This window comes from Anolis carolinensis, chromosome 2 (assembly GCF_035594765.1).
Source record: "Anolis carolinensis isolate JA03-04 chromosome 2, rAnoCar3.1.pri, whole genome shotgun sequence".
Classification (NCBI taxonomy): Eukaryota; Metazoa; Chordata; class Lepidosauria; order Squamata; family Dactyloidae; genus Anolis; species Anolis carolinensis.
The window spans coordinates 148,047,137-148,108,084 of NC_085842.1; the positions used below are offsets into that span (position 1 = coordinate 148,047,137).

Genomic DNA, 60,948 nt, shown 5'->3' on the forward strand with positions numbered 1-60,948 from the left:
TTCTTTCTTTCTTTCTTTCTTTCTTTCTTTCTTTCTTTCTTTCTTTCTTTTGAAATGGTTCTGCCTTCCTTGTACATCCCTAAGTACCTTAGCATACCAGGCTGTAAAACATGGATCAGGAGGCTTCATAACAATCATTCCTTCAACTCCCAGTTAAACCATCATGTTTTACCAAGAGATTTTCTGAATGTAGATCATGCCTCCAACTTATAGGCCCCAACCTGTATCCTTCAGCCAGATGACACAGAGCTTTTACCTTTTGCCTTTGGCGCAGACTTCTCAGTGAGCCCTGTTATATATTTGCAATACCTACCTAAAGAAAGGACTAGCACACACACATCCCACACACGGTCTCCGGTGCCGTCCATCCAAATTCCTTTTGACTTGAGACTCACTTTTAATCTCTTAGGGAGGGACCCTACACACACACACACACATATGCACATGCACTCTGTGCCATGTTGATATTCATGAGCTAGGCATTTTATTTAATGTGTCTCACGATGGAGGATCAAAGATACAGAGCGGCACCTAATTAATTATTTTCCCCCCTTCTTCTGTAACATCCCCTCAGTGGGCCTTCCAGCCCTGGAATCTAAAAGGGTTCCGCTTCTGCACCGACTCTGCATAATGAGATGGAATTTGGACTCCAGCAAATTTGTTCAGTTTTATGGAGTATTATGTGAAAAATGCTGTGAAATTAAGTTCTGGCTCCGCTATCATGCCACGGCCATCAGGGCTGCTTTTATGTGTGGCGCTGAGACGGAAAGATGGGAGAAAGGCTCCTCGTTGTATTAATGTGGTGAACAGAGAGGAGGAGGAGCTGTGACACAGTGCCTGGAGCAGGGAGTGGGGAAGTAATGAAGGCAACCATGGGGAGAGAGAAATAGCAGCATAAGTGGGCCAGTGGCCCGGTGTGGCAACAGCCATCAGGAAAAATACAGGCTAGTTGTCTCCCTGTGAATGAGAGCACAGTGCAACAGTTATGGCAACACTAGTTCCTATAGTGGGTGGTCATAGAAAATGTAACCCATCTGGAAAGCAGGGTGTTTTAAGAGCTCAAAGAATGTTGAAAAGGAGCATGTTTCATTTAAGTCCTGTAGAGGAGGTGATACCATTTTAGCTGGAAATTAACTTGTATGGAATTGTGGGATTTACAGTTTCATGAGGTACTTAGACTGTTCTACTGGAGTGCTCCAGTGCTGTATTGGGGAAATAAGTAGACTAAGATTCCAAATAAGGGAATTCAAAATATCTGAAAAGCGTCAAATCCCGGGTTACATGCTGATAACAAAGTGCTATAATTATAATGTGGATGCATTCATATTGGGAAAGTAGTAAGAGGACACAATCAATTTCTAATCAAGCTGTTCAAGGTAGAGCCTCTGCAGACTAGTTTGCCTGAGAAGGACAAAATTACCTTCCATGGATGAGGTAGAGACATGGTCATTTAGCAGTGGGGAGTTTTTATGGTTTGTCACTGCTTTCAAAATCCACCGGTAATCAAGCATCCATTTCAACATATTACCAGGAGATACGGTGCATCCACCTTTCTGGGATTCTAATTCTCCATCTTTGAACTACCATATTTTGGATTCCTTCGTTCATTTACATCTTCGGGTGGGTTTCTTTATGCATGCATATGACACCATAGATTATGTCATCTTTAGATTCCATGACCTATAAGTCTCCCTCATGATATTGCCAGAATTCACAATAATAATTGCAGTATTTGAGAGAGAAGCTAAAAACTGCAGAGCACTTTCGAAGCATCTACCAACCCAGTAATGCCACACTGCAAAGGGCATTGGGAGTTTTAGCAAATATCCCCATCATCTGAGAACACAACTGTGCATTAATAGAATCCTGAATTATGCTGACCTGAATTTGAGTTTAAGAGCAATTCAGTGGCAATCTTAATTTAAACCTGTCTCTTCTATGTTCTAGCATTTTTTCGCCCACATAAATCTGGTTACCAGGCACGGCTGCTTTTTTTATTATTAAAGAGAGGTTTTCCTTTCCCTTTCCAGACAGCTGGCACATGGCTGTGAGGCATTGGGTGCTCTGCCTCTTGTTTTGTACAGAACTTGATCCAGCTTTTCCCAACCTGTGGTTTTTCTGGTTTATTGGACCACCAGCACTCTCAGGCTGACTACTCTCCATGGAGTATGGCCGCTGGAATCAAAGACACTCAGAGCACGGCCTGTCTTAGAGAAGGACAATTTAAGCAGCATTCGCTGCTGTCCCATGTGACTCTTTCCTCCTTCATATCAAAACTTGTACTCTAGTACTTGTACTCTGCGTCTGCAACATGCCTAACCCATCCAAAGTAATCATTTTGATGAGCCTCCCCATCCTTCCCATATTTCTTTAAAATCTTCACCCCCTACATTCTCTGCTGCCATTACAGAAAGGAATGGAGCCATGGCTCTCAGCCTCTCCCTCATCCTCACCTTCATCCCATATTTTTGTCAAGATCAGAAGAGCCAGCCCCAAAATATGCCACTGTTTTGGTGGGAGTTTTGTTGTGATTTCTTATTTCCGACTGGCACGTTTATGCTATTCTTTAACATAAACACAGACACTCCTTTTCCCCCATCTCCATCCATCTTATCCTCAATGCTTCTTCCTTCATTTCCTCGGCAGTTTGGTGACCCACTTCTTATATGCCATCCATTAATCCATGATAGGGTTGCGGTTCCATCCCAAGCCCTACAAACGTCTTAAAGATCTCTGGAACAAAAGCCTAGCCCCAAGCTAGTGATTTTGTTGGAAGGCCCATAGTTCAACCTCTCCTCGATGGCTACATATGTGATGTCAGTTTTGCTTCCCCCTGCCTTCCCCCTCTCTTGGCTGGCAGAGCTTGTGCGTTGTCCCGCTGAACACACTCCACATCAAAAATCAGAAAGGAATGAATCCAGGCAGCATGCATAGAAAAGCAGGGTGCTATATCCGCCTCTCCATCTTGCCACCCTTCAATCGCAGCAGCTCATTATCCTGTGGAAGATACCTGGCGGATGGTGCAGGCTTCCTGCTCCTCTTGGCCCCTCATTTGCCCAGCTGTACTCCAGCGTTTCAGATCACATAGCCGCCAGAAGCTTGCATGGAAGTGAAAGGAACCAAAAGAACTTTTTCAAATAAGAGCCCTCACACCCGGCCTTCCCCCTTTTCTCTCCCTGCTGTGATGTATGTGGTTTTTTGTGCCTGACAGGGCCAGGATCCGCTAGGGACCTGCACTGATTAATCGCACCTTTCAGTTTGCGGTGAAACATCTTCACTTTCTCTGGCTTAAAGAAGCCTGACACGTTCAATTGTGGCCCTGGCTCCTCAGTGCCAGTCTGTCTGTGGAGGGGGGGATGGTGGCTGCCCACTGAGCATCCCAGCCATCTAATGAGAGTGGCGCCCGCATTAGCACTGCCAGAGGCTGTCTGATGTAGCAACCGCTGGGAACAAGCAGGCCTGCGCTGAGGAAATTCAAACAGACACACTTTCTAATTTCCATGACAACTGTAATAGGGTATTTGCTGGGCTCCAGGAGAGAGAGAGAGAGAGAGAGAGAGAGAGAGAGAGAGAGAGAGAGAGAGAGAGAGAGAGAGAGAGAGAGAGAGAGAGAGAGAGAATGCCAGGGGAGAAAGTGTGGAGGAATGTGATCCTTTCCCAAAGAACGAGTCTTTCCCAAAGCTGAGGGCACGGGAGGCAGGGGAGGCAGGAATAATTATGTGGAGGGAAAAAAACCATGTATATGTTTGCAAATATTTTGGATTCAGGTTAATGTGATTCCCTGCAATGGTGAAGAATCATCCTGGAATTGACTTGTATTGTATGTACACCATCATCCACTCATTCACATCTCAAAACTTAATGGCAGATAAGTGTCAAGCTAACAATTTATAAGCCATTCTGAGAGCTGGGTTGCTGTGAGTTTTCCCAGGCTGTATGGCTATGTTCCAGAAGCATTTTCTCCTGATGTTTTGCCTACATCTATAGCAGGCATCCTCAGAGCTTGTGAGGTCTGCTGGAAACTAAGCAAGTGGGGTTTATATATCTGTGGAATGTCCAGGATCGGAGAAAGAACTCTTATCTATTTGAGGCAAGTGGGAATGTTGCCATTGGGCAGCTTGATTAGCATTAAATGGCCTTGCAGCATCAAAGCCTGGTTCTTCCTGCCTGAAGGAATCCTCTGAGAGCCTTTGTAGTTGAAGAGTGGAGTATAAATCCTCTAAATAAATAAATAACAAGTCAGGAAACCCTGTGATAGGTTTATCCCAAGTCTGGATTGATTCAATAGCACACAGGGGGAAACCTTTACCTTTACCTTCAACAGAAAAGAAGGAAGCAACCATAGGACTGGCATTTTGCTTTTCTTCAAAGATCTGTGTAAACAACCACTTTTCTTCTCAGGGCCCTTCCACACAGCCATATAACCGAGAATACCAAGGCTGAAAATCCCACAATATCTGCTTTGAAATGGGTTCTCTGAGTCCACACTGCCATATATTCCAGTTCAAAGCAGATAATGTGAGATTTTATTCAGCTGTATGGAAAAGCCATAGTGAAACATGAAATGGTCACTATGGAGTCTGGTACTGGAGCACTACCTGTTTCCCTATGAGCCTGTCTGAGTTCTTAACCTCAGAGCAGGGCCATAGCCAGAAAAAAATGGGGGAAGGGGGGGTTGAAACTTTTTTTTAGCGAATCATGAAGAGTAGTTCCATAATGCAAAATAATTTAGAAATCAGGCTCCATCATAAACTTCGGTGGACATTCATGGGGATTTGATTAAGCAGTTACAATTCATGAGTAAACCAGGTTTTTTTAAAAAAAACTGAAAAATTGGGGGGGGGGTTGAACCCTTAACCACCACCACCACCCCCTTGGCTACAGCCCTGCCTCAGAGGGCTTTCATTAGGAACTCTTTCTCCATGATGTGTTGAGGTATCCATCCACCAGTCTGCTCACATTGTAATCACGCAAAACCCTGCATTGTTAATATTTAAGCAACAGTATTCCCAAACCTTTTAAAGTATTTGCTTTGGCCTTTGAACTAATGCTTGGCTGGTTTCCGCTTCCCTGTTGCTTTGACATATTTATGTGCTATTTATTTATTTATTTATTATCCTAACTTTTCCCTAATATGGGAAAAAAGACAATTTCCAAAAATTAAGACAGATGCAGCTAAAATATTTTCATCATACAAGAGTTAAAAATGTAATTAAATTATCAATAAAATTAAAAGCATTTAAAAGACCAACAATAATGAGGTGATAGCCCAGTGGATGAATGTGGTCCTGGGCCATCTAGATAACAACACATTCCTAACCAGCCAGGCCGCTCCATTTAAGCTGCTGGCTGTCACTGGGCCCTCTGCTGATGTCAAAATGGGAGGCTGCATGACCAGCAAGAAGGGAAGGAAAACCAGCCCTGAATTCAGCATGTAAGTGCTGAATCTGGGTTTGTTCTGTGGGAAAATTTAAACTGAACTAACTGATCAGTGAAGGCCCTCTCCCATGTTTCACCAGTTATAATTATGGAGAGACAGAGAAAAGGGTCTCCCAGAAGATCTCAAGATAGAGGAATGTTTATATAAATAGATGCAGTTCTGATGCCTGTGCCTGAAATATACAGGCTTTTGTATGCCTTTACCAGCATTTTAAATTATAACTGTTTTCAAAATAGGCTAAAGTCCCCATGAAGACACATGTAATTTTACTAAACAAATACATAAGATATTCAGTTTGATGTTGGGATTGTTGTCGGAAATTTCAGGTCCTCCCGGCATGCTAAAGCTCTGAATTGATTCAATAAGACATGCACAAGTTGAAGGCAGGAACAGAAATTGATGAATTCAGCAATGGGCAGAGCAGACACTGGGGAATAGCAATTCCTAAATCCAGAATTGACACACATTTGGGGACATGAAAAACAGCACAGACTGGTGAAGTTCTAGGAACCGCAATCCCATTGGTTTAAAACTACATTTGTACATTCATTTCTAGTTTATGATTGGTGCGTAGAGTAAAATAAATTGTCATTGGTTACACTTGAAGTTGTCTGATGTCTGTTTGTGTCAGAAGGGAAATGATGTATAGTATGCACCCTGTACCTGAGGGACCAGTACGGACAATTTTACCTATCCATATTCAACAAAATATGTCGTTTCTAGGAATTTTCTAGGCCCTCCAGCTGATTCTACAGTATACTTCTGCAAGAAAATATCATGGCGTCAGCCTGGATGAACTACAAATCCCTAGAGGATACCTCCCTAGGAATTTCCTAAGTACTCCGGGGTGACTCCATTGTAACTTCTAGCAGAAGTTATTCATTTCAATGGCATTTGCTATTATCTACATATCCCCCCACCCTTATCTACATATTCCCTGTTGAAATGTGAGTGTGTGTGTGTGTGTATTTGATGGGGGAATGGTTTCACCCTGTTTGGGCAGTGGCTGTGCCCACTCTTGAATGTGATCCTTACATCTTAGCCCAAGGTTGATAGCTCTCCAACCTGATCAATATGTTAAAGTGCAAACTCTTTGAAACACCCAGGTATGTTTCCAAGCATCCATGAAAAGGGCAGTTTATTGCTATTTTACAACTGGAAACCTAGACTCAGAATGTGTGGGAGAGAAGAAGGTTTAGGACCCACACAGAGGAAGCATGACTGATCTGGATTTAATATCCTGAAAAAGTCTTACAGTCAAACATTGAAGTACTTTATCTGTAGCACTTTATGAGATAAATGTCCTCGATTTGCCCTTTGTTTCTAAGTAAATTGCCCACTATCCATTATTATGAACCACCCAGGTTGTCTAACTTTAAACTACCTGAATTGACCCTTGTTTCCGATCCTCTGTATGGAGTACCAGAAAGAACAATTATGGGCATTATTTCCTGTTTCCCTCCTATCTGTCCTTAACGCATAGAAGATCATTTAGAACAAATGATGCATAGAAGGAGGAGGAAAGTTACAGAGAAGCTAAACCCCAGCCCAGCTCCTCCTGAATACCCTGTCATTAAGAAAAATGATGCTGGCAAGAGAGAAATCCACTGGGGTTGCTTGGCTGGCAATTCACTAAGCTCCAGTGGCCAATGAGTGTTTATCAATAATTTCAGGACCTGCCAGTCAGGGACGTTGCATCCAGTTTTTTATTTTTACATTCTTAAAGCAGAGAAAATGCTGGTAGTCTCTCCCGCTGCCCCCATCCAACCCAAACAAGGATTGTGAACAGGCTTGGAAGAGGGAAAATAGAGACTACAAGAAGAAAACACCATTTAGATTTTTCTCTTTATTACTAGGATAAGAATCTTCTCATCACAATGATATTATGTCGACTTGGATATAGACCAGTGAGTTTTTGGTCATTGCAGTTCCTGTGGCCATCAGGCCTCTAACTCACAGGGCAAAAGAAAAAGCCACAGGAAACTATCTTAAATTAAGTCGATCTATTAGTCCATCTAACTCTATGCCAGTGCTACTCAAAGTGGTAGTCCATGGACCAGTGCCAAATGTATGCCATTGTCTGCCAATTTCCTCATGTTTCTAGGAAATAATGGTTTTAGCAATGGGCACAAATATTATGCCAGTCCTTGGCACATTGGGAGAAAGGCCTGGCATTCCTCCACAACTGACAGTTAAGAGGCACTGCTCTGTACCATAGATGGGAAACATGTGGCCCTCCAGATGTTGTTGGACTCCAACTCCCATCAGCTCCAAACAGCATGGACCATCAACATGGAGAGGGTTACATCTCTCCTCCACCCCACCCTTCTATATCAACTGATAGTTTTCCAAGGTTTCAGACAGGGCCATTTCCAACCACAGATCCCTAGTGTTCACAGCTTGTAGTGTATTCATTTCTTCTCTGGAATTGGGTTGGTTTCTGTTGGCAGCTCAGTAAGGATCCTTTGCTTCAGCTGGAGTTAGGTTGTTTTATTGCCCTGGTAAATTATAGGCTTTCAGAGGGTAGAAATAACAAAACTACCTTGAATTTTTCCTTGCCTAAGAAAAACTATCAAATTTATGGGGTCATCATAAGTCAAAAGGCAACACACACACAAATGCTTCAGGGGTTTACACTGGTTAAGTGAAGTAAGATGCCAACCAGCTACAGAGTGGCAATGAGAACATCAGTTCCAAGAAGGAAGCAGGGAAGCAAAGATACTTGAACCAGAAACAACCAATAACAACTTTTATTTGTTGGATCTGGGCACAAAGTAATTTGCCACGTGCCTCCAAGAAGTCATGGATTTTAGTTTGCTTGGATATGGAAGATAATCCTAAAATAATTAGGAAGTGGGCAGCCTTGTTTTCTACACTTATGAGGGTAAGAATGTTCTCTTTGGTGCTTGCATCTCACAGCACACACATGAATAATCTCAGGCCCTCCCAAAATGAGTGTGATCCTTCAGGCTCCTCAGCTGGACCTAGTGGAATGTGACCATTGTTCTAGTTGAGAAGCAAAGTTCTACTCTCAAATTTTGGGTAATTGGAAAAGTGTGGAAAGGGTTCTCCTGGGAAGCTGGACATGTTGGAGTCGAATGATAGAGACCAGGGTATGAATCCCTACTTAGCCTTAGAAACCAACCAGCTGACATTAGGCAAGTCACACTCCCAACTTTAAAAGAAGGCAAAGGCAAGCCCCCCTCTGAATAAATTTAGCTAAGAAAACTCAATGATAAGTTTGCCTTAGGGTCACCATAATTGTTGAAAGGACTTGAAGGCACATAACAATAAGAGCCTGCCAAGACTTTCCATCTAAGATGCAGGCAGACCCAAACACACTCAAATGGGGCAACAAGAGACTCCCAGAAGATCCCCAAGGAGTTGGGGTGGGGGGTGGGGGGGGGTAGGGGAGAGAGGCTCAGAAGAAAAATGGCCAGCTCAGGTGGCACTCATAACATACACACACAAACACACATGTACAGGTTGTGCTTCACAGCGACTGCCCTACATACTTCCTTTGAAACTAGGGAGAGGTGCATGTTGATTGGGAGCTAGTGAAAGCTCTGTAAGTTCTACCAGACATCTCAACATCTGATCCCCTTTTCTGTGGCAGCATTCCCCCAAACTGACCACCCCCCAGAAGTGTTGAACTACAACATCTACCACCCCAAGCTGTGGCCAATCAGCATATATGAATGGCAACAAGCTCATAGAGGCTGGGCTTTTAGGCATCTTTTTATGTCATTTCTGGTCTTTGGTTTATGATCTAGTGGAGGATTCAGTTTTGTTCAGTTGCTAGAAAGCATGGCTGTGAGACTTCCAGACCATTCTAGGTTTTGTATGTGTGGCAAGGCATATTGCACCCAGTGCTATACCAACTGACTCATTCCCAGATGAAATTCAAAGTGTCATCCATGATCTCCACAAGCACAAACTACTCAAGACCAGATCATCTGGGTGAGGGTCTGCTTTCTTCTCATGTTGTAAATTTTTTGGGCCCAAATCCACAAGAAACAAAATTCCTTAGTATGCCCTGGTCCTTTCTGAGGTGTAGCCAGCGGGGAGGGGGATTCTCTGAAAGGACATTTCCATTGCAACACCCATAGCACTGAATGGCCTGCTTTGGGACTTTTTTTTTTTTTTGGCCTCGATTGGCATCTAGGCAACATCTGATAAATGAAGGGAAAAGTTTGGCTCCACATTGTTCAGATTTTTCCTTGCTGTTGCATCTCATTAAATTGTTTTACGATGATGTGTGATTGGTTTTATTGGATTGCTTTTATTATTTATGCCGGCTGCCTTGGGCACCTCAGTGGGAAACTGAAACAGAACAACCGGGCCAAGAGCATTCGCTTCCTGAGAGCAGCAACTGGTGTCCCCGTCCCCTTGTTCCTTCCATGTGAATGTGTAGTATATGGAGAATCAGCCAAGTAACTTTGGCACAGGAGGGAGAAAATCCCATAAGCGCCTCTTCCCAGACCTGGCAGGAAGAATGTAACAAAATAAACAAAGAATTAGCTGCCCTTTCATGACATTCAAAATCTGCTGCCTGAGAGAGTTGCCTTTTTCTGCTTAATGGTAGTAGATATAGGAATTTCCCTGTATACTTTGATACAAACATGAATATTAATACAGTATAAATAAATGAGGTTAGAAGTTGGTTTTGTTCTAGTAGCATATGGACCAGGCAGGTGTTTTGGACTTAAAAGCCTACTGGCTGTTAGGAATTGTGGGAGTTGAAATCTAAAACACTTGGGGGAGGGGAGTTTGCTCCTGCCTGATATGGACCATGTGCACGGGTTCTTTCAAAATGACCAGGCATTAGCTATCATGAGAAAAATATGTTTGGGTTTGTGTCTCAGGTGATATAATGTTGTGAGCCAGCTCACAGTGTAAGTTCATATATTTATGTATATCTCTCACTTGCTCAATACAAAAATAAGACAGATTAATGTTCCACTATCAGCTACCAAAACCTGAACAAAGGGCCATCAAATCTTCACTATCTGTGATACAGCAGCCCAGCTCTTGCAGCAGGAGCGTGGATTTCTGCCTTCCTGTAACTTTGTTTATCTTTTTAAAAAACTAAAGATGCAAGGAGCCATAAGTTATGGGAAAAATAAAATCTATTTTGAAATTAAATCCACTGAAGCACACTTTTGGCTGTTCTATGGCATTCACACAGTGCAGCACAGGAAATGTGAAGTATAGGATGAAAGAAGCAGATCTGTAACATGGTTAGGTTATTGCTTGGCACAATCCAGGTAACTAAAGTAGGAGCAGTGATCAGTCCAACATGATGGGGTCAAGAACAAAGGAACATGCTCACCTCTCATCATTAAGAAGGAGTTGGGGATTTCATGAAAACAAAGCCACTTGCTCTGGGAGGAAGTTATTGTGAATCTATTGTAAGGCTGGGGAACTGTGGCCCTCCAGATATTTAGAACTCCAGCTCCAATCCTCCCTACTCCTTGGACTGGCCAAAGGAGCTGATATATATTAGGGTTCTACAACATTTGTAGCATTTGTCAAAATTGTACTAGCACCTTGGTGAGAGGTTGCAACTGGGCTTGGAGGTGAGAGGATCTGGAATCCAGGTTAAGTATCACTTATTCGAAATGCTTGGGACCAGAAGTGTTCCATATTTTGGAATATTTGTTTATACACATTGGAGATGGGACACAAATTTAACCACAAAATTCATTTATGCTTCCTATACATGTTTTACACATAGCCTGATGGTAAGTTATACATAATATTTTGAAAATGTTTGTGCATAAGACAAAATGTATGTGCATGTGTGTGTGTGTGTAGGGAGAGAGAGTCATCAAAAAGCAAAAGTGTCACTATCTCACTACCCATGTGGACAATTTTGGATTTTGGAATTCCAAGCAAGGGATTCCCAAACTGTATTGCCCTTCTCCTTCACTTGTAATGTTTCCTGAGTGGCCTTTGAGCAGGACTTCCTGGCCTCCTGCCCCCTTCTGCAGTGAAAGCATGGCTATGATCTCCTTCAAGGAAGGGCAGGATACAAGGATCATAAATATTATAAATAGGAGAGAACCTGTCAAAAATATCCTTCGGAGCTGCAAGGCAACGGGAAGGGATTGAGAACAGCGCTGCTGCTGCTGAGTCAGGGCCTCCCTGTTTGCCCGGGCATAACCTTGAGTGGGAGATACCCCTCGGCTGGCTGAGCACGGAGCCTGAGAGGTGCCAGTGCTTTTGCTGAGATTCAATACCTAGATTCACAGCCGAATGTGGAAGAAAACCCAATGAAAAGAAAGCTGGGTGGGAGAACGCTGTGTGCTGGATTGGCGCTTAGTAGGGATGTTTGGCACCCGGTTCATTTCAAGGCCAGATCTCTGCAACGTTACTTTTTTTAAAAAGCTGTACTTTCTAGAACACACCGGCTAGATTGGCAGGGCTAGGGCTTTTTGAAAATTGTTGTCCAAAAAAGTAACTTTGCCAAGTTTTTTTCAAGGCCATATATATTACATACAGCTTGATACATCTGCTGAAGTCCAGACTTCTGAAAGTCAACAAGCTTCTTATGTACTGGGCTATTATTCACAGATGCAAATAGAAGTACACCCACCCCATGACCATGGTCACTTTCTACCCAAATGGTGCATGGATCACAGACTGTCCCCCCTCCCACTTTTTAATGCCCAACGGTTGATCATCATCATTTTGCAGGACACTGTGTACCCCCTGAGCCCAGCTCCAGCTTCATGTGGGGACATGAGAGAAGCCTCCCACAAGGATGATAAAAACATCCGGGCATCCCCTGGGCAACATCCTTGCAGATGGCCAATTCTCTCACACCAGAAGTGACTTGCAATTTCTCAAGTCGCTCCTGACACGGAAAAAAAATCTACATTATAGCATTAAGGTGGTTTGACATTACTTTAACTGGCATGGCTCAATGCTATGAAAACCTGACATTTCAGGTTGGTGATTTGCCAGCACTCTTTGTCAGAGAAGGCTAAAACCTTGTCAAACTACAACTCCCATGATTCCTTAGTTTTAACCCATGGCAGATAAAGTAGTGTAAGATTGCATTAATTCAAGAGTTAAACATGGTACTCATGACACCCAATTCGGGGCATCCGTGCTTTTTCCAGAGGCCCCTCTGTTTTATCAGTGCTAGGCAAAGATCTTGTTATTCTCCCAGGCTTTTTAATCTCTGATAAACTGATTTAATGTTGCTCTCTTACCCTGCTGTTTTATTTGCTGCTTGGTTATTATTTTATTGTTGCTTTTAGTTTTTATTGCCTCATTGTAAAGCATGCTAGAAATGGGTTTGCCGTGATTTTTTTGGGCTGTATGGCCATGTCCCAGTAGCATTCTTTCCTGATGTTTCGCCAGTTAGAAATGTTTTACATGCTAGAAATGTTTTACAATGAAGGATGAAATATAAATTTATAAATGGGAAAGAGAAATAGAATATGACCCAAATGCAGGGCTGGGGGACATTTTTGGACAACAATTAGATAGATGGATAGTCCATCTAACCCTTCTGAAATACATTTTACAGCCTGGTGTGAAGAAGTCCTAAAACTGCATGCCTTGATCCAACTGTTATGTGTTTTATTGGCTTCAGGTTGTTCAATGTGATGATTGTGTGCAATGGTATCGTAAACTCGGCAGCGAAACAAGGAAAGTATATAAACGGTGGGTCTATGGTGCTTGCCCAATATACAGCTCTGCAGTGCCACCTGGTGATCAGACTGCAGTATAGTAGTATAAACAAGTGAGGAAAGAAACCACGATATGCTTTGGGAGACATCCTTCTAAATTCCAACAAATATCATTTATGGGATGTAGATGCTTCTGTAAGTCACTCCCATGAAAAAGATTAAACATGAAGGGGATTGGCCCATGGATACTCATGATACAGACACCATTATATAGGAACCCCCTCCTGAATGTTAAGTTGTAACCCGTGATAAGATGCTGGTGTCCAAATGGCCCAGGCAGGTAGCTCCATTTAAGATGTCATGGCCAGCAACCAGCAATGAGCATGAGATCTCAGCCACATGAGTCCTACCCAGTCCCAGATGTGGAGCCACAGGGAGACAGGGCACATTGGGTCTAACCACGAGTGGAGACTTCATGCCTCTTAATCCCAAGGCAGTCCCAGACAGCAGGTAGCAGGCTTCTGAGCTGCCATTGGCTGCTGGTCATCAATGCTTTCCCTCAAGAAACAAATTCCTGTGTGCAAACTTCAGCTCAGGCCTTCTGAATATTATTGGACCATTGCAATGGCCAATGATCACAGATTATAGGAGTTTTTTTCCAATAACATCTAGAGAGCCTTAGCTTCTCCCATCCCTGGTGCAATGTTTGGAAAATAAAGACAAGTCTCCCAACCCAGCAGGGACAACAATTAATCTGTCACCATTTGGAGAGCTAACGTTTCCCCACTCTTGCTTAAACAATCAAGTAAAACTTACTTAACAGCAACTTAACTTTTAGTTGCAGATCCTCATTCTTTGAAACTCTTTCCCTATACCAGGGCTTCTTAAACCTTTTCTTAAACCTTTTGCAGCCTCCTTTCGGCCTGAACTTTTACATGACCCCAGGTATATAGGGATGTTAAATAGTATACAAAATTAGTCATTTACTAATAATAATTCAGCATTTGCAAAACTTGCTAAGCAGGTTTAATTTGCTTTATGTGGAGTACAACTGACGCATCTTTTATAGATTCCACTATAAACACTGTGCGTTGTTGCTAACAGATTTGTGTTCATGGGAGGCATTCAGAAACCTTTCCAGACTGCCAAATTATTGTGACCCCAATATTGAGCCATTTGGAGTCAGGGCCCATCGTTTAAGAAGCAATGCTCTCCAGCACCATTTGAGCCCTATTTTGATACCCAAGTGGTGGCCAAGGAGACCTTACTGACTGTAATTCTGTAGCCAAGTACAAACCCATTTACTGAAATATGGAGCTGGCAACATTTGTGTATCCTTCTCCACCAACCATATGTTCCATGGGCATAACCACCCTTATGTTACAGAGACATGCATATCTATAACTTTCCGTGAGTTATTTTTCCATCTGTCTGACCATTGAGTTGTTATTCATTCCACTCTCTATAGGTATTTGAACTTTTGCCTTTATGTGGAGGGTAAAGGTGAAATCCCTTATCCAAGCATAAAGATCTTCCTTGATACTTAATCTCTAAACAAGTACAGAGATTATCAGATGCTATTTTGCAGACTAAGAACATCCATAATCAGATACACTTTTGCAGAGTAAGGCAGAAGATTCCTTTTATAGAGGACATCTCCATGGTTTATTATCAGGATTTCATCTCTCTAGTACCAGTCAGTCCCAATGCAGATGAAGCCCATGATACTGATAGAGGGGAAATAGCAGGGCGGGGTTGAAAATGAACATGACTAACAGGTTAATGGAGCCATATTCAACATGCCCAATTCTGAGTATTTTTCTTCCAAAGTTCTGTCCTCCTTGACCTCTTGCTATCTGTTAACAACATCATCATTTACTATGTTTATCAAACATGTAACCCTGACATTGGTTTTGACTCTTAGATCTCTTTCCACCTCTACCCCACCTATTTGAACTGTTGTCAGACTCTAGAGACTATTTTCTCCTCTATATAACATTGTGAAAAATCTCCCTATACTTTTTATCCCTGTGGTTAAGATTTGAGGTAATGTTTAAGTGGTGTCCCACACAAAATAGTCCTGCATTCCCACTCTGTATCTGATCCAAAATACCCCAGTAATCTCATTGCTTTCCAAACCTCCGCTGCCCAAACTCCTTGCTATCCCCATGGCTCAGACCGAGTACCGTCTTTCCCAGTATGCATGCTTTATGTGATATCCTTCCTCAAGCACTTTCCCTGCTTCCTTTTCCTTTGAAGCTTGTTCTGACCTTGGAAAATTTTATCTATCTTCCATTCTTTTCGGGTCCCTTTCTGCCTGTGACCTATGCTGCTCAACTCCTTTGCCTCTCTCAGCTGCCCTTTGCCTGCTATCACAATCCCCTTGCTGTCTGCTGCTCATGGTGAGTCCTCCCTGAGCACCATTGTAGTGAACTTTCTTTCTCATTACTTCCCACCATCTCACCTTTTCTACAAGGTTGTTGGCTTATCCATCCCTATTTCCATTTCATGACATTTGTCCCTTGCAATATGTATTTTCTCTTCTTCTATTGTCTATTTTGATTGACAATCTCCTTGAACCAGGGGCTCACCTGGTTTTGTTCATTTATGAATTGTGCCATGCACACTGATGACATCGGGGTCCTCATAATCTTGTCGGGACCACCTTCCTTATGGAAATTGATATCCTCACTGTAAAAGACCATGTGGATCCAGAATTGGTCTCTATTCTCTACAGTCTAAATGTTGGAAATTAAAATATTCTTGGGGTGCTGAAAGCTAAAACTGTTAGAAATCATCCTCCCTTTTGCAAAGAGGCAGTCAAATTTTGTCCAGCCTTACTTTGCTTCCCTAAACTGATACTGACTTAAATGGAACAAAGCCATTTCAGAGCACAAAATTATAAAAAGTCTAATAATGTTTTTTTTAGTTGCATACATATGAAGAGCCTACACCCCAATTACTCATGAAAAGATTGCATAAAGGTAGTATCTTCATTTGTAGCTCACTACCATATTTTGTTTATGAAGAAGTAAAGCAGGGCTAAAGGAGAGGAAGAGGAGTCCAAATAAGAAAATAGTGATAGATAATAATAATAATAATAATAATAATAATAATAATAATAATAATAATAACAACAACAACAACAACAGAGAAGGGGAGAGTATTTATATGACCAATGACACTAGAAAGTTTAGGTACACAGAAAAGGTGTTTATGGCCATGCATTTCAGGGGAGAGGGAGAGCAAATGAGAGGCAATTGATTCCTTTTTAAACCCCAGTTGCTCTAACTGCAATAGAGTGAGAGAAGAAAGAATTCTGGAAAATTTCAAGGTAAAAACAAATTATACCTTGCACTCTGCTAACGAGTCTGCTAATCATCTGATGCAGGAAGAGGAGCATTTTACATTACTATTGCAAGCTCTGCATAGACATGAGGAGCATATAATCTGCCAGATATTCTTAGATTGCTACTCCCATCAATTTTCCTTGTTGGCTATGCTAGCTAGGGCTGAAGGGAGTTGCAGTCCAACAACAGCTAGAGGGCCACATGCAGTTGCTTACCCTTCCCTCTGTGCTGAAGGCACAGGTGCATAGGTGCATAGATAGCCTTATAGTCAATCACTCCTACATAGGGCAGGGACCTTAAGAAAAGCATGCTTTGAAAGAACTGGCCGAGCTCCATTTGTCTGCATTCCCTGTATTTTAGATTTGTTTCAGCTTTATGCTCATTTTGGCTTTGAAGAAGTCAAAGTGATGAGCGAGTAAAACATTAAAGAGCTTGGAGACTTTTCTCTAAATAAATTGGATCCTTGTCTTTCAGTACGTAGCAATGGAAGGAGGAGCAAGAGAGCAGTCTGGTCATATGGGAAAAGCCTCTAGTAAAAACACTGCAGATACTTATAAACCACACTGCACTGTGGTTTCACCCCTTATCCAAGAATAAGAGATCCAACCAACTATCATAGTCTGTATTACCAAGGGAGTTAGGTTATGGCAGCGGTCAGTTTTCTCCAAGACACTTTTGTGAGCAAGTTGGATTACAGCTCAAAATGCCAGATATTCATCAACTGCACCACTGCTAGTTTAGAAATACTAGGCGATCTTTCACACTGTACAACTATAGCTATACAATCTCACTTCAATAGCCATGGCTCCTTCCTACAGAATCCTGGGATTCCATGGATTAGCCATGGCAAATCAAGTGGAAACATGTTGCAAATAACACTGTAGTTCAATCAAAAGGGTTCCAGGGCAATAATCAGAGCTGGGTGTGAATAAGTATCAACTGTAGCTCCAAAGCATAGGTGAAGGGAAGCAACAGCCTTCCAGATAGTAGATCTGGGGTTCTTTGGTTTTTAGGGTGCCAAAGAAGCAGCTCATAACTAATAGGGTTCGGCTAGGCCTCATTGAAATGAACAGAACAGGGCTATGCGCTCATTCATTTTGACGAAACTTGTGAAAGAAACGTTTTTAGTGGAATCATGATCTATATTAATAGAGGCATTGGAGAAAAAAGGCCACTTGTGTTTTCTTTCTCAGCCACCAAAAGGACTTCAAACCTCCAGATTACAGGTTTTTTCCTTGACGATGAACTTCTTAAATTGTCTTTATTGTAACTATGGAGGCCAAACAAGCCAAAAGATGCATGTTGGCTAAGGAAGTAATATGCAAATCATAAAGCTTATCATGCAGGTTGCCAACAGATGTTAGCACACTACAAGGTATCATCAACATGCTTATGTCAATATGGTATTACGAATCCAGGTTCCATTTAATGCCAATCAGAAGTGATCAAAGAGATAGGTTGCATTCCTTCTTTCCTTTATTACCTTAATAATTTGATATTTACTTAAGTCGGTGCTTGTTTTGTTTAAGGAATATGATCTGCTTTGCTTGTTCTGGTATACAGGCCATAAGGTTCAAGATGCTCTATGCAAAGGGGTAACTCAAAATAAATTCATCTCCCAGGTTCTCTTATTGCCAAAGTTGATAAGAATTACAACTCCCCACTGGAGGGAAAGAGAGATGCTTTATCAAAATGAGTTAACACTGAACCTTGATTATAGTAGCTCTCTTTTCAACTGAACATTGAAAGATTTATTGGTACAATGTAAACAACTGAGAAAACAAAGCCTGTGCTTGTTGCAGCCCAGCCACCTACTTGATCCCCTTTTCACCCAAACAGAACACAGATGAACAAGAATAGTAAGTTTATTAAGAAAAGAGTATCTAATATAAAAACAGTTTCAAAATACATCCACAAGCTAAACTTCCAGATGAAAGCAATAACCAACTAAAGGCAAAAGCAAGAAACTGTAATCCAAGAGTTCTTGCACTTAAACTAGAATTATATCCAAAAGCTTGAAAGCATGAACATGATCATAATCCAAAGGCTTGATACTTGAACTTGACTATAATCCAATGGCTTGAAACTTGAAACAAGATTTGTAATTCAAACCGATGCAGAGTCAAGAATAGAACTCCTAACTCGGAGCTCCAAGACAGGCAACTTGACACATGAAATCCAATGTTCATCTCCCCACTGAACATTGACTCCAATTCCTTAAGAATACTCCTTCTTGCTCATGACATCACACTTGGGTTCCCTTTGTTATCTTTCAGTCTCTGGGAACACTGGATTTGTCTCTGTTTCACACTGTCCCTTCTGATCTGTAAACACTAGGTTATCTGTAACCTCCTGTCTCCTCCACATTCCTTTCAGAGTCAGTCCCTGGCCAATTCTCATGAGAATCACTGCCTGTTTTCCTGACAACAATCTACCCAAAACATTCCCATTGTCTCAAAAAAACACTTTCACTTTCCCCCACAGAAACACCAGGCTCAACCAGAAAATCATTGTCCTCATCCTCAGAGGCTTCACAGGCCTCAACAGTGCTGAAGGATAAGCTAAAGCACAGATTTAGAGCCAATTGTCCCTTGCGTATTGCACTGCAATTAGGAATGGGGACTGCTGGAATCTAACATCATTTAAGAGTACTGCTGTTTTAGCATCTAATAACAGACATAGTTGTTAAGACTTTGCAAACACACACACACACACACACACATCCTTTACCAACTACTGATCAGAATTTAAATTTGATCTGCCTGGCTTTAAGAATATACGAATACAGTATTAGTATTAGAGAATCATAGAGTTGGAAAAAGCCACAGGGCCATCCAGGCCAACTCCATTCTGCCATACTGGAATACATAACTAAAGCATTGTGTGCCATTTGATGATTCTCTGGCCATCTTATTTATGCTTCCTCTCCTTCCTGTTTAAGCAATTGGTGAAATTTAATGGAACCAAGTTAGTAAGGAACAGTGTCATTGTTACATACAGAAAATGACTGTTGTCTGGCTGGACAAATGTTCTAGTAATAGGTAAGACAAGAAAAGTAGAAGCTCAATGACCATCCTATAAGGTGGATGTATTAACATTTCAAATAAAAGCCCTGTTAAAAGACAGATCTGTATATGGCAGTGGGACTGAGGAGCACACAGACTTCCAGACAGTATTGGCCTGCAACTCCCATCAGAGAGCATAACTCACAGAGAGGGATGGTGCAATTTCCAGCATCTGGAGTAAGTAAGTAAGTAAAACTTTATTTATATACCGTCCTCTCTCCCTGAAGGGACTCAGGGCGGTTTACAAGCATAAAAACAGCAACATACATTACATAAGCAGCACAATACACACATTATTAAAACAAAATTAAAACCTATACAACTTGTAAAACAGTGAAAACCATAAAAAACAATCACAACAACCAGAAGAACAAGAATAAATAATCAGATGGGTTGACATGGTCCGTTATTAGGGGATCCTTGTACAGCATGTTTCAGGACCAAGGGTCAGCGGTATACCAGAGAAAATTATTCAAAATCCTGCCGAAACCACCAGGTTTTCAACTCTTTGCGAAAGAAAGACAGAGTAGGGGCTTGCCTAATCTCCTTCGGCAGGATATTCCAGAGCCGGGGGGCCACTACCGAGAAGGTCCACTCCCTCGTCCCCACCAGTCACGCTTGGGACGAAGGTGGGAGTGAGAAGAGGGCCTCCTCGGATGATCTCAGGGGCCGCACCAATTCATAGGGGGAGATGCAATCACGGAGATAGGCAAGGCCCAAGCCATATAGGGCTTTATAGGTCAAAACCTGAACCTTGAACTGGGCCCGGCAGTTTATCGGCAGCCAGTGGAGCTGCTTTAATAGGGGCGTTGTATTCTCCCTATAACCAGCTCCAGTTAGGAACCTGGCTGCTGACCTTTGACCAAGTTGGAGTTTCTGGACCATCTTCAAGGGCAGGCCCATGTAGAGGGCAGGCCCATTGCAGTAATCCAATCTGGATGTAACCAAGGCGTGGACCACCGTGGCCAAGTCAGACTTCTCGAGGTATGGTCGCAGCTGGTGCACAAGTTTCAATTGTGCAAAGGCCCTCCCGGCCACTGCCAACACCTGAGCCTCAAGCATCAGCGATGAGTCCAGGAGGACCCCCAGACTGCGGACCTGCATTCTCAAGGGGAGTACAACCCCATCGAGCACAGGTTGCCACTCAATACCCTGACTGGTCCCACGACTGACCAGGAGGGCCTCTGTCTTGTCTGGATTAAGCTTCAACTTGTTAGCCCTCATCCAGTTCATCACAGCTGTCAGGCACTGGTTTAGGGTCTGGGCAGCTTCCTCGGAGAGCCACACTTTGACACTTTCATTTAAATAATTCTGATGTGATGTTGTTTTTCAGGTGCAATGGCACTAGGGCAGATCATGATATTTGTTGACTGTCAATATACCATAGTCTTCTTCGTGGAATCAGGTATGTGGTGGGTGGAATCAGTGAAAGTCATCTTGATGAGAACAGATATCCCAGGAGACAGGAAATGAGACAGAAGGAAAGGCACAAAGGGGAGTTTGAAACCTGATTATCTGGGGTACAGAAGAAAGTTCTAGACCTCATCCTTCTTTCACTACCAGAGGAAATGTACATAAAATCCTGTAAAGCTGATACCACTCATTTTCCTTCCCACAACCGGAAAGATCAGCAAAGCAGACAAGAAACCGAGCAGCTAAAGAAGGAACTCAAAACCCACCGAGCAAGCAAAGAGGGACACAAGGAAAAGCACCAAGGTCGATCGCATGGAGCCTCTGGGGAGCCACATGACATAATTCCCTTAAAATATTAATCCCCATTTTCACTGCGAGGTGAGTCAGCAGCAGTGATAAAACCCCAGAGAAGTCGTAAAAAGCAGGAGCAATTGATAAAGCGGAGAGTCAACATAATAAAACTCTGCCACGCTGAAGGTCAGGTCGCACCTGTCTCAGTCAGGGCTATGAGCTCGCAGATGGATGGCTTGCCTGCTCCATGGCCCTCAGGGCCACTGAACAGATGTATCTGGGAAGGAGGTGTCACTCAACAAAACTTCAGTTGAGGGGAATTCAGAACCTGAAAGGTGCCACAGGGACACCCCAGTAAAACCTCTGCACCCCAAAGTTTCTTAAGGGTGACAGAACCTTTGTGCTGTATGCCTTGATGCAGGTAGAAAGGAACTTATCTCCCATAATAGTCATGCACCTCTTATGTAGGCTGAAAACTGAGTATGAATGATGATACTCGGAGGATGGGGAAAGGTACACACACCAATAATCAATTATTTGATCCATCCTTGCCAGACGTGTAAACTGACCCTACTGAAAAGCATTGCCTCTCATCATGTTGTGGTATTCTACACAACAAAAATCTAGACATTTGAGGTCATCTGCAAGGATATAGATATTCCATCATCAGACTGAGCCATTCTCACATGTATAATTCAGCACTGGATACTACACACAAGCAGCACATATTCCTAGTACTGCTATCTTCATGATCAGCCAGATTAAAACTTCACAACCAGTAAATGCAACAGCATTGCTGTGGAGTAAAGGTTTCCAGTAGTTTCAAGTGCATGGGTATGCTCATACCAGCAAATGCATTGGTAGCTGAAGGAGACTCATCTTAAAGGATTCTGGAAATACAGTTCAGTAGGCTGCCAGAAACAGCCATACAGTAATGCATTGCCTTGGTTTTTGTAAATAGAAAAACCATTGCAAAGGGTATTTACATGTACTGAGCTAAAAGATAGTTAATAGCTATCTTTATGGAGGGTGCAGGAGAGGTTGGCATAGCAGGCATGGCAGCCCTTTAATATGAAATGTTAGGGCCAACTTGAGATGGAGACACAAGTGGTACCTATATCTGCCAAGTCAAGTTGTATATTATTGTATATTTGCAACATCAAATTAAAAATCCTAAAGTGCTTCTCCCTCTCCCTGGGAGGAAAGAAACAACAATAACAAACTGAACAACTAGCAATATCCTGCCCTTCCTGACCTCAAATATACTGTCTATGCTTGACACCTCACTTTAATGGTAGGGTTGTCCCTGGAAGGACATGCTCCTTAACCCTTCTCTGGCTCAGCCCTCCCAGGGACTCCGGTACTCTCTTAAGAAGTATGGGTGGATATTCCTACAGCTATAAAGGTGGTTTAGAAAGGATTATGCCAGCGGGCTTTTATCCTAAGAATTTCAGAAACTATCTGATGTACTGACCCATACTAAAAAATAGGGTCTCAGAGGGAATTTGGAAGTTAGTGTTCAAAGGGAGGAGGTGTTGTAGCTCAGCAGCAGTCACAGCAGCCAGGGGCTGATGGGTTCACTGATCACTTAGAGTCAGACAGGATTGTGGTCTTTCCTTGGATTTATTCTGATGCAGGCCCTGGGATTCATTCTCATGCAGGCCAAGAAAGTGAAATTGTTTTAGATAGAGATGCCGGCAATGGTGCAGGGTCTGAGAATGTAATTACCTTTGACCCTCAAGGCCAAACATAGGAGTTGGAACCATCCTCTCCAGATATAGAGTCTAGCGAAGATGAATTGATGAGAAACTCTCATGGAAACACACCTGGTGATACTGACCTAAGCAAGAAGGCACACTTGCAGGTTCGAGCAGATAGCCAACTTAATAGATCAACACAGCTTCATGGGAAGCAGAAAATCCAGGGTAGACGTAACAGGGGGCTTCTCATCTACAACACTCATGGGAGAAGCTCTAGGGTTGTGTTTAAACACAGATTGAGTGTGGTGCAGTTATGGACATTAGTTTTTAAAAGGCTCTTTATACGAGGAACTAATCTACACTGAGCAGTTTAACCTTGTGCAAAATGCTCTGGAATAATCTCAGATTTTTCACATTTATATCAAATCTGGAGTCATTATTCAGAAGGCCTAGGGGCACATTCACTCCATTAGTGTGGTACACATCTCACCTCTGTGATGCTGTTGGTGCCTCTCCTAAGTGGCCATGGAGTTGCACTCGAGCTCTTGGTCATATGAGCACTTCTGCCAGTATCGAAACAGGCCACCTACACAACCAGCAAGAAGAAAGGGAGATTGTTTCCCTCCTTGCTGATTGTACAGACAACCCACTCTGGCACTGGCAATGCAATCTTCAATAGCTAGGAGCTCAGACAAAGCTTAGACATGGGACAGTGCAACATGGGCACAATCCATCCGCTTTCCCTGTGCTGATGAACTCAGGAAAAGAGTGATGATGCTGTGTTCAATCTGAGCAGCAGATCAGTCTGAAGCGGGCAGTCTCACTATCCAAATAGCTTTGAAGCTATGACATACTCCAGAGTTTCCAGCAAACTCCAAAGTACTTTAAAGTACGTCCATTAAAGTATTGTTAGATTTCCAAGCAATGGCTGGGATGGGCAATGGCTGGGGTGATGGATTAAGGCACATGCCTATCCCATGGCTTCTTTTTCTTGATTATGGAAATAAAGCAAAGGCCATGCAGATGAGATACGTTGGAGGAAAATGAGAAAGGAGAACAAGTCTGAAAACTGGTCAGCATACATATTCAGCAAGGAACTCCATACCAAAAGGAAGGAAGCAAAGAAAAGACAAAATCTGAGGGAGGGAGGGAGGGAGAGAGGGAGTGGGGGGAATGACTTCTGGTTTAGCACAGGACAGGAGCAGGAATATGATGAGTGGCTATTTTTGCTATCACTATCAGTTTGTGGGGAGCCCCCAGTGGTGCAGTGGGTTGAGCTGCTGAATTTGCTGACCAAAAGGTTGGCGATTTGAATCTGGGGTGAGCTCCCGCTGTTAGCCCCAGCAGTTTGAAAACATGCAAATGTGAATAGATCAATAGGTATCACTCCAGCAGGAAGTTAATAGCGCTCCATGCAGCCATGCCAGCCACATGACCTTGGAGGCGTCTACGGACAACGCCAGCTCTTAGAAATGGAGATGAGCACCAACCCACAGGGTCAGGCACAACTAGACAATGTCAGGGGGGAACCTTTACCTTTCATTGGTTTGTTAATGCTTGCATATGATTGATACATTTAGATATGCCAATTGGCTTTTCAGGTAGTCCAGTTTTAAAATATTTTAACATTTCCCTTCTAATGTGCTGCTTCTTCTGGATAGAAAAAGAGGAAATGACACTGGGAAAAGAGCAGGGCTAGATGATGATGATGTCAGGAAAGGAGCAGGCCTTAGTGCTCTCCCCCAACTACAGTTATTTTGCGGAGTCTGCCACCTTCAACCCAAGGGCAGCCCATATGACTCATGCCACTGCCCACTGAAGCCTACTATCTTGCTTGGTACAGCCCAAAATCTCTATGAGTATATAGAGCTGCCATGTTGGATCAAACCAAAGCCTTATCTCTTGTTGTCTCAGCAAAGCATCACAGCAAGGCATGAGTTTAAGTGCACCTTCTTGCTCCTACTCCTTGGTGACTGATATCTAATGTCCAGAGTGGCCATTTTCTGTCTTTGCTTTATGATCCCATAAGTCAACTGTCAAGAAAACAGCTGTGGGAGTCCTCTCTCTGCACGGCCACTTTGCATACCTGCCTCAGGCCACTTTGATGACAAAGGGAAATACTTATGACTATGTCACAGTGTTTTATTTCCCTTTGGGGTGTTACCCTGATTACTTTAGTCCACTTTCCATTTCTTCTCATGCCATACCAACATATAACTCACTGGAATTGTAATTACAGTATGTGTCTTAAATTTGACCCTGACTCTGTTCTAGTACTTTCATGGGCAAGATTTGTTCAGAAAGAATTTTACTTTGCCTGCTTGTAAAACTTACTGAAGATGACCCAGTGGGTTTCTATTGGGGGGGGGGAGAGGGATGGTGGAAAGTGATTTCAATACTAGAAGGAACTTGTTCCAAAGCCAAGTTCAAAAGGTTGTGGATAAGATAGAGCTGTGAACTTGGGACCCTGCTATGTACATATTATGTCAGCCACTGGGATATTTGTCCTTTTCTCTCTTGTGCTTTCTCTGAAAGATGTTTGCTCTCCTGGGCTTAGTGGCTACCTTGCTGACCCTTGGGGCTGCAGCTCCACTACAGGGAGCAAGGAGCCGCAACAAGCTCCTCCTGGTCTCTTTTGATGGTTTTCGGTGGAATTATGACCAGGATGTGGATACTCCCAATCTAGACACCATGGCCAGAGATGGGGTGAAGGCCAAGTATATTACGCCTCCCTTTGTCACCCAGACAAGCCCGATCCATTTCACTCTGCTTACAGGTAAGGACTTGGTCACCTGGAAGAGAAGAGATGGGGTGGGATGGAGCAGGGGAAGTGGAGAACTGAGAATCAGGGGCTTAAATACAACAACTGACTTCAGTTACAAAAGATCTTGAAACAATGTGAATTTGGTCAGTCAACACTTAAGTAAGTTTCATTATTCAGGGATCTATTCTAGCAGGAACTCACAATTGGACTTAGGATAGAAACAGCAATCTTCTCCTTTTAGAAGGAAGAAAATTTCCTGTTTTAGACTTTATGCACCTTTAAAAGGTAGCAAAATATATAGCAAAGACCAGTCCCTTCACCTACCCCAGCTCCTCTCGAAGTGTCTGGGAACAGTCAACTGAGGTGTCAATATTTGGCTTATCCACTTTTTATTGGCAGTGAATAATTCTGTATCTGAGAGAGCCCACCTGCTGGAATAGACCTAAGTTGGCCAGGAATTTGTCAGGCACACACATATTTACCTAGAATGAAATAGGCAAATATGGCGTTTCAGGGAGCCCTGGCCAAGACCAGTGAGGATTATGGGCAATCTGATTCTTCAAGAGGACCACATTTGCCCACTTTGATCTAGAATGTTGACACCAAATTGAAAAATGATCTGGAGCTGAAGTCCAAAACTGAATCTGATTTGCAGAGCATGGAAACCCTATCTTGGACTACAATCCCCCAGTCAGCACAGTCAGTTTTCTGCTGATTCATTTACAGCAACTTTATCTGACCTGCAATGTTTCTAACAAGATTAGGGTGGGTTGTTTTTTATGGGGGGTGTCTTTTCATGTTTTGTAAGTCTGTATTTTTGTTGTTCTTGTATCTTTGAATAAAATAGTTTTTAAAGATCAAGATGAGGTGGAGATTTCTGCCTATGCTGAAATATGCAAAGAAAAAAGCTTAAGAATTCCCAAGTATAGATTTTATTACATTGCCACACTATAGTTGTTTGGGAAAAGCAAAGGGATATTTTCAGAAGCAAGTTAATCACTTAGCATCACAGCCCAAAACTACAACTGTCCATCATGTCATGCCTAGGAAGCTCACAGTAAAAGGAACAAGTATTATCTCTCTGTCTCATATTCCCTGACTTGTTTTGGACCCCCTGGATAGACAAGAAACAGAGAATCTCTGGAGGCGGCAGGTTTTCTCAATGCTTGCTTTGCAAACTGTCTGCCACATTGTTCTCTTATATAACATACCTTTCATAAAGAAGGAGGAGATGTTGTAATTGTATATAGAGATAGCTAGATTAGACCCTATGGACTTTCCATCTTAAGTGTACTGTGCAATGTACCATGAGCCATGCTTAGTTGTGAATGATGAATATTGTAGTCCAACATATTTGGAGTGGGGCATGTAACTGAGTTGGAAAAGGCCTTCTCAATGGAGAGGGGATTCTGGTGCCAATAATATTGGTTTCTGATTGACTGCTAAATACAGTAGAGTCTCACTTATCCAACACTCGCTTATCCAACATTCTGGATTATCCAATGCATTTTTGTAGTCAATGTTTTCAATATATCATGCTAAATTCATAAATACAGTAATTACTACATAGCATTACTGCATATTGAACTACTTTTTCTGTCAAATTTGTTGTATAACATGATGTTTTGGTGCTTAATTTGTAAAATCATAACCTAATTTGATGTTTAATAGGCTTCTCCTTAATCTCTCCTTATTATCCAACATATTCGCTTATCCAATGTTCTGCCGGCCCGTTTATGTTGGATAAGTGAGACTCTACTGTACCAGTCTTTTCTACACCCATCTGAGTTTCCTAGGGCTGACTAGAATCCAGAACTGTTCCTGAGATCTCCAGGGCTGTTCTTAAATATGTGGAGATAATTGCAATCATTTGATTCAACTGATCTTTCCCTCTGAACACACTCACAACCAGTCAGTGATGCTGGATAGAGTAGAGGCTGTGGCGCAGACGGGAGAGCAATGAATCACTGACCAGGAGGTCATAAGTTCGAGGCCCGCTCGGAGCTATGTTTGTTGTTTGTATTTGTCCTATGTTTAAAAAGGCATTGAATGTTTGCCTGATGTGTGTAATGTGATCCGCCCTGAGTCCCCTTCGGGGTGAGAAGGGCGGAATATAAATGCTGTAAATAAATAAATAAATAAATAAAACTATCAACGTATAACTGAAGAATCTTTGACTCCAGGTGTTTTGGACTTCACATACCGTAGTCCCTTGCTATTGCAGATTATGGCTGGGGTTACTGGGAGCTGAAGCCCAAAACATCCGCAAAGGCAAAGATTCTCCAGCCCTGCATTAAAGCAGTAGGGTTATTTCAGGACATACTGTGTTAGACCAGTGCCCATCTTTGGTGTGTACATAGCCACTTGGTTAGTGTTAGATACTTCTAGTGGCAATAATATTGTAATCAAGGCCCAGCTCACCGTGTTCATGGCCCATTATCTAAAGCTGTCATTTCATGCCCCATTATCTGAATCCATAGCATCCTCTCCTTTGCATTGATTAGATAAATGCAAAAGTAGCCATATTTGGGGGAGGTGGAGATAGCTGGAATAATAAATAGAGGGACCAAGTGGAAATAAAAGGTGCATGATTCTAGAGATTGAAATGGGCAACAGAAACTTGAAATCTCCTTAGCCTAGGCCCAGTGCTGTCCTGTGCTGCTAAAAGCAGTATGGACCACTAGTGACAGACCTAAATGTGAATCTCGAGTGGCAGCTGAGCCACATTTCTAGGGGGTCACTTGATAATACTTCACTGGCAGAGGAGCATTCTGACTGAGCAGACTGCACATGTATAGATTGAAAGCAATTTGACACCAGTTGTCATGGGAGTTGCAAATTTATAAGATCTCTGCCAAAGTTTGCTGGTGGCTCACCAAACTATAATTCCCAGGATTCCATTGCATTGAGTGATGTCAATGCATGCTTAGCAGCCCCTCCACACCACAGGTCAAAGATGACATAAGGCCAGATGTCAGGAATGATAAAGAAGTAAAAAGGGAGGGGGGTAGGTAGCAATGTCATGGAAGTAAGATGAATGTAGAAAAAGAGCACAGAACTGAGGCTCACCTAATACATGAAGACTCCTGACCAATCAGAAAGCTGGAATCAGAAGTCAATCAGTTCCTGGGGGATGGAATGACCAACTGATAAGATATTATTGTTTCTCGGACTTTATATGTCTGGTGTCTGCGATCCAGGAGGCTTGGGCTTGTTTAGTGGTAGCGTTTGGAAGGGTCAGAGTCTATTACAACCCCATAGACAAAACTATAAAGAGAGTCCCAAAATTCAACCAGGAGCATTGATCCATAGCAAAAAAAACCCACTTCTAGCAGTTTTCATTTCCAAAAAGGAAGATCTTTCATAAAGTTAATGGGTTTTAACTATGCCTTTGAGCCACTTCACAGTCCTTTGCGTTGCAAAAAAAAAAAAATCTGTTTGCAGTCCTGATGCTGAGAATGCCCCCCCCCCCCCATGCACACATACTTTAGTCGTACTATAATGCTACTATATAGCTACTATAATGATTACATGATTGTCCAGATGGGACAGAGAAGCTTAAGGGGGATGATAGGTGACATTATCATCCCTGCTGATCATAAAAATCCTAACAATTTGACCCAGTGAACTATGGTTGTAGGCATATTGAGCGAAGAGAACTGGCCATAGTAGGAGTAACTTCCAGGATCCAACAGTTACGGCAAAAAGAAAAGAACCACCTTGACAAGCAGCTGGTTGTGCACCTCAAGTTTTACTCTCTCTTGACAGGAAGATACATTGAGAATCATGGGGTGATTCATAATATGTGGTTCAACACCAGCACCGGACAGAAGCTCGCTTATTATTCCACCCAGGGGAGGTCTGACTGGTGGGACAACGGGAGTCTCCCGATCTGGATCACAGCACAAAGGCAGGTAAGCTGTGAACAAGCCCATAGGACTTTCAGGAGTGCAGCTGAGACATAAAAAGATTCTGCTTTTGAGACATGCTTACAGGATTGAAATTCTGTTTTGTGCACAATTATTAAATCTTGGGTCAGGCTGCCTTACTTGGCAGTACTTTTCATATTGTATAACATGCTATCACATACAGGCCTACAAACCCATTAGAGAACTACTATTCACCAATACCTAATTGGCCTTTCAGTGACTCATCCAACCCTGTCAATGCATGCATGTGGGATAACTACTGGAAAAGGAAATAAGGCAGTCCCCAAATTACAAGCAAGATAGTTCCTGTAGGTTATTCTTAAATTGAATTTGTATGTAAGTCTAATCAGGTACATTTTTCAGTGTAACTCCAGCCATATATGTGTGTGTGCATGTGTAGTTTTGTATGGCATAGGGAAGTGTTAACATCCCTGTGGTGTTCATTTTACTGTCTGTGCCTCTGTTCAGAAAATTTTATCTCACTTTCTGTTCTGTAATAATTGGATTTTTGGAAAATTTGTCTTGCTATGGGAACAAGAATTGGTGAGAAAACTTCAGTGGAGACACCTTTTCCCCATGATAACTCTTCCTAGGAATTTCTCTTCCTAGGGATAAATTTCTCACACTTCCTGTTGTCTCGTCCCCATTCTTAACTATGAGCAATTTGTAAGTCGGATGTTTATAACTCAGGGATTGCCTATATGCTTTAAAATAGAACAGGGATATCCCTGACCTGGCAATCCAAGCTAGAGTTTGTCATTAGAACAAGGTGAAGAATACATAAAATATCAAGAAATAGTAGATTAGTGAGTATGTAGAAGTTAGATCTTCTCCAAGTGGAAAAGGAGCTGTTTCCTTGATTATTTTCCATAGTTTTTGCTATCTGGAATCACTGCTGAGATGTGAGTGAAAGTAGATGGAGTTAACATAATCCACATCTAGGCTATGGGTTGGCACCTCTGCTTTAAGGTGGAAAAAAGTTCTATAGCTAGATGTAAAACTTGGCATTGTAGCAAATATTATTCAACGTTCTGGAACTCAGATCCCACTTTTGAGAGGGGAAAAAGAAGCAGAATTTATATTTCTTAGAATGATGTGTAAAAATGATCTCAACAGATTAGAGAGACAGGCCAAAACTAACAAAATGAAGTTCAACAGAGACAAGTGCGAGATACTCCACTTAGGCAGAAAAAATGAACTGCAAAGATACAGAATGGGGGACACCTGGCACAACAGCAGTACGTGTGAAAAAGATCTTGGAGTCCTCGTGGACAAAAAGTTAAACATGAGCCAACAATACAATGTGGCAGCTAAAAAAGCCAATGGGATTTTGGCCGGCATCAATAGGAGTATAGTGTCTAGATCAAGGGAAGTGGTGGAGGCTTCATCTTTGGTGGCTTTTAAGCAGAGGCTGGATGGCCATCTGTCAGGGTGCTTTGAATGCGATTTTCCTGCTTCTTGGCAGGGGGTTGGACTGGATGGCCCATGAGGTCTCTCCTAACTCTATGATTCTAAGTCATGCTCCCCCTCTATTCCGCCTTGGTCAGACCACACCTGGAATACTGTGTCCAATTCTGGGCACCGCAATTGAAGTGAAATGTTAACAAGCTGGAATGTGTCCAGAGGAGGGTGACTAAAATGATCAAGGGTATGGAGAACAAGCCCTATGAGGAGTGGCTTAAAGAACTGGGCATGTTTAGCATGAAAAAGAGAAGGATGAGAGGAGACATGTATAAATATGTAAGGGGAAGTCATAGGGAGGAGGGAGCAAGCTTGTTTTCTGCTGCCCTGGAGACTAGGATGTGGGACGGCTTCAAACTACAGGAAAGGAGATTCCACCTGCACATTAAGAAGAACTTCCTAATTGTGAGAGATGTTCAGCAATGGAACTCACTGCTCTGGAGTGTGGTGGAGGCTCTGTCTTTGGAGACTTTTAAACAGAGGCTGGATGGCCATCTGTTGGGGATGGTTTGAATGCGATTTTCCTGCTTCTTGACAGGGGGTTGGACTGGATGGCCCACGAGGTCTCTTCCAACTCTAAGATTCTATGATTCTATGAGAGTAATATTGTGTAGCCCTAAGAATTAGAGAGAAAATTCCAGAAGGCACTGTTGCTGTATCCACTTTCACCACCAAATGTCATGGTACTGCCCTGCCCTGCCCTGCCCTTTTCTGCACTTGATTTGGAATCTTCACTCATACATCAGTTTGCTCTACAAAAGGGGTAGAGACAATAACAGAGATCCAGAGGGTTGCAATACCCTTCACTATTGCTATTTCAAGTGATTAGAAGTCGTATCTGCTTAGGGGTGGGGTTCTTTTTGTTTGAAGACAAAGGAACAGGTTTTCCATGTTTTTTCAAGCAGAAAATTAGAGGGGGTTTGCAGTCATTTACGACACATATAGCCCTTGGATCATATGATTCCCACCCCCTACGAGGACTAGAAAGAGAGGATGTTCAATTCTGTCCTCAAGAATTCTGTACCTCAGCATAGATATGCACTGCTGTATATTACTTTTTCAGTTTCTAGGCATGTGATTTCTCATCCTAGGGCTTGAAGACAGGGTCCCTCTTCTTCCCTGGAGGGAATGCAACCTACCAAGGTGAACAGGTCAATGTTAAGAAGGTAGAGAAATTCCTTCACAATTATGGCAATGAGACTGAGTGGACGGGGAACATTGACATGGTCATGAAGTGGTTCTCTGAGGATGACCTTGACTTTGTTGCGCTTTACTTCGGAGAGCCTGACTCCACAGGACACAAATATGGCCCAGAATCCCAGCAAAGGAAGGACATGGTCAGTCAGGTGGATCGCACAGTGGGTTACCTGAGACAGCGTATATTGGACTATGGCATGAAATCGACACTCAACCTGATCATCACCTCTGACCATGGCATGGAAACAGTCATCAAAGACAATGAAATTTACCTCCGCAATGTGAAAAACTTTTCCTTTTCAGACATTCAGTTTGAGATGCTCGATTATGGGCCACAAGGGCTACTGGTGCCAAAACCAGGGAAACTAGACCAAGTTTATGAAGCCCTGAAAACAGCTCACAGCAAACTCCATGTCTATAAGAAGGAGGAATTCCCAAAGAGATTCCACTATGCCAACCACACTCGTGTCACCCCACTGGTATTGTATGGCGACCCTGGATACGTGATCAATGGGGTATGTTGAGTTCTGTTGCCTAAATGGAAAATTCCTACTCTGTTTCTTCTCTCTGTCCCTAGAACAGCTGTTGTTTTTGTTGTTCTTCATGGGAAAGACAAGAGACTCTCTCTAGGAAGATTTCTTAAAGTAGGGGATGGGAGAGAGATCATATGGAGTGCCAGGTCAAGACATTTTGCTGCCAGAAGCAGAGCGCAAAGTGGTATTTCCCACTCATTCCTTCTCAGGATAAATGTTTAAAACATCTTCCTGCACCACTTACATGCTATGTCTTTCCTTCATTTCTCTGCTCATTGCTGTTACTACTTGAAGCACTTCCTTTTTCCCACTGCAGGACAAGGACAGCACTACTCATAAAAATTGTCCCCTTACAGCTGGGTGGGCAGTATGTCTTCCAGGTGAGGAGTGGGATCAGATTTAACCTGGAAGTTTTGTTTTAAATCATTTTTTTTTCCTTTTTTTAAGGTGGGAAAAACATTTGTGAGATGGTGGAATAAACTAAAAAAAAAACATATTAGCTAGGAGGTAAACCCACTGAACAATGTGGGACTTACTTTTGAGAAAACATAGATAGGATTCTTCTGGTGGTGGATATGTACAGTATAATGTCACTGTGGATTTCCTACTGTACCGAGAGACTAGCAAGCCATTGTAGGAGTGAGAATCCAGGCAATACCTTCCTAAATTTATATGCACTGCTTTTTTGTGTCATCGTGAGCTCTGTAGTTTTGAACTTACGAATATTTAGAAGTCTGCTAAGGAAGTTTTTTTTTTCATGTCAGGAGTGACTTGAGAAACTGCAAGTCGCTTCTGCTGTGAGAGAATTGGCCGTTTGCAAGGACATTGCCCCCACACAGGAAACAGGAGCTGACAGATGGAAGCTCACCCCACTCCCCGGATTCAAACTGCTGACCTTTTGGTCAGCAGTCCTGCTAGCACAAGAGTTTAAAGTGTGGATGCTTACTTTCTGAGAAATGCTATTTTGGCCAGTAACTATCATGTTGTGCTTACATCCTGATCCCATGTATGTATTTTCATAAGCAAGTCCTGCTTTGTTTAATAAATACCACACCCAAATAAATGCCCATGGCACTATAACCAGAAGTAAGCTCCATTGTATTCAGTCCAGAACCGGCCCGAGGTAATTTCAACTGTTAAGCAAAAATAAATTTTTGTGCGTCACGCACCCTGGCCCCACCTCTTGTGTCACACGCCCTGATCCCGCACTTGCGCAGCGTGGGAGGCGGGGTGTGGCCATGCGATGCGGGAAGCGGGGCTCCACCTCCTGTGCAGCGCACCCTGACCCCGCCTCTCACGCAGCATGGGAGGCGGGGCCAGGGCGCATGGCATGGGAGGTGGGGTGTGGCGTGGCCGCATGACGCGGGAGGCGGGGCACCGCCCAGACGTGGCCCCGCCTCCCGCACCATGAGCCCTGGCCCAGCTGGCCAGGCCGCGATGGGAAAGTCCTTCCAGGCCGTGACGAAAGCCCAGCCAGCCTGGCTGGGCCTTCGCCACGGCCTGGAAGGACTCCCACTGCAGCCTGGCCAGCTGGGCCAGGGCAGCAGGGCCAGGGCAAATGGCGCGGGAGGCGAGGCCAACTCTGGCCCCACCTCCCGCGCAGCGTGCCTTTACCCCACCTCCCGCGTCACGTGCCCTGACCCCGCCTCACGCGCTGAAGACGGGCCCAGCGTGGGGCAGAAGAAGAGGTAGGCCTTCCTGGAGAGCTCGCTCGCTGCCGAACAGGCCTTCCTGTTCAGCGGCGGGCGAGCCCATGGTCCCTGCCAGGGGGGCACCTCGATGGCGCCCCCGGGGACCGTGCACCTGAAGCGGTGGCTTCAATTGCCTCCATGTTGGGCCGGGCCTGAGTGGGACTTAAGCCCCTTCTACACTGTCCTATATCCCAGGATCTAATTCCAGATTATCTGCTTTATTGCCAGATAATCTAGGATAATCAGATGATCTGGGATCAGATCCTGGGCTATAAGACAGTGTAGAAAGAGCTTCAATCTTCAAATGTATGTTTAGGATTTCAGCCTTTCTTACAATGTTATCTAGAGAAGGAGGGATTCAGATATGATGGAAGCACCGTCCATCACTTTTGAAAGGGAAAAGTTTTTCCAACAAGGAGGACCAACAGCAAACACTGTTGTTATACCCATAGAAAGCTCCTGCTGGCAGCATATATAGACTGTAGTAAACACAGGGCTCTGAAATATGGCATATCAAAAACAAGGAAGGCAAGCTTCACACCTACCAAGTCCAAAGCCATGCTCTTCATTCAAAAGGGTCCCAGTCTGAGACCCTCTGTTACTTACAGTTGGAACTCAACTACCTAATTCCTACACACACTATTAATACAATTATTTATTTATTTATTTATTTATTGTATTCATTTGTATCCTGCCTTTTCCTGAGAATTAGATTCGAGGTGGTTAGCAACCTATTAAAAGCAATACAGTACATGCTAAAAAAAATACAAAAATCAAAATACATCTCTTTCTTTCTCTCTCTCTCTCTCTCTCTTTATATATATATATTTATTTATTTCCTTTACATGTCTTCAGATTATTCCCACATAGTATCAACATCTCAATTCTCATCTATTTGTAAAGGCCTGAAGAAACAGAAATGATTTTACTTGCCAGCAGAAGGGCAAGTACTCAGGCTGGATCTACACTGCCAGATAATCCACATTATTGACTTTGAACTGGATTATATGAGTCTACACTGTCATATAATCCAGTTCAAAACAAATAATCTCTATTTTATATGGCACTGTAGATGGGGGATTAGAAGGCCTTTTCCCTTGCTTTCACCAATGGGAACAACAACATAATCCTCCCACTTTGCCTTAATCAGCATGAGATGGCAGGACATAAGGCTTGACAGTAGACTTCCCATTCCAACCTGACTACGCATGGGGGAGAATGGATGCAGTTTAACTGCCATGGCTCAATGCTATGTAATTATGGGAGCTGTAGTTTTACTTGGGACCCTTCTACACTGCCATATAATCCAGATTATCAAATCAGATAATCCACATTATCTGCTTTGAACTGGATTATATTAGTCTACACTGCTATATAATCCAGTTCAAAGCAGGTTATCTGGATTTTATATGGCAGTGTAAATGGGGCCAAAGTCTTTAGCCTTTTCTGCCAATGAATGCTGGTTCTTCACCAGACTTTAACTCCTAGGATTTCATAGCATTGAGCCATGGCAGTTAAAGTGGTGTCAAATTGCATTCATTCTACAGCAGTGGTTTCCAACCTTGTTTTGACCAGGGCCCCCTTGACCGGGGCCCACTTTGACCAGGGCCCACTCTCCAACATTAGTACCAAAAGGATTATGAATCAGTTTTTGGTCAACTTTAGATTTGGTTTGGTTATTTGGGATGCTGACTCAGAAAATTGCATTGGATAAACCACATCAGCTCTAGTTTCTGATACAGAACATCTACCACAAAGGAATCGCCACCTGCTCTCCCACAGAAAACCTTATTTAAAAATCTAGAGCTGGTGTGATCTATCCAATGTAATGGTTAGCTTTACAGAAAGGAGTGGAAATAAAATAAAATAAAAAAGAGGAAGGAGGTTCACGGACCGGATGTTCATTCTCACCGCCCACTGCTGACCTGTGGCCCACAGGTTGAGAACCACTGTTCTACAGTGTAGATACACTCTTGGAATAGGAAGAACTTAATCTCCTTGCGGAGCCCTGATGGCGAAGTGTGTTAAAGCACTGAGCTGCTGAACTTGCAGACCGAAAGGTCCCAGGTTCAAACCCCGGGAGTGGCATGAGCGGCCGCTGTTAGCTCAAGCTCCTGCCAACCTAGCAGTTCAAAAGCATGCCAATGTGAGTAGATCAATAGGTACCGCTCCGGCGGGAAGGTAACGGCGCTCCATGCAGTCATGCCAGCCACATGACCTTGGAGGTGTCTACGGACAATGCTGGCTCTTCGGCTTAGAAATGGAGATGAGCACCAACCCCCACAGTCAGACATGACTGGACTTAACGTCAGGGGAAAACCTTTATCTTAATCTCCTTGCAGTCTGTCTCTTATTTATAGTGCCTACATGCTTCATACAATACTCCAAAGTCAAGTGAAAGAAAGATACAGATACATTTTACGGACAATTTAATGTGTGCTGTAGTACATTTTAGCTATTTTTCATGTTGAAAACAAATTTCAAATGTTGCCTAAATCCTTTAGCCTTTATATAAAGGCATTAGCCTTTATATCTGGGTGAACAGAATGTGAATGTTCTTAGGCTGTGACTCTCAGCAGCCTTAGCCAGCATGGCACTAGGTAAGAAAAGCAAGGCGCCATCATCCAGCAACATCCAGAGCGGGCCATGATTTCCCTCTCCATACTGCATGTAGTAAGCAGGAGCCTATTTTGAATGGGATTGTTTGCTTCAAAGAGTCTTACTTTTGTCCTACTATTGAGCTTTCTTTTCTGTGATTTGAATCAGTACATACAACACAGAACAATGATGAAACATATACTATATTTATGTTTTGCTGTTTACTGGAGAAGTGCCTACCAAAAGAAATAAAAATATAGTATACTCTTTCTTTCCCTTTCAGAGACTCAAATTGCAATTCAATAAGGGGGAACATGGTTTTGACAATGAAGATATGAACATGAAGACCATTTTCCGGGCTGTGGGACCAGCTTTCGAGAGGGGACTAGTAGTGGAACCATTTGAAAGTGTGAATGTTTATGCCCTCCTCTGCAAACTGCTGGAGATAGTGCCTGAGCCACATGATGGATCCTTGAATGCCACGCAGGCAATGCTGGCCAAAAGTGCAGGTCTGAGTTTGGAAAACATTCAATATTATAACAACCAACTGGTCAATGAACTGATTCAACCTGAACGGGTAAATTCTAATAAACAAGGCAATGTTGTGGGATTTCAGTTGCACATTTAGACAGCTGTTAGCCAATCAAGCCTGAAAGAGTTTATTCATTTCTTATTTTACATTCCTGGGCAAACTCTGACACACGAGGAGTACAGAATTTTGCTTCCTTTTGCTTTCTAGCTGAATTCACCAAAATTCACAAAACTAATATTTGTGAAGTGAATTTGATGGGAGATATCAGTAATTTTCTTTTCTTTTGTTTTTATCTGATTAGACCAATATGCACAACTTTCAAATATATGAGAAGATGAAATGAGCAGATTTTCCCCACACTATGGCCTTAAGGCAGTAAGGGAGTCCTTTGGCAAGCCTTTCCTCTGCCCATTGCATAGAATCATAATGTTGGAAGAGACCACAAGGTCATCCAGTCTAGTATCCTGCCATACCTGAATACATAATTAAAGCACTCTTGACAGATGGCCATCCAGCCTCTGCTTAAAAACCTCCCAAGAAGTAGAGTTCATTACATTCCCAGGCAGCATATTCCACCGTCAAACTACTCTTACTGTTAGGAAGTTCTTCTTAATGTTTAGGCAGGGGTTTTTTTTTTGGTTTTTTTTAAAGGAGTATATATTTTTCCCATTCTGCTCTCAAACACCACACACTTTGGCTCTGGCAAGTCAACACTATATATATCAATTAAATATCAAAATGCTTGGAAGTAGGAAATGGTATAAATTTTGGCTCCTGATCTCTATTAAATACTTTGAAGCCACCAGATCTTGGAAGCTAAGTGAAAGAAGGAGAAATACCAAGGAATGCAAAGGGCTGTGTCCATATGACAAAGGAAGGCAATGGCAAATCTCTTCTGAATATCCCTTGCCTGTGGGACCCCTATGAAATTAATGGGGTTGTCATGAGTTGACAAGAGCCTTGAAGGCATATACTTTACTGTTTATCAATAATGAATGAAAAACCCTAACAACACTGCCCTCCATAGTTGTTCATAAATATTGTGGGGAGACACTAAAAGTGCCTATGGCTTCTTCCTATTGGAGGAAACCATTATTCACTTGCTATGTTAATGCCATACTGATGTGCTTATGGTTATATTTTATGGTATCTTCAGCCCACTGCCAGCAAAGTCTGTGGTTGGTCTGAATATAATTCCTAATAATTCAGCTAAGCCATCACTTCTTTTCTGAGCTCTTTCTCTTCACATGTATGCACTTACCCACATACCATTGGGAAATGAGCAAGGTTGTATTACTTTCTGTCTCATGGGCTATCCCCAAATCTGCCTTGCCACCTTCATGTTTGCATGTATAGGCCACCGGATAGGTCACATCTGCTGTCTGCTGGGAAATGTCTAGTCTGGAAGATAAAAAATGTCCATGCCAAGTTGTGTGGCTTCTCTGACCTTTAGCAAAAATGGGGCTGGAGGTGGGAGGATATGTATCTGTTTCATGCTCCAAATATAGCAAGGAGTCCTCTCTCTGGCATCCCCTGACAGCCATCTAACCATGGAAAGATTTTTTTAAAAAAATTATGTCCAATTATAATATTATTATATTATTGGAATGAACTATGGGGGAAACAGCATAATTGGCTTTGAAAAGAAGTGCACACATTTGCAGATGACCTTGTCAATAGTTATTAGTTAAAACTGTCTACTGCTCAGCATTTATGCCAGACAGTCAAGGAGTGAAGGGCATGAGACAGAACCCTTCTTTATTTCCATGGTGCTTCCATGCTTCCTTTGGTATAATGGATCTCTGTGGAGTGGGCACAAAACAGCAAACACCTTCTTGCACTTTTTGTATGGATGAGGTGAACTGAAGTATAGACCAGCCATCAAAAAACCATCTCCATCCATCTGCTGTGGCACATGCTTAGAACATGTCTATTAATGCATACTATTCACCTATATGTGTGTGTTTCCCTGGACTGTACTTCTAAAAAGCCCTACACTATGGTAGTTTGTGTCACACTATACCATTACAGCACATATGGTCCACACCAGGGGTCCCCAAACTAAGACCCGTGGGCCAGATGTGGCTCTCCAAGGTCATTTACCTGGCCCCCGCCCTCAGTTTTAGACTTAGGCTCACCCAAAGTCTGAAATTACTTGAAGGCACACAACAACAACAACAACAACAACAACAACCCTAATTAATTTGACTATCTTATTGGACAGAAGCAGGCCCACACTTCCCACTGAAATCCTGATAGGTTTATGTTGGTTAAAATTGTTTTTGTTTTTAAATATTGTATTGTTCTTTCATTGTTGTTGTTGTTGTTGTTTGCACTACAAATAAGACATGTGCAGTGTGCATAGGAATTTGTTCATTTTTTTCCCCAAATGATGATTCAGCCCCTCAACAGTCTGAAGGATTGTGGACTGGCCCTCTGCTTAAAAAGTTTGAGGACCCCTGGTCCACACTGATGGCAATGGCAACATCCTATGGAGTCTGACATTGGCACTTTAGAGGGGGTTAGTACTCTTAGCCAATGAGTCCCCTGGCAGCTCTGCCAAACTGCCAATCCCAGTTTCCCACAGAAAGCAACCAGGTTATCTAAAATGGAACCATAACACCATATAGTGGAACTATGTAGTGTGAAGTCGTTGCAGGGCAGGTGTAAAATAGCAGTGGCTCTCCAGATTCTATTCTGCTTCAGCTCCAATCAGTTTTTGGGTCATCACAGACTATATTTAAAGTCAATTCCAAGTACTAGTAGAATATTAAAGCCCTCAGATACCTAAAATTTCAAAGACAATCAATGTAGAGGCCATGCAATTATGTGTGAATGAATTGGATTATTTTTCTACTATGGGCCAATTCTTAACAATATATCTTTGATTCCTGGGATTGTGCGCAAGAAGGTGTTGAACATATAAGTAATAGCAGCCAGATGAAAAGAAAACAATGTTTCTATGCTGCTAATAGTGGTACAAAAGAGGGCCTCTCCAGCAATTTTTTTTTCAATCTCATGCCTAAGATGAGATAGAATGTCTCCACCATTTTTTGGCGTCCAAGAGCACAAGAACTGGGCATATGCCCAGCATACCCCTGAGCAGAAGCTTGTTAGTGTGTGAAATTCTCCTACAAAAGCAGTTGCTTGTTATTGTCCAACATAGATGGATAAAGGTGTGAAATTGACATTATGGAGGAAGTGTTATGCCCTGGGAAGAGTATTCTTTTGTATGTTGGACCACAGGGGGAAACTGCACAGGGAAGATTTACTCTCAATGCAACTTTGCAGTAGGAACTCATGCTTTCCAATGAGACTTTTATCTTGCAAAAACTCTGCTTCAAATAGAGGAATTTGAGCAGGTGTCCAGGTAGCATCACCTTTTATTTGTAACCCCCTTGCGTTTTCCCGTGTTTCCTTCATCCTTTTTTACCAAGAAAAAACACTTGAAAAAGATAATACACAATGCTTTTTTTGGTTGGAAGCACTAGGAGCTGCCTGTTCTGAAAACACCACTTGGCAGGTTGATGGGTTTTTACTTTCAGGCTCCATGAAAAATATAGTCAGGTTGACTGAATAAAGTAGTGGTGAGATTAATGTTTAAATAGTGACATCTAGAGGCAGCTTCGAATATTGCTTTTACTCTTCCTTATGCCAAACCTATACAGACAGCTCACTCCACATTAGCTGAGGTTAGGAGCACAGTACTCCAATGAAAGTAAGAAAACAGTGAATGAGGAAATTGTTTTAATCTGAAAAAGTACGTATATATCTAGGAATATCTATCACACTCAAGGGTCTAGAGACAGGCATACATTCTAGGATGACTGGAGTAGGATGACATAAAACTACACTGGAAGACCTAGAAATTCCTAAAGAGAACATTAAAGGACCTTATCACATTAACATGGATTTGCCACACATTGTGGTGAATCCATGGGGTCTGAGCGGGAGGGCATGGAGAACCTGTCGCCTCACGCCCCACATTGCCAGATTTATCTTTGGCCCCATCCCACAAAGGGGAAGCATTCGCCTCCCAATTTCCCCCATTGTTGCAAATGCAACACGGGAGGCCTCCTGCATTTCTGCGGCAGGGTGTACACCGCTTACTCTCCCCTTTTGCCATGGAACCCTGCTGGAAGTAGATGTATGCCATGTAATGGGCAAAAGCGGAGATGAACTGACATACAGCAGGCAAATTAGTCTGTATGATAAGATCATTAGTCAAATCCATGAATCCTCAAAAGTCAAACCTGCAAATGTGGAGGGCCAACTGTACATAACTGCCTTGATATCAAAGTAATAAATGAAGTGATCTTACAAGTTGGAAAAATAATTTTCCAACCTGCAAGATTTCCAGAAAGTTCTCATTTGTGACCGGGAAGAGAAAATAAAATAATTTATGCTAGTTTCAATCAGAGGCTCCCGCCTACCTGCTTAGCATAGGGGTCTCTTGTGCAAGATAGAAAAGGAGAATATCTGACTTTACTGTTTTCTGAATTACAGGAACCAATCTGACTTCTCCGAACACTTGGAAACTAGTGTTGGTGTTGGGCTTGAGTACCTTTCTGAGACTCACAACTGGTGTTTCGGACAGTATGTTTTTGTAAGGCTTTTCACCAGCTTCCCAAGAGAGACATCAGCCAGGTATAAAGAACTAAAACTGTATTTATATAAATGGTTTATTGTGCTTCTTAAAAATCTTTTTTTAAACCTCAAGGTATCTTACAACAATGACAATATATATAAAAATTTAAGAGTAAATGTATAAAGCTCTGTATTTAGAATATAGAGCTATAGAGCTCTAAGTCAAAATCATATCATTTATTTGTCACAATAGAGCTAAGCATTACTAAACAAAACAGCCATTTTAAAAAAACTCAAGCAGGCACTATCTCCCATATATCACAAATAGGAGCTGCTAGCTCTCTGTCAATGGTAAACATCAAACTGTCAAGCAGTTTTGTATATTCTTTGGCACACGTTTAAACTGAATGCTATCAACAAATCTAGAAGACAAGATATTGGCCCATAGATTGGAACTGCTCACTATACATTCCAATATCCAAGAAAAGAGATGCCAGAGATTGCACTAATCACAGGACCATTGCATTAATCTCCCATGCAAGTAAAATGATGCCCAAAATTGTATATCAAAGACATATACCATATATGGCGAGAGAAATGTCAAATATCCAAGCTGAGTTCAGAAAAGTAAGAGGCACTAGGGACCATAAGGCAATCCTACATTAGATAACGGACTGCATCAAAAAAAAGAAGGAAACCATGCTTTATAGATTATAGTAATGTCTTTGTGTAAACCATGAGAAACTTTGCTTCACTTTTAAAAAATAGGTGTGCCAAAGCATTTAATTGCCCTGATACTTAAGCTGTACTCAGGATAAGAGGCTACTACCAGGACAGAAAATGGAGAAATGGATGATTTCCAATTGGCAAGGGGGTGAGGCAAGGCTGCATCTTATCACCCTTTCTGTTTAACTTGTACACTGAACACATCATATGTGAACCGGTAGGCATACAGTTGAACATTTAAAAAGCAAAAATAACAACTACATATTATTTACCTAATTTTAGAGAGTGAAGAAATGATTCCATATTTTCCATTCTTTGACTCAACCATTCATCAGAATGGAGACTACAGTCAATAAATCAGAAGACTGGGTCTTGGAAAAGAAGCTGTGAAAGAACTAGATAACATAGAATCATTTGAGTCCACTGCTCCATATTCTCAAGAGCAGAATGAAACATGTTTTCCCCCTTCTCAACGTGACAACCTTTCAAATATTTAAACATGACTATCATGTCTTCTCTCATCATGTTGATGCTAAACACACTCAACTTCCTAAGCATCTCCTCATAGAGCTTGTCTTTCATTTTCGTTGCTCTTTGGACATGTTCCAGCTTGTCAGTATCCTTCTTGAATCCTGAAGTGTAAAGATATCCGTATAATTGAATACCAAGGTCAAAATTGTCAGTGCCATTATATTTCCAATTTCTATGTATGGTTGTGAAAACTGCACAGTGAACAAAACTGATGGGAAGAAAATCAACTCATTTGATATGTGGTAACGTAGAAGAGTCCAATAAATACCTTGGACTGCTAAAAGCCAAGATAACTAAACTGAGGCTGTTGTACTTTAACCATACCTTAAGGAAAAATGACTCAACAGAAAAGACAAAAATGCTTGATAAGGTAGAAGGCAGTAGGAAAAGAGGAAGACTCTGTTACAAGTAGATAAACTCAATCAAGGAAAGCTCAGCCCTGAGTCTGCAAGACCTGAGCAGCAGGGCTATTGATAACAGAGTATCTTGGGGTTCATAGGTCACCATGAGTTGAAACTGACTTTATGGAAATTAACAACAGGTTCACTATAAGTCAGAGTCAGTTCAGAAAAATATAACAATAATGTGAGATTTGGTTCCAGTTCTACACCCCATAAGCACTCTTTCAAAATATCAATGCAAGTTACATTTGTGTTTGGGAAGGGAGATAATGTGCCCAAATTTTATACATTTCACAACATACTGATTAAATTGTATTTTCCAAATTTGGTTTTTGAATGCTTCTGACAGAATTGTTAACAAGACCATTTAAAAGGCAGTTTAAAAGAAACTTCAGTATATTTCTTATTTTGTAGACTCAATTCCATTCCCCTGCCTCTGCTTCCAAAGAGTTAATTGACAGGATTTCTCCTTTTAGAAGAGAACAGTTGGAGTACAGATCCAGATGCTGGCTTGAAGACAGGGATATAAAAGAAATTTGTTGAGTTCACATTTTCATAGGGACTATCCATTTTGTGCTTCCTGAGATTAGTGACAGGATAAAGTGCATATTGTCTGGAAATCCAACAGCTTCAGGCAAAAGAGAAATACATAAAAACTATGCATTTATTTGTAAAATGCACACATCAAACAAACAAAAAATCCTGTATCTGAAAAATGTGCACAACCTTAGTCAATTAAAAATGCATTAAAATTGTCAATGAGATGAAATATATGCAAAAGTAAATATTTAAAATCTGTGCAAAATGCACACTTACATTTCTATGGAAGAAGAGAGACAAAGTATTACAACTAAGTGCAGGACTGGGAAAGATAAGGATGTTAGTGGCATCGTGGGGAAAACAAGGCTGGCAGATTTCTCACAGGTCTGAGGAGGGCAACTCATGTGTGCATGTCTCTTCATATCCATGGAAGGAAACACACATTGGAACCTTCTTCCATGTGAAATGAAGCAAACAGCCTCATGTATAGAGCTTTGTTGTTGTTTGTTTTATTGTGTGTACACAAGCCAGGAAACTGCTGTTTATTGTTGATAACAGAAAGAAAAAACTGACGCTTGATCACCACATGCAATCTATATGTTTCAAAATGTATGGGTGTTTGTAATACTGCAAAATATTGCAGAGGGATGTGGGACCTCGGGCCCTGAAACTGTCTCTCCTGGGATTCCGATCTGTCTCTCATAGGGTCACTTTAGATCAAAGTCAACATGGCAGCAGTTAAAATAATAACAAACCTCCCATTGACCCAGTGTTAAGAAGTTTCCCAGCACCCCCTACCGTCTAAAAGGTCACAAGTAAGTCTCAGTTACAGGTTTTACACTAAAACAGTGATTCTCAAGCTGTGGGTCCCCAAATATTTTGGCCTTCAACACCCAAAAATCTTAACAGCTGATAAACTGGCTGGGATTTCTGGGAGTTGTAGACCAAAATACCTGGAGACCCACAAGTTGAGATCTACTGCATTGGTCTGGCAATAGAAGTTTACACTAAAGTGTGCTGCTGTGATTTGAGCATTGGTTTAAAACCTCATTTGGTAATGGAAGCCAGCAGATAACCTCAGTAAGGCATGCTCTCTCAGCCTTAGAAGAAGGCAAAGACAAATCCTGTCTGAACAAATCTTGTCAAGAAAAGTCCATTATAAGTTCACTTTAGTATTGCCATAAATTGGAATGAACTTGAAAGCACACACACAAACACATTTATTTCCCCACTAACTGAGGGGTGTAGCTATAGCAGGGCAAAATGAGGACATTGTCTCCCATAAAAATTCTGTTCCCCATTAAATTTTCCACCAGTTCTCATCACTTTCTACCACTGAAGATTTAGACATTGGACTTATCCAACATTTATTGTTTTCCATTGCCTGCCTCTTTTATTTTGAGACCTATGTTTCTAAACCCTCAACTTAAGTTTCGGGTAATTGTAATGCTAGATGTTTGCCAACTGAAAGAAAATGTCATGGCAGAAGTAGAATTCTTACTGGGGTATGTGATGTTATGGACTTTGGGGGTAATTCATTTCTTATTGTTCATGTATGCAATATATAGTAGATGCAATAAGGAAAGGATCTGTTGAGAGAGATGAGAGTACCAAATGTTGGGATTGACTGGGGATTTTTTTAAAGAAAGGTGTATATCATACCTAATTAGAGAAAGTTGAGTGAATGTTCAGGAGTTTGAGAGGTTAGGAAAATTAATCCGGGTCAGAGTTAGAATCAGAGTTAGAATATGAGTGTGTGTGCGAGAATAAGAAATGCTAGACGTGAGTCTGGGGGGCCTTCCACATAGCCAGAAAATCCCACAATATCTGCTTTGAACTGGGTTATCTGAGTCCACACTGCCATATATTCCAGTTTAAAGCAGATAATGTGGGATTTTATTCAGCTGTGTGGAAGGGGCCTAGAGTTATACCTATTGAGTATTCCTTATCTGAAATGCTTGGGACCAGAAGTGCTTTGGATTTTAGAATACCTTCTATTTCCATATATGCCATGAGCATATCTTCAAGATTGTCACAGTTGGTGGCCACAATAGTGGGATAGGAAGAGGTTTTTTCATTGGAAACAAAGATGTGACACTCTCACAGGGGGCAATAATAATAATAATAATAATAATAATAATAATAATAATAATAATAATAATAATAATAATAACAATCACTTTATTTTTATACCCCACCTCCATCTCCCCACGGGGTCTCGGGGCGGCTAACATGGGGCCAAGTCCAGATTTCCACAATAACAAAATAAAAATTCATTCACAATAAAAACATTAACATTTAACATTACACAGGTCAACATTTAACAACAATATAATGGTAAGTAAAACTGCCAGAATAAAACAATGCAACAGGTTAAGATAATAAAAAGGCTGGGCAGTAGTGCAAAAAGTGCATGATTAGAATCTAAAGAGGTAGATAAAGGTGCTGTAGTAAAAAGGAGAATTCAAGGTGGGATAAACAAGGAGAGTAATTACCAAATAAGGGCAGAAAGAACAATACATTAGGCCCAATATTATCAATGCTGAGGAGATAATTCTTATGATCAGTTGTTGAAAGCATACTGTTGGTTCAAGTTGTCTGCCTACATAATAATAGACCCACTGATTCACCTTCTTATTGTCATTATTGTCATTTCTAGTACTTACAATTACGTAACTACCTCCTCCCAATTTGACACATTCACCCTTTGGGCTAGACTTGTGTTTTATATCTGTTTTTAACGCTTTTTCCTGCAATATTGTTTTTATGATGGTTTTACTGATATTGTTGATTTATTGTTGTAAATTTATGTGTTTTGATTTGTTTTTATATTGTGATGTTGGGCAAGGCCCCATGTGAGCCGCCCGAGTCCCTACGGGGAGATGGGGCGGGATACAAGAATAAAATTATTATTATTATTATTATTATTATTATTATTATTATTATTATTATTATTATTATTATTATTCTGGAAGAGCCAGGTTTTCAGATCTTTCTTGAAGGCTGCCACGGTGGGTGCCTGCCTGATCTCCCTGAGGAGGGAGTTCCAGAGCCAAGGGGCCACCATGGAGAAGGCCCGCTCCCTCGTCCCCACAAGCCGCGCTCATTTGACTCAATACCCTCATTTGACTCCTTCCTGTAGCTACACCTATGGTGCACTAATACAATGCAAAACCAAAAATCTCTCTGAAACTGAACTGGATTCTCAGGCTAAAAGAGGTTCCCTATTTTGAAATACAAAGATTGTTTTGTCATGACTGAAAGCCAATAGTACCAATAGCAATACTTTGAGGCTGGTGAGCGTTTACCCAAGGCTTCACAGGATTATCACCCCATAATATATGCTTCCATATAGAAACCTTTCTGTTACACCTTTTTTCATGGAACCTTCACTAATTGCTGGCAATTGGGATGATGCAAAATGTTTGCTTCTTGGAAAAGGATAAACACTTCTTTCCTTTTGTTTAAGTCTGATTTGGTTGATGATTAAAAGTATTTTTATTGTGCCTTTCCTGCATGGCAGGAGGTTGGACTTGATGGCCCATGTGGCCTCTTCCAACTCTATGCTTCTATTATTCTATTTCACTATATACATACTAGATGTAGGGGAAAATTTTAAATTGAGAAGTTCCCCATTCTATCATGTTTATGAGTGTGGAAGCTGTGGACTCAAGTACCATTAAAGCATTTTCTACCTGAGGAAGAGTATAAGTTTGGAAGAAGAATTGAATCCTTAAGAGACAGTCACTGGATTAAAATGGCTTTTGATATATAGACATGAAGAGCAAACAATTTGTGCTTCACATTAGGATCCAAAAACAGTCACATAAACAAGGATAACTTGACAGGTCCCTCTTGCCAGGTTCTATGATAAGGAAGAAAAGGATAATATTTTGCTATGGCCTCTTTATCTCTTCACAGTGATAAGTGTTGCAGCACCTGGCCAGCAAAAGAAGACAATCCTAATGAGCAATGGAACCAGGAAACACCTTCCAAGCTCTCCCTTGGATCTGTAAAGAAACTGATTGTGTTCGTTCCTCATGGCAGTCACACCTGTATGAATTGAAACAACTCTAATGAGTTGCTGCCTGTCTGGATAGGAAATGCCCTCAAGCACACCAGCTCCTGGCATGCTATCAATCAAGGCACACATAGTGTGTGAAAGAATTAGGATGCAGAAAAAGCACCACTGGTATGTCTGGACCATCATTGCCCCCCACTAAGTGTTTTTTTTTCCTGCCTCAGTTTACCTCAGGGCCAGGGTGAGAAGCTGAGGTGCCAAGTTGGGTGGGAAGGACTGCAAAACTGACCAAAGAAAAGCCATGGACCCTTCATTGCTATATGCACCCATCTCTTATTTCTGCTGAAACAATTGTCCACTTTCTGAAACTGATAAAGGGAACAAGTAGATGGGCTCTGTGGAGGGCAGCACCAGGTTCATAAAGTGGCCAGTACTATCCTTCAAGGAACTGGCCAAGTATCGTGAACAGATTGCCCAGGGAAATCATCCAAGGCAGCCTGCCCACAATGCCTGGTTCAAAAAAAAAAAGAAAAAGAAAGAAATTCGCAGAACCAGGCATTTGTGTCTGCTCCGGATCCAGACCAGTCGTGTCAGAGGCCCTTCTGTTGTGGGAGAGAAAAATGGCATGTGCTGCAGCACTACTTAGGCTCCATTGGTTAAGGTAGCAACCTCATTGTGTCTAACAAATGGGTTGAGAATGTAATGCACCCCACCCACCCATATGGTAATTCCAACATCCCTCCTTTTTTGGAGCTGGGCTGCTAGAGAAAGGAGACTGGGAGCATGGTCTGAGCAAAATGAGACTCCCAATCTGCAGGATCCAAAGGCCTCTCATCCCATAGCTATATGGGGATAAACCCCAGAACAGAAGCTCCAAATATTTTTTTATTCAAATAGTAAATCTCAGGAATTGGAATCTCAGGGGAACAGAGCTGTTTTGGGAAAAAAAGTTTGTTTTCCATTCTATTTTTAAATGGCTCCCATTGGTTCAGGCTCCTTTGCATTGGCTGCTGTAGACTCTCCAGAGGACTCTTCTTTTTCCCTACCTCCTGTGTCTCTTTTGTTAGACTGGTATATTTTATGTTTTGACTTGCTGTGCTTAATGAAACCACCATATCCTACGCCCATCAGTATGACATTACCAGGCACTCCACCTCAAAGATTTTGGGTGTACAATTTCAGAGATGCTCCTGTCCTGGTAACTCTTGAAAGAAATGATTAAAGAAAAAGGGACTTGAGCAGAACTGCATTTTCTGCATTCTGCCAGAAAGTGCAACAGATCTTTTTGTATCTGAGAACACATGAAGTAAATTGCACGATTGACTCCAAACTCAGCTCAGGACCTTTCAGGTCAGTGCCCAGGAGGAATACCCATCTCATATCCCCAAGGCTGGCTCTGCTTATCTCCCACGAAAAACAGTGATCTCTGACTAATGGCTGTGAGTGAGAGTGCTAAAGCTTTGCAGCACATTGCTTTCTTCAAAGGTGATAGACATGGAAACCAATATTGTTCTTAGCCTATAATAAAGTGGCTCACTAACCATTTAAAAATGTATTTTATCTTCCTATGGTTATCATCTTGATCACCAGCAAACAGGAATGTTCCATTGTATTGTTGTGAGGATGCCATATGAAGTTTCTGCCCCCAAATTCTATACAGCAGCCTAATGAATCTTGGAAAATTCTGTATTGTTTATTTTGTAATTACGTTGTTCAAGTAGAACTTGATTGTTTACCTTCTCTTCTTGAAAAATGAATAAACCAATCCCAATCTCAGAAGAATCTCAACTCAATTTTCTCACATCTTTTAAAAAATATTCACGCAGTCGATAATAAATGTGTTTTCTTGCATGAGATAAACTCTCCAACCATCACACTGTCTCTCAGCAAGTATATATAAAAATCAATTTCATAGCTTCTGTCCCCTGGTTACACTGACACTTTGTTACAGTACCTTCAAGTGACCTAAGAAGACTATATAGTGACCAACAGACAATAGGCTGTGTATCTTCAGTGAACATATTGACCAAGTCTGTTTCTTCCCAGTTGTCTTATTCATAGAGAAAGTGGCTGAAAAGGAGAGACAGAAAGAGCAAAGAAATTAGAGAACATCCTTGGATCAAATATTTATAGAATTGCAAATAGGGAGATAGTTGAGGTATGAGAAAACCATACAATTTCTCTTGGGGGTCAAGAGGATGCAATTCCTTTCATTGGCTATCTACATCAGAAAGCAAATAGAATTTCATTGTTTAAGTGGAGAATGCACACTGTTGCAATAGGGATTGAATAAGTCCCCACACAATCCTGCCCATTTCAAAATTATTCTGACTTCATCCTTGGTGCTGCCTTTCTCCTACAGTTTTTCTCACTGACTTCCCTGGAGAGAGTAAATGTAATATGCCATGCTGACAGATATTTTCAGTACTTCGAAATAAACATCAAGGTTCTTTGCTTTTTTTAAAAGAGTTACACTTTTAGGAGGTTGTAGCCTAAAATTTTGTCATGCTTTGAACCGTCAACAGGGTCTTTGCTTGTTCTCCAACACTTGCATTTAGCTACACTTACTAGCAGTTGGGGGGCTGCTGGATTGTGCTGAAAAAATCCTGGTCCGTCTTGTGGCACTGTTCAATTCTATTGTCACAACTGTATTGTGAGCAGCCAATCCTAGTGAGACTTTCATTCTTAATTCTTGCATTTGGCCTCTTGATGAGTCAAGATTTCAATTCTATCTGTTCTACACATTCTGGTAATATATATACAGAGTAAAGAATCCACAGTAGTTGGGATTCCCCCTCCCCACAGTTAACTGCGGAGGAAGTGATCATTTTCAAAGATATGATGAACAGTCTACAGGAAGCAGCAAGTCACCATAACTGCAGAAGATCAAGTAATATATGAAAGGGAATGAATTGATTGTATCCTTTAAGATATAAGGAAATGATCAAAGAAAGAGTTATCATGTGGAAGAAGCTGAATGGAATCTTAAATCACTCCTTTCACTTTAAAAATAATATTCAAGCAATTTACTTAAGAGCAGCATCTTCTAATAGATAAGAGCCAGATGCATTACAGGCACATAATAATAACAATGTGCTGGTTTCCTATGGCTGGGATTATCTCTTGAATTTCTGCTTGTTCTGTGAATATGAAACGTTCAGTCCTTCCAAGGGGAAAAAACAGAAATCTGCTTTGGAGAAATTAGGTCATATGACACTAATTGCCAAAAAAAGGTCCTTGATTTGAATTGAAATGGGTTCTGAATGAAGAATCTCTCAGGGTAGCTAGAGCCTCCTGCACAAGCTTCCCAAATTTGCTGTCCTCCAGATGTGTTGAAAAATAAATCTTATCCCTCTCTGCCAAAATAGCCAATGTTGCAATATCTGGGCATGTTGGAAATTTGTTGTCCAATATGTCTGAATGGTGCCAGATTGGGAAAGGCTATGTTATAAAACCTTCTTCCAGTCAACCATGTATTTATTTGGCATTGTTTGATTTTTTTTAGTGATGGGAAAAGGCCAAAAGCTCTGAATGACACTGAAGGCTTATCGAGCTTTTTTTGACTACAACTCCAAGAATCCCCCAACTGGCATGGTTCACATGCTGGGGATTCTGAGTATTATAATCCAAAAGCAACTTCTCTGGAATCTAGGCTTTTAAAATCTCAACCATCACTCTTTCAACTTTAGTCCTTCATGCTTTCACGGGCACTTCCAGACAACATAAAATTTCAGATTAAATAAATGGGTTTAAAAATCATGGGACCTGACAGCAAGTCCAGACACAGACCTATCTGTCCTGGGTTCCCCGCCATCCACAAAGCATTCCTTTGAAGTGGATTTTACAAATCTGCAAGATGGACGGGGACATCCAGCAGAAGTGTTGATTTTTAAAATTCTCTCCAAAATGTGCTCGATTGTATATGTGCTCATGCAGATATCTCAATATACACACAAGCAGATTTGTTATTTTCTCTCCTCACCCAACTATAAATTCAAGCTCTGTTTAATACCATAAAGATCGGAATAAAGAAATGGTTGCAGAGAGTTCTAATTGTAATTGCTTTCCAATTGTCCTTCCATTTAGCCACTCTCTTTTATCCCGGTTTCTTCCGGGTTTTAGTGCCTGTATAGAAGGGCCTTCTGTCTACTTTGCAGTCAAAGTACTAGCAAGGAAAAGAAAGCTGTGATTCTATAGCTGCTAATTTCCCAACATAGTGATTTGGGATTACGTCATCTCTGTGTATTAGTAGCTTTGATTTGTAGATTTGATTATTCACAGATTTGATTCCAAACATTTTCTTTAGGACTTTTAGATTCTCCAGTGTGACTTTATGGTGAACATCCTTCAATCATGCTGGAGGACCTAGAGTTGACTATTGTTGTTTTATACCTGCAGCTATTGCTGTATTTTTACTGATTTTAACTGGAGGGGGGGGGGGGGTGTGAAGTGAGATATTTATGTTGGCTGTTATTGTTTTATGTTATTGTTTTTGCCATTTTTTTATTTTGTGTTTGCACCTTTGAGTGCTTTGTAAGCCATCCCAAGACCCTCTTGGAGATGGTGGCAGAGTATAAATAAAGGCTATTATTATTTATTATTAGAGTATTTCATCCTCAGTGCAACTCTATGGCCAACTTCCAATGGAAGTTGACCATAGATAGAGTTGTGTTAGAAGACCAAGCAGTCCCAAAAGGGATGTCCTCTCAGATTAAAAAATAGCTACTTCTTGATTCACATAATTTCATTTTCATGGTGGTTCTGTGCCCCTAACCACAGCAAATGTGGGTATAAATAAATGCATAGCATGCTTATGGCACACATTTACGGCCTGTTTGTCCCATATGGGAAATCAAGTCCCTGCCTCTCCTCACTTTCAACCAAGTGGGTGGGGTCCTGGCAGCACCTGAGGGCATGAGCCATTCTCTCCCTGACAAGGCCATTGCTGGTGCCCTTGGGGGCTCCACGGGCAGCCGGCACCTCCTGGCCTCTCCCCCCCCCCCAAACAACCACCCCCAAATTTCTGAAAGTACCTCTCTCTGGCCTAGTACCTCATATCTCAGGAGCTCAATAAACAGGCGTCTCCATGGCAACCAGTTCCGGCTGCGCTCACCAGTGGTGGACGGTTCCCACTAATGAGATGAAATCAGAGCCGGGCCTCCACTCAGCCAAGCAGGAAGGAAATGTTTGCTTGGGAACCTGTTGCCGGGCAGGCGGCGAGGGGGCGGCGAGGGGGAAGGGGCTCCCAAGAAAGGCCACCGGTTCTATTTCACTGAAAAATACAATTAATAATAAACTAAAAACCACAGCACAGCCTCTGTTTTTTCTCAACAACCAGGGTAAGCATGATTAACAATTTGAATTTAGTAAAACCCAGTCATCAACAACTCACTTGAATTTGTTTACAACTGATTGCTGCTCATATCAAATAAAGACTTTTGCTAATGGACAGTGGAAAGAATTACAGCTGCTAGGCAACTCGGGGGAGTTGGACAAGATGGTCTCAATGGGCCTCCCCACTGCAGTCGGACAATTCTAGACTCTGAATTTCATGATGTGTTCTGAAAAGGGAGGCCTCTTCAAATGTCACTATGTATTGCTTCCCGACTTCAAAATGTGATAAACCAGCCCTTGCTTCATATGGGGCTCTCTTATACATGCTACAAGAAGGGATTCTGACCTTAAGCACAAAGCCCTGGTCTGTCTGTGAACACAGAACCTGGAGGAGTGACTTGGTTGGATCATAAAACCCACACTCCTCAACCACAGGTCAGGCAAGATTCAAACTCTGTAGATTGCCTCCTTTTCCTTGCTTTTCTCATTCCCTCTCATAGAGGGAGGCAGCAAAGAAAAGCTGAGAAATTCCCAAAACTGACAGTAGGTCCCAACTGCATTTCAAAAGGTGTACAGTGATGCCTCCTGCCCATGCTGGCCCTAGCTTTCCTGATGCTGTTGTTGTTGTCATCTTCCTCCTTGCCCCAGTGGTGCAGTGGGTTAAACCCTTGTGCTGACAGGACTGATGACTTGAAGGTTGAGTTGCTAACCTGAAGGTTGCCAGTTCAAATCCAACCCGGAGAGAGTACGGATGAGCTCCCTTTAACGGCTCCAGCTCCATGCGAGGACATGAGAGAAGTCTCCCACAAGGATGGTAAAAACATCAAAACATCCAGGTGTCCCCTGGGCAACGTCCTTGCAGGCAGCCAATTCTCTCACACCAGAAGCAACTTGCAGTTTCTCAGGTCATTCCTGACATGGAAAAAAAATCCTTCTACACCTCCCTGGAGAAAGAGCACACTGTATTTCATATATGATTTTAGTCAGAAGTATAAATCTGGGGAACGATATGTGGAAAGAGAAGCCATGGATTCTGTGGCTTAAATCCAACATGAGTCTGAGTTGCAAAAAGGAAATCTGTTCTGCCCCCTATCTTCTATGGATGTCAACTCACTTCTTCAGATGCGTCAGAAGAAGTGGGTTCACATTCAACAATAGAAGTGATAACCACACAAGCTCATGCTAAAATCCAGTTAATCCTAATGGTGCTGCCACATTGCACACCATGTGAAAAATTACAAGATCAACAATAAATCCAGTGCATGCGTACTGACAAATTTTTGTCATCATACCAGTTCCTGTCTGCTGAGGTAAGTTCCATGAAGAAAATGACCTATAATAATTCCTATTTTCAAAGGACAAAAAAGATACAGGAGGAAACAGGCAGAGATGGACAGAGCCAGCCCACTAGTCATTCTCTGTGCAGCAAACACTAGATCCATTTCAGAATCAATGGCTGAATCTGAGAATTACAATTAAAAGGTTCTGATAGGACCAATCTTGAGCCTGTTGATTCGACAGCAAGTCTCACAGAATTCAAAAGGAATACTTTCCTCTGCTAGTTGTGTAGGCAATTGTTGTAATGCATCCGGGGCTTTCATGGTTGGAGCACCACGATTTATTATGAAGGATAATTCTAACAGCATCGGCTACTATCCCTACCCATCAGGCTACTCTCTTCTTTCAGGCTTGTCTGCACTAGAGGGGACAAAGAAAATATCACTTCTCAACAGTGATATATTCTTGCAAACTATCCTTGTTGCAATGCATTGTGTTTGGGGGTTACTTTGTATGTCAATTCACATTCATTACTTTCTTTTTTAAAAACCCCTACATTGTCTATTGTAAAAAAAACCTCCTTATATTATTCTAGTGGAACTGAATTGTTGATGAACATAAACACAGCTGCCTTAATTTTGGACTCGCCTTCAGGACATAAATAGAGTAACTCATGAATATCTGTGACTTCAAAATTCTCTATGGCAATATTGCTTATGAGTGCTGACTGAGTTTTAAAGTTGGCCACAACTGCCACATTGGTCAGAGTCAGTGAGACAGGCAATTTTTCTGATAAAAGGGTGTTATGCTGGGGAAACAATATCTGAAGAGAGCATCTCCCTTAAGATATATCTCAATGCCATTGCACAAACATGCAAACAGCAGACTTTTGTTATTTTCAAACACTTTACCTCCACACCTCATTTGGTTATTTATTCCCATGTGTGTTATTTTCTAATTGAAAATTACACACTCTTTGCAGCATTTCATTATTTACATTGATATAGCTTAAAGCTATTATCAAGTACATTGATGCCAGTGTTAAAGAAAGACCTGAATATGAACAAAGGTAAGGTTTTTATTTTGTGATTTTATGGTTAATAGCATCCATCTGTGAGAATTTAATCATACTAGAGGTCAAAACAAGTCAATAAAATGATTAACATCTTTCCAATATGAACGTTCAACATGAAATAAAAGGTGGGTGGGTATATTTACAATTTATAAATCAGGTTGAATTCAATGACTGAAATCATCAACTGCCAAAAGCTGGGGATGAACCCGAGGGAATTAATCACTTGTCCGTTTCACTGAAAGCAATGATCAATGCAGCTACCAAATTAGTTTAACGCAGTGCAGAGATGCAGATGGATTTTAATCAGACCCATCCCCTGCACAAGGTTTTAATGGTGACAGCATGCTTTTATGTAACGTTTGGGTATCTCTTGGTCAGAGCTCTACATTTAATCTTTATTACCTTTCCAGTGTGCACTTCATTTATTTCAGTTAATACTTGAAATCTATGACAGTTGCCAAGCATCATACAGGGACAAAACGTATTAGGAAGTAAAAGAAAGGGGTTTTATATTTCAATGTGATCATTTACACCCTTCACATAGAGGAAACATTGCATAATTCCATGCACCAACTGCTAGGATGGAAAGAATGGGATATTGTGGCACTTTTAAGACTAATTTTTGCATGAGCTTCATGGATTGCAATCCACTTCCTCAGATGTAATAGTAGTGATCTCTTTGGGGATGTTTGCAAAAGGAGAGTGCAGAATCTTCTCTAACATTCTGTAATACCTTCCACAAGCAGATGGTGGCTCCCAAGCTGTGCTTCTTCCTACTCAAACAGCCATAACTGCATTTCAGTCCCCTTGGGACAGGATTTTGCAGCTGCAGGGTCAAAACAGGCTAGAGAAACATTTATAGTCAAATGAATGCCATCAGCATATTGTTCAAATATTCAGCAGTTGCTAGTTGGCAGTGTTACCATGGGAGTCCAACACAGCGACTTAACGTTCTTAGGAAACATTGGCCTAATCCATCTGGCTAATACTCTGGAATCTCTCTCCCCCTCAAGATAGGTGAAAAAAATGAAACACAAATTGAAAGTCATAGTTTATTGTCTCTTCCCTCATGTTCCAAGAGAACAACAGTACAGTTTGCCACAATTTTAAATGGCCTTCAATTTGAAAACATTTTCTGACATTGCAAACTGAAAATCATCTACAGCCAAAGTGATAGGAGATCTGCTTGCCTCCTAAGGTCTCTTTTTCCCCCAAAGTCATGCAGCAGATGGAAGTAAATCCGCAGAGGCAGTAGCCATTACTTGTTGCCAAATAATGTTTCTTGTGGCCTATTTCCCTGGTCATGGATCCAGTGCAGCACAGTAATGGCAAGATTATCAGTGGTACACATATTTGTACAAAATGTCTCACAGCAGCTAAATGATACATTCCCAACTGCATCTACATAAAAGCAATTTACTGTTGATATCTGACACCTCCACCCCCACCCCAGTCTATATCATATGCTCCTTGCTAGTCAAGGTCACATTCATGGTAAATCCAGCCCATTCTCTCTCATCCTTCACAGTGGACTCCCTTACTAGAATGACAAAGAAAGCCACTGTCTACTTACTCCAGCCTGCTTCCCCCACATTCAAGTTTTGTATCTGCTAGATATGTGGCTGACAAATACCAGTCAACTCCTTGCCAGCTACAATTTCAGGAGATGACTTGCATGCATGTGAATCAGCATGTCTAACTCTTTAGAATAAATTGTAATATCATTCTGAAGCTAATCAAGTCAGAATCTGATCAGTTGCTCATACCATACATCTTGGGAATCTAATATGGGGGAGATCTCTTCTTCTTCTTGAAATGTTACAGTGGAATTGTATTTTCCATTCTATTCTTTTCATAGTTTTCAGAAAATATAATTGCTTTTATCCACAGATGTTTTACTGGAAGTTTACTGAATAAACAACTGGAAAATAAAACATTCAATAAGAGAATCCTAAGTGAATACAATTGATAGTTGATTTTGTATGAAAAACTCATGCAAAATGTTGAAGTGCAGTGAATACACTGATAGATGTTCAAACCCTGATGAATCTCACTGAGTGACCTACAGAGGGTAATTCCCTCTCTCTCTCAGCTTATCCTGCATCACAGGGCTATTGTTGGTACAATGTGGATAGAAAAGAATGTGGGCATTGCCCTGAATTCCATGGCAGAATGGCTGGCTAAAAATTCATGAATAAATAATGATACAATTGTGTGTGTGTGTGTGTTTGATTAGAGTGTGTATATATATTTGATTAGAGTATATATTAAGGTAGAGATACATAGTTATTTATTTTTCCAAAAGTATAAAACAGAAGTATAATTATACTTTGAGTATTTAATTTAATCACAATTAATAAAAAAGAACATTCCTTCACCCCACTTGTTAGTCAATCACCCAACCCAATAGTTTGGAATATTTACAACAGTAAGATATAAAGAAAGTTAATCTTTCCATGGCAGGTTAAGCATAACCATATGTTAACTGTTGCAGGAAAAACTGGTGCTAATGGGGAGGGAGCATGCAGCTTTCCAGGGATGGGAGTCCTTCCTTAGGGCACTAACAGTTGCACCACAACCACCAAATACGCCACTGGCATGCGCCATCTTCAAATTGCCTATTGACTTATGGTGTCCTCGTGAAATTCATAGGGGTTTTTTTGGACAAGGAATACTCAGATGTGGTTTTGCCAATGCCATCCACTGAAATATAGCCTAAAACATCTGGCATTCATTGGTAGTCACCCAACCAGAGCTGATTCCACTAAACTTCCAAGATCAGATGGGATATGGTACCTTTGGAAATTTAAGCCCTACCACAGGCAAAACTGTCACTAGATTTTAGTGACTATTGCAGTAGGTCAAGACAGGAAGGAAGGAAGAATAAATAATGAGGAGGAAATGAGTAAGTGAAAAATATGGTTGGAAAGAATTTGGTCTAGCAATGTGAGCACAGGCTTATGATAGCTTGGACTATAGCAGCCAGGCCTGTAGCGAGGGGGTGGTTTTAGGGGGTTCAGCCCCACCCCCCCCCCACCCCCCGAAATTTTTCAGGTTATAAAAAAACCTGGTTTACTCATGAATTTTAACTGGTTAACCAAATCCCCTTGCTAAGTCTATGAGACGCAAAACATTAAGAGTCCCTCCAGGCACTATTTCAAGCAGATATTGACAGGTTTGTAGCGGGGAGAGGTGTGTGCTAGAGGTTCAACCCCCACCCCCACCCCCGAAATTTTCAAAACCCCTCCCGAATTTTTTTTCTGGCTACGGCCCTGATAGCAGCTGCCTTAATTTTTGGTGGTGCCAAGATCAGGGCCATGAGAACCCACTGGGTGACCTTTGACAAATCCCACTCTCTCAATTTTAAAAGGCAGCAATGGAAGCCCCCCTCTGTACAAATTATGCTAAGATCATAAGTTTCCCTTAAATTGCCATAAGTCAGAAATTACTTAAAGACACTAAACTGGTGCATTTTAATGATAGTGAAACAATAGAGCACTTAATACTTGGAAGGGGAACAGCACACAGGCCACCTTTATGCTAAAAGTACAGCAACAGAGGCCATAGAAAAAAGTCCAGAGAAATTCTACACTTACAAACTTAGCAGAATTTGCATGGGTTAACAGCATTTGAATCTCTCTAAGTCAGTACTGCTTTTAGGAATCCACACTCATTCCAAACCCTTTCCTGAGTGCTTTGGTTCATCCAGAAAAAGTATATCTCAGCCTTGGGAAGAGAAATAGGAGATGGACTTTTGATGAGGGAGGGTTAAAGGCTGAATACACCTGTGCACATTGACTAATGCAGCTTGATTACACCTTGCCACCCAAATTCAACAACTACTGCAAAGATATGTACAAATGGGATGGCTCTTGTGAATGGTTCATTCATAGTAATAGAAATCTATAAATGCAAAAGTTTCAAAGTGTATCACAGTTACCCATTTGACTGCTTATACAGATGTGTACCTATCATCCATAGATGATGAAGCATTTTACTCTTTTCAGAAGATGGGAAAGAACTCCGTTCTTCTTTAGAAAGAACACAAAGAAGGAGAGAGTGAAAGCACCTCTCCTTGATGAATATTTTAAAGAAGAAACATATTCAGCAGCCTTTCTAGCAAATTTGCCATTAATTGCCCAGGGAGTTCAGTTCCCATTGTTATTAGAATCATAGTGTTGGAAGAGACCACACAGGCCATCCAGTCAAACCCCCTGCCATGCAGGAAAAGGGCAATCAAAGCACTCACAACAGATGGCCATTCAGTCTCTATTTAAAAGCCACCAAAGAAGAAACCATTCCCAGTGAGTTTCACTGCTAAACAGCTGTTCCAGTTGCTGCCAACTTATACCGTGTTTTCCTGAAAATATGACAGTGTCTTATATTAATGCACAACAATCTATGGTACATACATTTACCAATCCCACATGCTCTGGTGTTTTGTTTGGCAGGCATGCTTCCAAACAAAAACTTTGCTAGGACTTATTTTCAGGAGGAGCCTTATATTTAGCAATTCAGCAAAACCTCTAATGGGTCTTAATTTCAGGGCATGTCTTATTTTCGGGGAAACAGGGTAGCAACCTCATACTGTTCAGCCAAGAATTATCTGGCCCAAAATACCCAACGCCCCCCAGATGTGTTGGACTACAATTCCCATTGCTGGCTGGGGTACCAAAAATTGTAATCCAACATGACAGGTGGAAACAGGTTGAGAGAGCAAAGAAGAAGAAAAACCCAAAGTCTTGGCTTTAGCCATCCATTATAAAGATTCACTCAGGAAAACAACATCATAACCATTGTTGCTGTTATCTTTATTGATGTTTTATCGCTACCCCCAAAACTGAGAAG

The 60,948-nt window shown here is 41.7% G+C and overlaps 1 protein-coding gene and 1 long non-coding RNA gene across 3 annotated transcripts; one reads left to right on the plus strand and one right to left on the minus strand.

The window, feature by feature from the left end:
- The first annotated feature begins 25,337 nt into the window (after nucleotides 1–25,337).
- On the plus strand, nucleotides 25,338–48,435 carry enpp7 (ectonucleotide pyrophosphatase/phosphodiesterase 7). Of its 2 annotated transcripts, XM_008104343.3 has the most exons (6): nucleotides 25,338–25,678; nucleotides 29,435–29,580; nucleotides 32,148–32,768; nucleotides 37,359–37,584; nucleotides 42,114–42,254; nucleotides 48,314–48,435. In XM_008104343.3, exons 1-5 carry the CDS (start codon nucleotides 25,438–25,440, stop codon nucleotides 42,215–42,217), a joined length of 1,338 nt encoding a protein of 445 aa, XP_008102550.2. In that variant the 5' UTR covers nucleotides 25,338–25,437; the 3' UTR covers nucleotides 42,218–42,254; nucleotides 48,314–48,435. The 2 variants fall into 2 exon arrangements, with proteins under 2 accessions (XP_008102550.2, XP_016846750.2); XM_016991261.2 differs by lacking the exons at nucleotides 42,114–42,254; nucleotides 48,314–48,435 and having other exon boundaries at nucleotides 37,359–39,098.
- LOC134296288 (uncharacterized) lies at nucleotides 42,272–53,749 on the minus strand. The gene is made up of 2 exons (XR_010002967.1): nucleotides 53,465–53,749; nucleotides 42,272–50,483 (listed from the first exon to the last, which is right to left on the minus strand). It is a non-coding gene; the product is annotated as an uncharacterized LOC134296288 (long non-coding RNA).
- Between the last annotated feature and the right edge of the window lie 7,199 nt (nucleotides 53,750–60,948).

What these genes read in the sequence shown, in the direction of transcription:
- enpp7 (XM_016991261.2), top strand. Translation starts at nt 25,438, where the DNA reads ATGTTTGCTCTCCTGGGCTTAGTGGCTACCTTGCTGACCCTTGGGGCT. An exon ending in CCATTTCACTCTGCTTACAG is followed by an intron (nt 25,679 to 29,434) that starts GTAAGGACTTGG and finishes CTCTCTTGACAG; the next exon opens with GAAGATACATTGAGAATCAT. An exon ending in GGATCACAGCACAAAGGCAG is followed by an intron (nt 29,581 to 32,147) that starts GTAAGCTGTGAA and finishes TTCTCATCCTAG; the next exon opens with GGCTTGAAGACAGGGTCCCT.